The sequence below is a fragment of the Calidris pugnax genome, unplaced genomic scaffold (assembly GCF_001431845.1).
Source record: "Calidris pugnax isolate Ruff unplaced genomic scaffold, ASM143184v1 scaffold246, whole genome shotgun sequence".
Classification (NCBI taxonomy): domain Eukaryota; kingdom Metazoa; phylum Chordata; class Aves; order Charadriiformes; family Scolopacidae; genus Calidris; species Calidris pugnax.
In genome coordinates, this window is record NW_015090989.1 from 2,887,194 (window position 1) to 2,958,540 (window position 71,347).

General features: G+C 45.8%; 1 protein-coding gene across 1 annotated transcript; it reads left to right on the forward strand.

Annotated features, from left to right (window-relative positions):
• Positions 1 to 18,940: 18,940 nt before the first annotated feature.
• On the forward strand, positions 18,941 to 39,286 carry TSPAN7 (tetraspanin 7). The gene is made up of 8 exons (XM_014954046.1): positions 18,941 to 19,015; positions 19,586 to 19,786; positions 21,993 to 22,067; positions 23,538 to 23,633; positions 25,470 to 25,625; positions 29,663 to 29,746; positions 38,026 to 38,098; positions 38,790 to 39,286. Exons 1-7 carry the CDS (start codon positions 18,941 to 18,943, stop codon positions 38,092 to 38,094), a joined length of 756 nt encoding a protein of 251 aa, XP_014809532.1. The 3' UTR covers positions 38,095 to 38,098; positions 38,790 to 39,286.
• Positions 39,287 to 71,347: the final 32,061 nt, after the last annotated feature.

Genomic DNA, 71,347 nt, shown 5'->3' on the forward strand with positions numbered 1-71,347 from the left:
TGGTGTGTCATCCTGGATTAACAGCCAGCATCAGCTACAGCCAGATAGGATGGCAAATTCGTGAGCTACATCCCTGCCTAGGGCCAGTCACACTATGGTCTCAGTGACAGCTGCTGGCAGCGTGCAGTAAGAGCTGGTGAAGTAAAATAGGAAAGCTCGGTGAATGCATGTAGGAGAGTAATCAACTGGGAATTTGTATGGCTCATGCCCAGCCTTTTAATGCCTTCTATTTTCTCTCGTTAGTAGGTGGCTCCCCAGATTGGAGCCTATAAGATCATAGATGAGGCTTGAACAAGACTGACTGGCAACAGCGCAAACATGAATTTTACAACGACCAGTCAAATGAAATAAAACAGAATGATGTGTATAATGATGGTAACATTAGCTTGCCTTGCTGCTAATATGAATGCTAGTAAGATAAATATTGAGTATCTGTAAATAAACTATCATTATATTAGCATGAAACCTCCCTTCAAACTGTAATTCTTCTTGAGAAAAAAGCGATGGTTTTCTTTAATCTTTTCAACGGGCACTCTACACTGAATCATTTCCTTTAATTGCTATTCTAAAACATATAACAGGTTTTTTAATGCCTACTTTTTATATTTAGCTTTTTACTTTCCATTAATTGCACTGCTTCCATTCAAGCTTGAAAATGAAATTGCTTTCTCAACATATTTCTTCTCTGCTGTATGTAAACACAGGCTTTTTTTTTTTTTTTTTATTAGCCCTATTTCCAGTGAAGCTGAAAGCGCCCTAGAGCCGGGTGCATGGAGAGACTTTCTCCAGTTCTCTTAGTTACAGGTGCTGTAAAGGAAACTCAGAAGGGCCATCACACAGAACCTCTTTCTCTTACTGGGGGGGAATTGTCTCCTGCTTGGGGGAACTGAAGAGCAGCACAAGAGCCAGCAGAATGGCTGCTGGCCTTTGCCTGTCCAGTGGCAGCCCAGCAAGGCCCTGCAAGCTGGAGTCTGAAAGTGTGTGTGCCAGAGCTAGGGACCATGATAAAGTCCTCCTCTCTCCTTTTTTTTCAACAGTCCACCTACTTCATTTATTTGCTTGGATTGCGGATTTGGTTAGTAAGTGTGTTAATGGTGTATCAGAACCTGATTAGAGCTGATGAGATGAATAGGAATAAAGAAGTCTTCAGGTATTTAAAAATGAATCATCTTTCATTGAATAAGATATGCAAAGCCTGGTACAATTTGGTCCACCTGTCATTTAGGACATCACTGTAGTTCTTTCAAGAAATGAAAACTTGAAGAAAAGAGGAGCAAGTGAGCCACCTCCTGCAAATCTTTCACTGTGTCTCAAATAGCAGGAGTGTTCCTCCTCAGGAGTTTTTATCTACTTCGTTGGTTTTGACAAAGGACTTTTTACAAGCCAGAAGGAGGTACAGCAGTGGGGCTGAGCGGTGCATGGGTGAAAGCAGCAGCCGTTGAGCCTCTTTTGGAGGGACTTCCAGCAGCTCAGTTACAAATAATGACAGCATTGGTCCCTGTGCTCCGAAAGGAGCTGTGGCAAAGCTTCAGGGTGGGATGAGGGCATCCTGCATGTGTCCCACAGCTTTTGGATCCACACCAGAACATAAGCCAAGTTTTAAGTGGTGGGAGACTTATGGTTAACAAGCTTTTCTGGTGGCCTGACTGTCCTGATGGAGAAGAGAGTTGCAGTTTGTGCAGTTGCAGTTGTTAGTTTGTGTCTCAAAAGTACATTAAAGTACAAGCACTACAGTTATATTCCTGTTATCAGCAACCTAGTAGTGTCACCTAATATTACGATATTTGATATTTTCTACTGCCCATTTATATTTTTTTTAATAACACCACACAACTTCACAACTTTAAACATCTGTGTTGAAATTTTTGAAGTTTTGCTCCTGCTCTGGCTGACTTCTTTTGGTTTTGTTTCATCCAGAATTTAGCATTTTGAGTGCAATTTTAGATAAAAAGATGCAAGTTTTTTGACACGAGAATGCACGCAGTCATACACACACGCACTCAAAAGTTTCAGTATTTTCATTAAGCAATTCTACCATGTAGCAAAAACCAACTTCTATGTCAGGGATACGCCTTTATTTTCCGACCCTTTTACCTGTGCAATACCCACAAACACAAGCACTTCTATATCTCAACTATTCAAGCAAGAATATGTGTATATGTATAGAAATACAACAAACAGTTCACTTGTTTCTTTTAATGTAATCCAGGGACTTTTGGTGTATGATTACAGGTCATAAACTATTTTGAAATAATATTTCTATACTAGGGTGTGTCAGCTGTGGGGTGTGATAATTTTGAATTTTGATTCTTGGAAATACTTTTCTATTACTTAGACAGCGTACTGTAGTACAGTTGTACTACCAGAGTAATAGGCCAGTTCATTGCAGTATTCTGCTAAAAGCTAGGAACATTCTAGGGAATCGTAGCTTCTCTTCTGCAGTCCTTCAAAGCTGCTGTGTTGTCACTTGTCCCTTTCTACCAGTCTGGCTTATAGAGCAGTTATCTTTTTTCCACTGAGGATAAGGATAAGGATATTCTGATGGCATAGCTTCATGCACACAGCCAAGCATCAGCTCCTTGAATATCCGACTTGCTTGCGGATAAAGACGTTGTATCCTGGATAAACCTGCAAGGAAGGGAGTTGACAGGCACTCTGGCTGGCAGATGGTCTTGCCCAGAAGGCCCCTGACATCCACGTAATTGTTTCAGGGGGGTGTGTGTGTCTGATTTACACGCTGATTTTAAGGACTCTGCATTCTAAAAAGACACACCTATGCTTTCCACAAAACTTTTAGAAGTTAGGAACTGGCTGCACGTGGTGTCTGTTTACTGTGCGGGCTCTTGAGGAACTGAAGCATTTGAATTTAATTGGCCTTTTTCCCTTTTCCTTTTAGCTGTTAGGAAGATAGGACTTGATAGAGCAACTGTCTCCCAGCAGTGCGGGAGGGCGCACACAGCATCTGCACACCACGGTCCATGGGAGTGCCTTCCTATTGCGATTCAGGGCAGATACTTCCTTCCTCTCGCTCAAAAAGCATTTGAGTATTAAAAGCAACTTCTGGCTTTGACTTGGGCTTCTTTAGTAGGAAAGAGCAGCGCATGAAAAACATGAAAAACAGAGCCACACACATATGAAGAACCCAGCAGTATGAAAACCCATTGCATAGATACAGAGCCAGAGTGCTGGACCTTGACTGAGACAAAACTGGGTTATTTTAGAATGGAACAAGCCATACTTTTGCCCTCCTTAGCCTTATTTTGTTACTTTTTTCACTTCTTTGTCTGGGTTGCTACCCCTGTTTGGGAAGAGGGGCAGTAGCCAAGGTGTGGGTGAGAGCAGATACAGATGGCTGTAGAGAACATCGTTGGTTTTGAAGGACTGGCTTGGGTACGCTGAAACGAGAAGGAGAATTGCTTTCTCATGATGGCCCATGTGAGCTGTACAGCAACACGGTGGGGATCCACCATATGAACGCTGCCTGTTGAAAGCAGACCTGTATCCACCAGAGAAGTTCACTGCAGCTGAAGGAGCTGGAGAGGAAATCATGGCTTATGTGAAAGGAGAAAAGGGAAAAAACAACCTTTCAATTATGAAAGAAATGTGTTCTTCCTAGAAAAAAAAAAAAGCAGTCGGAATGGCAGCTCTCAGCTCGTTCTGAGTATGATTAGGAGAATGTAAATAACCAGTGATTTTCCATAAAATGGAATCAGTATGTGTTAGGGGTTTAGTTGCAATAATAGAATCCTTTTTAAACTTTAAACAAAGCCTTTATCTGATCATTACACGTGCTCCCGAGCTGATTTTCACATGGATTGAACTGTAATGAGCGCTGCAGCTAACGACCTTCTTGGCAGAGGCTGCCTGGCACTGCCTGGGTGGAGGCTCTGAGCCCTCTCAGCCCCCTGCTTTCTCTGCACAGGCTCCAGCCAATTTGGGGTTTTAGCAGAGCCCTCCTGTGCTCTCCACTTGTGGCGTTGCCCAGCGAAGGGATGAAAGTTGCCCAGCCATCATCTTGGGCAGGCAGTGATCGTCTTCACCTCCTTCCCTCCCTCCTCGCTCTTCCAAGAGGAGGAGGCTGCTTCTAACCTGTAACTCTCATTTACACCCTAAAGGCATCGGTGGCCCACGTGTGCCTGCTTTGTTCCCAGCGTAGTTGTCCTTTGGCTTAAATAGCTCTCTCTCGTCCTTGGTGTGTAATCCCCTTACGAGCAGGTAGCTATCCCCTTCCCCCTCTTTATCCCACTTCATGCGAGGCTTTGGAAGCCACGCGTCTCGCCTCCTGCTGCAGAGACTCCCCATTGCCTTGTCACCCTGGAGTCTTTCTTTGTACCTGTTTGCAGTATCACCTCACCTTTCCTGAGTGGGGATAACCGGATTTATGCCCATTGCGGATGGGGCTCACCGGTGCCTTGTGCAGGAGCAGCCCATGTGCTGCCTCTCCTGGAAACGCCTTGCCTTTGGAAATGCACCCTTGGGCTGCACGTGGCTTTTTCTCTGTGTGGGTGCCATGAGGGCCTCTTCCCACATGGCTTTTTCTCTGTGTGGGTGCCATGAGGGGTTCCTCATAAACACCACGGTCAGCTGGCATCCAGAAATCCTTTTCCTCTGCTACTATTTGCAAATTTAGGAGCTTGAAACTTTTGGCATCGGTCCCAGCAGTGTGGCCTTGAATTTGGTACTATTGAATCTCATTGTGTATCTAATATCGTGCATTTCAATGCCATATTCTGCTGTTTCTGAAGGTTATTAGGAGCGTAGTTGCTTGAATACAAAGTGGTTCCAAGACAGTTCCACACCACTGCTGTTGTGTACAGTGACTAATGAGCTCGTAAATCACTTTTTAATTCTTTTCAAGTTTTCTTACTGCTAAATCTTAACTTTGTAAGACCAGCAGATAAACAAACTGATAGCTCTGCTTTTCCTCCAGTTGCAGCAGCCAACAAAGTGAGAAATTGCTCTGGGTCTCATGCTGCTGTGGATGTCATTACTGCCTCCCATTATATTCAGAGGAAAGCTGTGTAAGATCAGCAAAGTCATAATTACAGAGATATTATAGCCATATGGGCAGTGGCAGACCAGTTAAGGATGGAATTGGACTGATACTGCTCTGCATCTGGGAGAGATGTTGTGCACCCAACAGGCCTGGTTCCTACATTTGCCCTCTGGGCACATTGCTGGGGATGGTGCAGTGGAGAATTTCCACATGCTGACTATGCCCCTGTGTTAGATGAATCCAGTAATTCCCAGGAGTTTCCTCTCTTAAACTGCATTGCAGCAACTCCCCTTCAGAGTTGTTTTTCAGCATCTTTGCTGACTGTATCTATTCTGACAACTTTTACAGTATCTGCTGTCATCCAACACATGGTGCTTGTGCAAACGGGTACATTTTTTTTCTGTACATTTAACTCAGGATGCACACATTATATTTTCTTGCTCTCTAGAGCTTCAAGAACTGTGCCACATGGTCGCTGTATGCTCTCTGTATCTTCTGTTGTTTATTTTCTTCCTGTTGAGAGATGAAAAAGTTTTTTATTATTTGCTTTGGCTTTAACACAGTGTAGTAAGATGCTGTATTTTGTTGCTGCATGTCTGAAGACACACATGCAGGGAGGAATTCCTGTGCTGACTGATCCGCTGGAACTACTAAGACAGTGTAGTAAGATGCCGTACTTCGTTGCTGCAAGTCTAAAGACTGTTACACATGCAGGGAGGAATTCCTGTGCTGACTGATCCGCTGGAACTACTAAAACTCTTTCATCAGAGACTCCCTCAAGGTTTTCCCTACCCTGGTCAGTCCTGAGGTACAGGAGGGTCTTTCCACTGAAGTCTTGATCATTCTTGTGACACCATGGGCTTTGAACGTAGCGCTAGTCTGACAGCCACAAATAGCACTAATTTTTCAGGGTGTTTAATTTTCTCCCTTTACTGTCTTCACATAGGGATTATAGGGGTTTAGATTTTGCATGGATTTACTAGGAAGCAAGCAATCAAAAAAAGCATTTAAGAAACAATAAAGGATTTAAATAGGGGATATTTCTGTTTCAAAACATCTAGTCTTGATTATCTTACATTTTTTATCTTTTGAAGTCTTACATCTCAATAAAATTGGAGAACTGCTTTAAAGTTTGAGGTCAAACAATGTTATGCTGTGTAAACCACATTTCTGTCATCTTTGTGTATTGCTACTGCAGGGATTTGAAAGTGTGCATATGAGGGACAGCTGCTGCAGTTAAGTTTCCAAAAACTTTCAGGTCCCACAGGTAAATATTCTCTGGCTTTATCAGTTTGCTGATGATCAGTTAGTTCCTTCTATTCTGTTATATATAGTACTAGACCTAAAACAACCACTGTTTCTTTGGGCAGGAGTGTGCCTTCTCATTGATATTGAACTGAGTATACACGTATTTAAAGTTATACTTGTTGAAGACTTGGCAATTTTCAACACCATATTAATCACTCAAAAGTATATTGGTTTTAATGAGGTTTAATCTGAGTGCCAGAAGGTTTGCTTTTCCTTTTCTCATGTACAGGAACACCATCTCTGCTGTCCTGTGTGGTAGCCTTTTGCTGTGCTGAAGTTCTGTTGGAGTGTGGTGAATACTCCTTGAACGCTGTGAGTTTGGATGACATTCATGGATAAGCCATATCCAGAATTTGGTAGCAAGAGCAGATCTCTAGCCAAATACCAGACAGACTAGGCCCTTCTCAGGGCAAATACACAACAGAGGGATGGATAATCAGAAGGGAAATCAAGGAAAGAGCAGCTTAGCTGCAGACAAGGTTTCATCAGTGCAGGTGCAGCATTTGCAGAGCATCCTGGAGGTGTGTGGACCAGATGCACGGTGCAAAGATGCTGCCTCACTGCTGCATCAGGTCTCTGTGGTTGGCCTCCACCGTCATCATGTACCTCTCAGATATGTCAAATGTCAAACTCGAGCAGCATTCGTGGTCCTGGCTTTGTGCCTTTGCCTTTGCCCAGCTGCTGGCCCTTGAAGACTGAGCTCTGAGCCCAGTTCTTGACAAGGGATGCTATGTCTACCTGCCATCACTGACCACAGCTCAACAGAGGAGGTGCTGGTGAGGGGAGGTAGCAAACAGGTGGACAAAGAGGTGACCTGCATTTAGCCACCCACCTGAGGTGTGTAGTCCTGCCTGATGCAGGCTGCAGCCCTGCAGATGCTCTGGCTGCCAAGCAGGTTGAAGCTGAAGCCATCCAGCTGCTCTCTGGAAACAGTCTGTGCCCCTACAAGCTCGGTCCAAAGCAGGTTCGCCCCTGACCAGCCTGTTTTTTGTTCTGGTGGCCATGGACCACCATGCAACTTCTTCACAAGTGACCACAATTGACATGTGTGGGAGCCGTGGCCCACGTGATGAATCAGTATTTGGGAAGCAGGAATGGCCTCAGGGCTCTAAGCCCTGCTCCACAAGCAAATGATGGGTGCTGAAGGCACCTCCTTTCTCTAATTACGCGCTTTAGCTTGCAGAGTGGGATGCTGCTTTTGATGTCTCCAAACTGTAAGTTCTTTTTGCTTAGACCTTCAGTCATGCATATTTAAAGCTATGTTTCAAGAAATTAGGTCTGAAAATTCCCAGCAGAAATGTATTTTTGCATTTTATTTTCATCCAGTGATGACCACGTTTTTGTCTTCAGCGGACTTAAAAGATACATCAATTAATAGAGCCACTCATGACTAAACTGTAAAACAGAATATTTTCTCTCATTTAATGAAGCGTCTTACATAAAAATAAGCATAAGCCTCATGATGAAGAACTTAATTTTACTAAGCTATCCAAGTATTTTTCAGTAACTGCAAGGTGTAATAAAGCTGAGTTTTCACCATGAGAATATGACTGTTTATTATAAGCATTCATTAAGGTCTTAGTATGGAGATCAGGTCCCAGATCTCATTATTCTTCCTGAATCTTCCTACAAGTGGCATGTAATTATTTCCTTATAGGAAAATTCTATAAGAATAGGTATTTACTACTGTATAAGCAAGAAATTATTAGTTTTGAGCCACGCCACAAGGGTGTTTTCAAGCTCTTGTGTTGTGTCCCCACGCACACACTGCAGTCTTTATAAGTGCTTTCAGGACTTCTTGGGCCATATCCAGTTCTTCATCCTGCAGCAAACAAAATGACCCTGATGTTTTCCTCCCCGGTGTTCATTAAACAATCATTGGCATCTTCTCCTGGTTGCAAGAAGAAAGCTGCAATCACCTCTCTGTGATTTTTAACCTGTTTTCCCTACAGAACAAGTGACAGATCTCTGGATGTCATTTCTGCCCTAGTCTGCATGGAAAGTGTTAATAAAGCTTGGTGTATGGTTAGTCTAGGGATGGGTGGGGGTGCTGGGAAACAGCTGGGTTGTATATGCAATTTGCATTTCTTATCAGCAGTCATTTAACTCTACTTTGTAGTTGATAGAAGCACTGTTAAAGTTAGGGATAAGTATGTGTTCTGTTGTCTTCAGAGTCAGTGGTGAGTAGCTATATCAGCTCCATGATAACTTAGTATTCACTTTGACGTTTATCTGACAGTCAGGTGGTTTTTTTGGGGTTTTTTTGTTTGTTTTTTTTTTTTAATACCGGCACTGCAGTTTGACCTCTGAGGACATTAATCTGGTGGCAGCTCGCTCAGGTCAACTTTCATGTACTTGTAATAGCGTCCCAGCAAGGAAGAGCACTGAACCTTAATAACAAGAACCTTAAGTGCAAGAGCAGGTTGTTAAGCTTGATATCAGTGTGTCTAATCAAAATCTTCTCCGATGTATTTCAGGGCCAGTCTGGTGGATGTCCCGTGGCCTGGGTGCACTAGATACCCAGCTCTGACTTGGTGGTGCCATGAGAGCAGGGGCAGCATTCCCGTTGCCATAGTTTGCACATGCTGGCATCCCTGATGATGGTTTCTGCTGGGAGAGCACGGGCCAGTGGTTTTAATACATAGGAATCACGGTTTTGGATGGAAACAGTAAGAGCTGTGGTGGATAATCAATTTTATGACAGCAGCTAGTGCTAGATGGATGCTGAGCAGCGGGGATCATAACTCAAATATATTGCTGGGGCGACCCATTGTGCTGGACATCCTGCACGTGCGACAGGAAGAGACAACCCTGAGCCCAAAGAGTTGCAGCCTACCCGGGTGAGACAGGCAATGGATCACAGAGAGGACCGTAACCTCACAAATTAATCTTATGGCATTTTTTGTTTAAATCCTTTAGGCTGTGTTTTCTTAGGAAGGGATTTTTAGATAGGAAACTGCAGGAAGGGAGAGGAAGAGGCGGGATGGCCCTGAGTTAGAAGAGCAGGGAGAGAAAAAAATGTCATGTCAGGTACTGGGGGATATATTAAGAAATGGTGGAGGCAGGGACTTGAAGGCACTAGAGTGGTTATGTAGCAGAATGGCCATTGCAGGTGTTTTCTCCCAACACCGTGAATTTACAGACTGTCTCTCAGTTTGCAAATGGTCTGGAAATGGTTATTAATTGGCTTGCAACTTTTTCTTGAGTAGAGTCTTCACTGAGTAAAGTATAATTATAGCAGATTTTAGAAACAGACAAGTGTTACCAGAAATATGTGTTTCTGTCTGCCGTCACAATTTCCTTTTTGTGTTTTTCTGTTGTTTTGTGTTTTTTTTTTAAGCGTCTTAATTTTTAGTGGAAATACTAGGCAGCACCACTGGTGACTACACCTTTGGTGGTGGTTTGATGCTCGACTTTTTTCTGTCAATGCGCATAATTTTTTATTTTTTCGAAAGAGGAGGTAAGGACATGAAAGTGTTGCCTTCTTCCGAAGGTGCATCTCGTGCCATCTTCGTTTCTCATTAGCTCCAGCAGAGGTCGATCTTGAGCAAAAGGTAAGCAAACCCGAGTGGGTTTTGTAGGTACAGTCAAGATCACCGGGTAGATGTGAGAATAGAGAATTCAGCTGTGTTGCTGGCTTACGTGCATCTCCATGTTGCATCATATCTTTTCTTATTGCTTTGCTCCTGCCAGTGAAGAGACGACGTTGAAGCTCAAAGGAAGATTTATGTTTGTTTTAGTCGCCTGCCTGATGGGAGCCCCGAGGCTGAGGCAGGAGAAGGTTCAAAGCCAGACAGTCCTATGGTTTTGCAGGCTGTAAAGCAAGAACATTTTGAATGTGATCCCTTGCCTATTTTGGGAACGTTATAAAATTTTCAGAGGTAGGCCAGTTATTTTTAACCTTCTCTGGGCATGCTTTTAATGCAGGATTTGTTCTGGATGCTGTCAAGGTCGACCGTTTTCTTCGTGAAAAAGTTTCCCTCCTGTGGGGAAATGTCTGGTAGATCTAATTAGCTGTGTGTCTTGGTCCTCTCTCATTTCCTCACAGCCTGCTAAACCTATCACTAGACCTTTCAGCTTCAGCCAAGATGGATTGCATTAGTTCTTGTCTGTTTTCCCCTGGGTTCATCCATTTTACGTACAGACTTTCTCTAGCCTATATGAGTAGAAGATTTCAGTAGAGCTGTGCAGAGACAGCGTACCTCTACCAGAGTGCAGGGAGGCTGGTGTTTGGAAAAGGAAGTATTGCCATCGAGGAGCTGAAAATATCAGCAATACTGGTATTTTCCTTGCATCTGACTCTTTTTTTGCTGCCACTTTGGATCTCTTTTTAAGTTGCACACATTTTACATTCATTTAGCAAGGTAGCAAATATGATATGAAATAGAAAAATTATCACTACAATGAGATCCTGATTAATGAAGCTCCCTCCTGCATCTCAGATCTGTGGATAAAGAACCAGACCAGGGAAATGCTGAGCTCTTCCCACTGCTTTTGGAAGCGGTAGGGATCGCTGTGTGCTCTGTATCAATCAGGATTGGGTTCCAACTTTTATTTTGCCAGAGCTTAGGAATCAAAATAGCTGACATCTGTAATGAACAGGAGGACATGAATTATGTAGACAAACTAGCAATTACTGCTGCACATTTATCTTCACCTCTGTAAATGATAAACTTTAAATGTTCCATATGGAAGCCCTGCGTGTAAATTAGTTCCTCTGCATTTGGGCCTCTTGAATCTCTGTGGCTGCGAGATGTAGTCGCTTTCAGATCTCTTATCTCAGTTTAAGGCAGCAGCTCCCTTTGTACCATGCTACCAATGCTTTCTGAGATTTGGGGTAAGAAGACAACAGACTCAATTAGGATGTAGCATGCATGCAGTTTAAAGGTGTACATTTCCTGCCTAATTTGGACAGAATTAAAGATAGTGCATTTTCAAAAGTTATTCTTTGAATTCTCTTCTCTTATTTATGTACTTCATCACTGTTACACAGAAAGAGGGGGTTGATAGTGAGGTTTGCATGATGCACGTGGCCAGAGCAAGGGGTAGAACTGGTTGGGGTTTTTTTTCCCAGATTTTTTTTTTAAGCCAGAACATGCCAATTCATCTAGATTAAAACACTCTGTGGGAACATCTTGATTTCAGTGGGATTTTTCTCAGAAAATGACTCAGTGGCCTGCCGGCTTCATCTCCTGCCATCTCATGGGTCGAAAGTTTCTGGGGTGTGTTTCCCAAGCCTGAGTTCAGATGTAATGAAATGTGAGTCCTGCTAGTTCTAAACAATGCAATTTTTAGTTGTGTGCAGTCTTTACAATCCGTGCCCTACGTAGGTATCTCCTGTATTGGGTGTTTTTAACCTTTAAAATGTTTGACGTAAATGAAGGGCAGGCCTAATAATGTTTTATTGAATGCTCCAGCTCAGGTTTCCTGGCCTAGGAAACATGAGTTATGGGGCTTCCACCGCAGTGAATTTTTGTAAGGAAGACATGATCTATCTCTGATGAAATCCAGGATGAAATAGCTTTCTAATAATGTTGAAGGCTGGAGAAAAAGCACAGAATCACGGAATGGTAGGGGTTGGAAGTCACCTTCTGAGATCACCTAGTCCAACCCCCCTGCCAGAGCAAGTTCACCCAGAGCAGGCTGGACAGGAATGCATCCAAGCGGGTTTTGAGTATTTCCAGAGAATGAAACTCCACAGCCTCTCTGGGCAGCCTCCTCCAGTGCTCTGTCACCCTCAAAGTAGAGTTTTGCCTCGCGTTGAGGTGGAACCAGAAGTTCCTGGGGCCCCAATGTCAAAAAGGGATGCTTTTGCGCTGGAGCAGTGTTACAGCAAGGCTGGTAGTGGGGCAGTCACCAAAGCAAAACAAGAATCACTTTGGTGGCAGCTGCTGGCAGGGAGGTGCTGTGGGTGGTGTTGGGGATGGGGAGTGCTTCAGGCAGGGCAGGAGGCTTTCATGGCTGGGATGTTTCCTTGGTGGGTGGACTGCAAAGCCCAGGGTTCTGACACTGACAACAGCGAGGCAGGAAGGAGAGCGCTGTGCATCTGGAGGGAAAATGAAGTGCTTTGGCCTGGAAACACGTGCAGAAAGGGAGCGTCCATCAAGATTGTGTGAGAGGCAGGACAAGCATTCCAAAGAGCTGACAAAACCCAGCACAAACAGTGGCTGGAGAGCTGCCAGGTGGAAAAGGGCCTGGAGGTGTTGGTTGACAGCCGGCTTAATATGAGCCAGCAGTGTGCCCAGGTGGCCAAGAAGGCCAACAGCATCCTGGCCTGTATCAGAAATAGTGTGGCCAGCAAGACTAGGAATGTGATTTTCCTGTACTTGGCACTCATGAGGACCCACCTCGAATACGGTGTTCAGTTTTGGGCCCCTCACTGTAAGACAGACATTGAAGTGCTGGAGTATGTCCAGAGAAGAGCAACAAAGGTGGTGAAGGGTCTAGAGAACAAGTCTTATGAGGAGCAGATGAGGGAACTGGGATTGTTCAGCCTGGAGAAAAGGAGGGAGAGACCTTATAACTCTCTACAGCTACCTGAAAGGAGGTTGTAGCGAGGTGGGTGTTGGTCTCTTTTCCCAAGTCACAGGAGATAGGACAAGAGGAAATGGCCTCAAGTTGCACCAGGGGAGGTTTAGATTGGATATTAGGAAGAATTTTTTCCCTGAAAAGATTGTCAAACATTGGAACAGGCTGCCCAGGGCAGTGGTTGAGTCACCATCCCTGGAGGTATTCAAAAGCCATGTAGATGTAGTGCTGAGGGACATGGTTTAGTGGTGGACTTGGCAGTGCTAGGATAACGGTTGGACTCGATTTTAAAGGTCCCTTCCAACCTACACAAGTGTATGATTCTGTGGTTCTGTGAAACCACTTGCAAGCCCATTAATGGACACGAAATCTGTCCGAGTTTGTGGTCCTTGTTATGGCAGTAGGAACTGACAACGGGGGGGCAGTCAGAGATCTGCTCTAGGAGGACGTGGTCCCAGCAATGGTGGCAAGTGAGCAAAGCTCCCAAACACAGCTGGGGAGCCCAGGTGCTGCTAGCTCAGCCCTGGAATTTGCTCCGTGAGCTTCATTAATCCTGCCCTGAGGGCAGCAGGGTGCCTGCAGGACACCCCTCAGCCCCCTGCCTGCAATAGGGCTCCTGCCTTGCACTGTGCCATGGAGGCAGACCCGTCATTAGCTGCTGGGCAAGGGGATGGTGTGGTACATGATGAGGGGTAAATATTGAAAATGGTTGATCTATGTAGGCAGCGCTTCCCTGTGCATCCTTCCTCCGATCAGCTGCCTCTGCATATTCAGACTCTGCGCTTGAACCCATAAAAAACCCCCAAACAATCGGTGAAGTCAGAGATGCTTAAGGGAGGTGGCAAAAGCCAGGGTTGCCTTCATCACATTGTGCTTTTCACAGCTGGTGGTGTGTAAAATGAGGCCAAGGCTCAGAGAGGCTACTCTGACGCTTCTGCTCCCCATAGACTGTGGGGGCAACGGGATCCCAGACCTCCAAAGAGCAACTACTGACAGTTCTCCCACAGCTCCTTACACTGGGGCAGGATCTGTCCTGTAGTCACTTTTTAGAAAAAAATTTTTTTTTTTCCTTTGTTAATGCTTGTTTTTCTGTACTACTCCAGGTGTCTCATTTGGGGCATCGTAGGCTCCACAGCTGCCAGTTGGTTTCTCCTGTGTCTGCTGAGGAGCCAGGGCAGGGTTGTGCACAGGCTGTGGTTGTCATGCCATTGCCAGGGCAATGAGAGAAAATTACAAATGCAACACTGTACTTCAGAGCCCTTGTGTTTGGGAAAACATCTCTGGGCGGTCAGGGAACAATGGGTCTGTGCTTCACAGGAGGTGTTTGGGGTGGTATTTGTTTTGCTTGTGTTTGTTTTAATGAAGAATTAAAACCTTTGCAGCTCGCCATTTACTTTCCACCCCTAAACAGTACATGTCCAGACAATGCCACATCCCCTGCTGTGTTCCCCATACCTCTCATGGATTGACAGAGGCTATGGGTGTGTGGCTACCACAAAGTGAGGTCACCGTTGGTCCCACTCTGCTGTCACCAGGGCCTCTGCTAGCCCTTATTGCTAGGTGTAAGTAAAGTGTGTTCTTCAGCTTCAGGGAACTTTCAAAACTGCAGGCCTCAACATCTAAAAAATATGACTGAGTGGCCTCTATAAAGCCTTTTCCTTGTGGATCCAAGTCTAATTTGTTATACGGCCAAGGAAGATTAAAAGATGGCTAACTCATCTGTTCTATTATAGCACACAGTTTCAGGGTACTAAGAAAATGAACCCAGAAAGAACTCTTGGAGGGGCCGTGTGAAGGCCAGGTTTTGCTGTAGAAGTCCTTCAGTGGAGTGGGACTGCCGCTCTCTTGCTCCATGTGGGCTGACTGTTGCAGGTGTTTATAAATAAAGCTGCTCTGGATGGTGAATCTTGGCTCGGGTCTGTTAAAGTCAGAAGGCTTGTGGTCACTCTCCTCTGCCTTTCAGGATATCTGAAATATTTTGTATATCTCCAAAAGATGTATTGATTGTATCCGTATATCTGTCTGCCACTGTTTATCTTGATTTCCTAATCATTTTCCATTCTGCCACTGAACTACATGATCATCAGAGGACTGAAGCGCCTCTCCTATGGAGACAGGCTGAGAGAGTTGGGGTTCTTCAGCCCAGAGAAGAGAAGGTTTTGGGGAGACACTACAGCAGCCTTCCAGCACCTAAAGGGGTTCTACAGAAAAGGTGGAGAGGGACTTTTTACAAGGCCATGCAGTGATAGGACAAGAGGTACTGGCTTTAAACTGAAAGAGGATAGATTTAGATTAGATACTAGGAAGAAATTCTTTCCTGTGAGGGTGGTGAGACCCTGGAAGAGGTTGCCCAGAGTTGTGGATGCCCCATCCCTGGAAGTGCTCAAGACCAGGTTAGATGGGGCTTTGAGCAACTTGCTGTAGTGAGAGGTGTCCCTGCCCATGGCAGAGGGGTTGGAACTTGATGATCTGTAAGGTCCCTTCCAACCCGAACCATTCTGTGATTCTGTCATGGTCTGAAAGGAAACATTACAGTGGGAGAGGAGTGGGAAAGACTGAGGAGAGACCTCAGGAGATGGTCAGTTTCCTGTTAGACCTTTCATAGATTCATAGAATTGTCTAGGTTGGAAGGCATCTTAAAGATCATCTAGTCCAACCATCAACCTAACTCTGACAAATAAATAAGAAATAAGCAAAAAAAAAAAAATAATCACTAAACCATATTCTTGAGGACCATGTCAACCTGTCTTTTGAACACCTCCAGTGCCTCAACCACTTCCCTGGGGTGTGCAAATTTTCAGATGCAAATGAAGCCATATCACCTATTGTGCCTGACCCACAGGTCACGCTGGACACAGAATTAGGCTGGCCTAATGGTTTCAGGCCAAATGAAGGAATCGCTTCATTAATCAGGTGCAACCATACAGGGCTCCTTTCCACAGCCTGTTGGGACAAGAGGTAGAGTAGGAGAAGATGTGTGTAGCTTTACTGGAGTGGTGTATGTTCCTGCTGCCTTGTTTTCTGGTCAGCACTGTCCTGGTCTTCCATCTGCCCTTGTCCCTCCTGCTTTTAAAGAAAAGAAACCTAAAAACTGAACTGAACAAGCGGCCAGTACATTGATTGTTCTCTTGATTGTGTGATGGAGCAGAGAGATAGGGATAAAAAGTATATCTTGAAAATCAGGAAACGAGGTTTGCCTTTGGGTGGAGGTAGGCATTAGTCATACCACTGCTCTCGTGCTCTGTTAAATAAAGGTCATGAAAAGGTTTGCAGGGAAGGATTCTGGTTTTTCCTCCTCATGAGCGAAATTCCAGCTGGCGTGGCTGCCACCCAAGGCGCAACTGCAGCGTGTCTTTGTGGAAACGTCCCATCCCCTCTGCACAGTGCCAGGCTTGCTGGGGGTTTAGACCTCACCCCAAACTGCGGGATTTCCTTAAACCCACTTAAATCAGAGCTCTATTAAGAAAGAGAAGGGGAAGGAGTCACCAAGAGGCTTTGCTGCCTTTTTCCGAAGTCTGTGTGCACCATAAATTGGATAGCCCCCCTACCGAGACGGGGGAAACCAAACTCTTAAAACGCATAGTAAAGGGTTAGTAATTGTTTCAAACAGCTGACTAAAAATGCTTTTTAGTACAAGGCTTGAGTTCTCTTTCAAATGTGAAGCTGCTTGTTCCTTTTGGCAGTGAAGGCTGCTTTTATGTCTCCCTGGGGACAGTGGTAAAACTTTCAGCAGCTCAGGCACACAAACCAGCCCTTTGTCAAACTGGAGGCGAGAAACCAAAAGTCGTTCTGTGGATTTCCGAGTCTCCCCACAGCTCGCTTTCAGGGGGTTACGGACTGATTGCTGATTAATCTGCACCCTCTGAAAACTTTCGCGGGGGGGTGCTGATTGCTGATTAATCTGCACCCTCTGAAAAAGCTTTTGTTTGGGAGAAGAGGGAGAAAGGTGAAGATAGTGCTGTATGTGGATGGGACCAAACTCAGCGGAGGCGTTTGATGTCTATGGGTAGGTAAGCTACTTGGTGATTTTTTGGGGGGCATTCAGCTGTTAGTTGGTGGGGTACAAGAGCAAGGAATCAGTGCTTTCCACACAGTTCCACTGAAAGATGGACAGGACCTGGATTTATTCCTGTCACCACCGTGGGCAGGAGAGCAGAAATCCCTGCTAATTCTTCCCAAAGGTGTGACAGAAATGCCGGCACCTGCTGCGGCTGATCAGGGGGACCAGGGGAGGCTTAGGGAGACAGAGGGATGTGGTGGGTTTCCCTGACAGTGATGTCCTCTGGTGTGCTCTGAGTGGCAGCCAAAAGCTTTTGTTAGGGAGAAGAGGGAGAAAGGTGAAGATAGTGCTGTGTGTGGATGGGACCAAACTCAGCGGAGGCGTTTGATGCCTATGGGTAGGTAAGCTACTTGGTGATTTTTTGGGGGGCATTCAGCTGTTAGTTGGTGGGGTACAAGAGCAAGGAATCAGTGCTTTCCACACAGTTCCACTGAAAGATGGACAGGACCTGGATTTATTCCTGTCGCCACCGTGGCCAGGAGAGCAGAAATCCCTGCTAATCCTGTCCCGAAGGTGTGACAGAAATGCCGGCGCCTGCTGTGGCTGATCAGGGGGACCAGGGGAGGCTTAGGGAGACAGAGGGATGTGGTGGGTTTCCCTGACAGTGATGTCCTCTGGTGTGCTCTGAGTGGCAGCCAGGTGGGGACAGGTCTTCCCTGCAGCTCTGCGAGGTGCGAGGGAAGGAAGGGGCTGAGCTGGGAAGTGTCAAAATTGCCAAATATTTTCTGTCTGGTACAGAAAGGATCTCCTGTCTCTGAGGACGTGTTAATTTGCTTTTGTCTGTCTGGTCTCCTCTCTTTGTTCTCTTTTTGTGGTTTCTCTCCTTCCTCTGCGTCCCTCCCCCTGTACCTTTCTTCAGAGCATCTCTTTTGTATCCTCCCTCAGCCTGGTGTTTTCCTTAGGTGACTCTGATTATTCAGCAGCTCTGCTGAAGGCAGTTCCCTCTCCGGAGAGGGAGAAATGCTGCATCAGAGCAGTACTTGCTGCTACTGCTGCAGACACAGGTCAAGGAGAGGACGGGCTCCTTTGCTTACTGATGCCAAGCAGCAGGATGGTGGAGAGGGCACAGTGGGAAGGCAGTGACGAGGTTGAACCCTGCATAGTTCTTTTTGAGCCAGCCTAGGTTAAAAAAAAAAAAGCCAAAAAGCTGTTTTCCTTTTGCCCTTTGAAAAGTCTTTCCCTGAATTAATTCACATCAACCTGTAGGAAAAGTAGCTGAAAGATCTTACAGTGTAGCTCAGCTGGGATTTTTTTTTAGGGGCAACATAACCGTGAACATGGATCCCCTCCACAAAAAACTGCAGGGCAACCCTGGTGTAATAGTGTTGAATTTCAAGATTTCACAGCAGTGTAAAGATGTTCACAAGAAAAAACTTGGAAAGCGAACCGAAGAGTACCGTCTGGGCAATTTCTTCTGTTCCTGCTTCTCAGCAGTGGCCTGGAGGAGCTAGTAAGAAGTTCTGGGTGAATTCAGCAAGCGTTTGCAGAACGGAAAAGTAGCTGAAAGATCTTACAGTGTAGCTCAGCTGGGATTTTTTTTTAGGGGCAACATAACCGTGAACATGGATCCCCTCCACAAAAAACTGCAGGGCAACTGAAAAGTAGCTGAAAGATCTTACAGTGCAGCTCAGCTGGGATTTTTTTTAGGGGCAACAAAACTGTGAACAAGGATCCCCTCCACAAAAAACTGCAGGGCAACCCTGGTGTAATAGTGTTGAATTTCAAGATTTCACAGCAGTGTAAAGATGTTCACAAGAAAAAACTTGGAAAGCGAACCGAAGAGTACCGTCTGGGCAATTTCTTCTGTTCCTGCTTCTCAGCAGTGGCCTGGAGGAGCTAGTAAGAAGTTCTGGGTGAATTCAGCAAGCGTTTGCAGAACTGGCACTCAGGATGGGCCCTTCATGTCCTACTTTTGGCCACTCCATGGGAATGAGTTACAGGTGTAGAGTCTTGAAGCAGATGTGTCAGCATCAGGTTACGATCAGTGGAAGGTGCAGGCGTCATCCCTGTTGTGGCCACTGCTTGATGGCACACCATGGGCTTCCCCCATGTCCCTGCTGGTGCTGGGAGCCTACGTGGTCCAGCTGCCCTGTGGCATGGTGGCCTCTGCTTGCACATCTCAGGCAAGAGGCTGGGCACTCTCAGGGCCCACTGGTGTCCTCCCACCCTGTGTCAGGGGGGAAAGCTTTTGTGCAGCCAGGGGCTTGCTTGCTGTGTAGCCTGTGGAGTGGGACTTGTTAGAGTAACGCACTGCAAGGGATGCTCGTGTTCCTGAAACTCTGGCATTAAATAGGATGGGACGTCAAGCAGCAGGTCTTTGTGGTTCACGCAGTTTTTGTGGCAAAACTCAGATATGAGGTGGCAGCGATCATTGTTGTCTTTTGGTAAGAGTGATGGGGTTGGCCACCTCTCACAGTGTGCTGCAGGAGCAGAGAGCCTGTTCCTGCAGGTGGAACACTGCATTCTCCCTTGGCAATCATCAGCTCTGCGGTTATTAATCCTACATGTTTGTCCTCCAGTGATAGTCTTAACGTAACAGATGCTGGAAATTAATTTTCTCTGTCCATCCCTCTGGAGTTAGTAAAAGTCTTGAGGCTTCCTTCTGCCAACACAACAGCACCAATGAATCTCTTCAGGATCACTGTGTATTGAATTTGGATGCCTTCCCTGATAGCTCCTGACGGCTTTCTCCTCTTGCTTTGCAGATCACAGGCGTTATCCTTCTTGCAGTCGGCGTCTGGGGCAAGCTCACCCTTGGCACGTACATCTCTCTCATTGCTGAGAACTCCACCAATGCCCCCTACGTGCTCATCGGGACGGGTACCACAATCATTGTCTTTGGTCTTTTTGGCTGCTTTGCCACTTGTCGTGGTAGCCCATGGATGCTGAAACTGGTAAGCGTGCCAAAGTGCCTGAAGCAAGAGGGGAAGAGGTTTTGTTGATGTACTGGGATTCTTCCCACCCTCTGCCAAGCTTCACCAGATGTTAATGTGTGTTTTTATGCACATAAGCTAGATTTTATTGATCTTAATGTTCAACACGTGTGTCTTTTGGACAAAGAATGGGAAAAAAGTCTTTGCCAAAACCAGTTGTTGATTGAGTATGAATGAATTTTGCTACCACACAGCGTACAGGCCCATGTGTGGTTGGGAGCAGGGTGAAATGCTGATGATTAATTACTGTGTGAGTAATTCTACAATTGTTCTGGTTTTCTGCAAGACAGATAGATAGGTATATTTACAATCTCTAAAAATGTCCAATGCATCATAAATGTGAAATTCATCTGAAGTATATTTTAAAGGGGTCATTTTAACACTCCGATGTGAAATCTGTGGCAAAAATAGTTGGTACCTTCTAAAAGCACACTAGTCTTTCTTTTTCTCCTAATATTCACTAGAATAAAACAAGTCAACCCCAGAAAACAAAGCTCTGTATGGTATGTTTGTCCTCATCCCAAAAGCAGCATGGACTTCACGTACATTAAGCAGAGGTACAGCACCTGCCTCTCAATCCAGTTTAATCTCTCTCCCTATAAGTTTCTCTCTATGAGTTTTCCAGCCCACCTTAAAATGCAAAGTAACTATAAGTTAAGCAAACCTATATGATAAACCGTGTTTCTAGGAATATTCAGCAGCAAAATCCCACATGAGTAATGATTTGAAGGGTGGAAATAGAACTTGTGAAGCGCTAAGGTAGTGGAAAAGGGCTTAACAGTACAACGCATCTCCCCCTACAGCAATTCGGGGCTGATTTTCTGAGGACAATTTTTCTCCAGTTTGAACTTTATTTTTAAAAAAGGACATCTTAAATAAAGTTAATTTCCTCGATTGATGGCACAGTAGGGGAGAGGCAGCAGCTGCAGATCTGTCAGAAGGTATATGCTGGTGGCCAATTGGCATATGCCTAACACTGTCATAGGCGAACTGCTGCTGTCTCTTGCTGGTGATGTGCTGTCAGGGCACGTGTAGAGTCTTGTTGGAGTTACTGCAGTCCAGATGGGAAAGGGATAAAGGTGAAAGAAGATCTAAATCCATCGTAATTCAGGCTCTGCTAGGTACGCCGAAAGTCATGTAACTTTTTTAAATGTATGCCACGTACCCTGGCATGTGCTTTTCCAAGCACATGGCTTTATTTTCATTGTACATGTAAGTAATATTTTAAAACTAACTTTCTCTCCTGAACAGAATACAGGTAGTGATTTGACAGCTGCATTAATTGTAGAGAATGATTTTTCCACTTCTTCTGTAGCTGTTGTCCTCCCTTCCCTAGCAATCTTCTATTAAAAATAAATTTCCCTCTTTCCACTAAATCCTACTAGGACTGAATTTAATTTAGAATGTTTCCTTTTTTAATTAACTGTTATTTAACAGATGGAGAAGAAAGGTTATTTTCCCTCCGGAAGATTAAGACCCAACTTCAAATTTTACCATCCCACTTTGCATTTTTTTCCTTTACCTTATTTTCACAAGTAATTTTAATAGTTGCTGAGTGTCTACACTGAAAGCTCTGTTTTCAAGGTATATTTAGCTCTGGATCCAAATGCTGCTCCTAAAGCCAAACATGGGCCTTGGCTCAGCAAAGTGAGGCATCTGTCTAGTATTACTGTGAGAATATTGCCACATCAGTGAAGTCAGTGGTTCAGTTCATTCATTGGAGAAACTTCAGGAACCGGGCAGCAAAGCCCAGACTAGCAGTGAGACAGAGAGACACGAACCAAAACACCTGGAGAAGCCTATTTGCTTTAACAGAGTGCCATATAAACATAGAGGGGCTGTTTGTACTCCTTATTGCAAGATCAAAGCCTGAGTGACTTGGATCCATCTCTGGCATGTGAGTGTGTTTTAATTTATATGAGAACACTAAGAAATGGTGGAACAGAAGCATCAGAAAAGCCAGTAATTAGACAAAACATATCATTTGTGAGTTGTATAAACATAATATATTCAGACCTGTGTGTTGCCTCCAAAAGACCTTTGGTTTATTAACATCTTTAAAGGGTGTCCAGAGCAGAAAGTTAAATTTTATGTGATAACTGAGCAGTATCTGTGCTGAGACAAAAGCCTGTCACGTTCTGATTTCTCTTGCCTCCTTCCTTTTCAGTATGCCATGTTCTTGTCCCTGGTGTTCCTGGCTGAGCTAGTGGCTGGCATTTCAGGGTTTGTGTTTCGCCACGAGGTAGGTGGAAATGTGCTGAGTTTGCATAGGGCAGTGCCCCCCTGGGCAGGAGCTGCTGAGAAGTTCTCTGGAGTGTGGAGAATGTGTAGGTCGCTGAGCTCGGTGGCTCCATACACATCTCCAGGGATGTGACTGATGTGCAACAATAACATACACAGCTCTTAAAAATTGATGCGATTCCAAACGAAGGGATTTAGCCAAAGCTCTTGGCCTTAGCTGCCTGACAATTTACTCCGGAGCTATCGGGTTTTGTGTGTCCATGGTGTAAGATCTTTGCTCTTTTTCCTGTGCTGAGGGCTGCAAAATAGATTATATACTTTTCTTAAAAACAGCTTCTTCAGCCAGGCAAGTACATGTTTATGAAAGGCAGAGACCATTTCTGCATCAAACCAGACTCAATATTTTGTAGATCTTTTTCTTTTTTTGGAGAGGGAGGGAGTGGGATGGGATTTTGATTCTATCCTGAGAATAAGGAGAGATTAGAAAGAGAGTGAGGTAGGAAACTGGGACAGGAAGAAGCTTTAAAAAAGGATGACGGTCTAAATTTGTAGTAGCACTTCAGCTTTATCCACTGTAATCAGGTCTATCTCTGGCTTTAAGTCCATGGACCTACATGCCATTAGTGCTGAACCGGGACAACCCCAGAGACCCTTCTTGTCTCTTCTCTTTGTATTAACTGGTTTTCTAGTCTGGTCTTTTGACATGAGATTTCCCTTGCTATAAGTTTTTCTGGTGTCTACCCTTGCAAGTGGTGGATAGCTTTTAATTTGATCCCAAAACACCTGCCCATCTGCTGAGGATTGCCCTTTCATCTGGCCTAATCTGCGGCAGCCTCGGCATCAGGCTGCTGCTCCCTTTAGGGGGAGGCAGTCTTTTAGGAAGGCCACAGCCCAAGTCATCTGCTGCCCAACCCCTTTGCCACCCAAAGTACCTTTCCCAGTGATGGCCCTGGGCTTCTCTAGCTGAGAGACCTCTTGTCTCTTACCCGAATGTCTTCATTGCTGGGGACAAGTTACTGCCACCTGGTCAGGGGATTCATGTCTTCTTTTGATGCCACTGGCTTCTGTTACCAAGGAGTTTGCACAAGCTCCAGCTCCCACCAGGCATCCGTGAGCAGAGAGAAGCACGCAGCCTCCTTCAGACTTAGTACTGGAACAAAGTGTTTGGGGAAAAGGCATTAAAGGGTATCTTTCATGTAGGTTAAGTCATTTTCTGTTTTTTAAAGTTTAGCAGTTTGATGGGGCAGTTTTCTTTCTACGTCTGATAGACCCCACTTGAAAAATGGCACGAGTGACTCCTGACAGTTAAGAGGAAGCTCTGCCAGGTCTGAAAACAGTCTGGAAACAAGTGGGAAGGACTAGTTTGGGTGCCCTGTTAGGTTTGGAAATGCATTTGCTTCCCGTGAAAACTGTTCTGGATGTTCAATGCTTTTCATTGCTCATGTGGGCTGTTTTTATCTCCTCCTCATAGATCAAGGATACTTTCCTTAGGACATACACTGAAGCAATCCAGAATTACAACAAGAACGATGAGCGGAGCCATGCAGTGGATAACGTACAGGAAAGCGTAAGTCTGAAATTGGATATTAAAAAAAATGAATAAAGAGAGACAAAGCACGCATTCAGATTCAATCACAGAACATGGAGTGTGAATGGCTCAATCTGCAAGCTGGATATTGCAAGCAGAATTAAAGGCTGGTAAAACTGATCTAAAGAGAAAGTACTTCAACTGATATGCTTGTCCAAGATGCCTAAGTATTAATGAACAAGTTATCTAATAAAGACAGGGCCTGTCCCACTTGCTTATTCTTGGACCCAGATCTTGAGTTAGCCTTAGGAACCAGTTTTATCCCTTAAGAACAAGGTGTTCTTAAGGGAATCTGTCGGTAGGATTATGAAATGTTGTAAATTTGAGCTGGATGAGACAGGATTTTATAATCTAGTATCCTGTCTCACTGATAAACTGCAGCAGTTCTCTCCACAAGTACCATGAAAAGCTTGCAAAGGAGACCTACTGAATTGAGGGGAGAAACAGAGTGTACATTTTCTCCACAGGAAAAGAAGGTGGACAAATGTGGTGCTGTGGCAGGCAATGAAAGCTGTTCTCTGGCCATGCTGGAGGGATGGATTAGGTGCTCAGTGGAAGAGCCTTTCTGACCCACAAGGTGCAATGGCAGGGCAATGGAAGGTTGCCTTGCCTTCCAGCAGGGCACAGGGTGTGAGCAAATGCCACAGCATGGCCAAAACAACCACAGATGCCAACCACACGGGACCAAGTCCACCAACCACAACAAAGCTATAACATTCATATTTAAATTCCCCCAGGAAGCTATGCCATAGCAAGAAGCTATCCTCACAGCCCACAATGCATTCTGTGAGCCAGTTTGATCTTCATATGATTCTAACTTGCCGAACAGCTGAAATTTTAATGTAATTGTATTGATGACTTCTAGATCTTCTTTAGAAATTACAACTGTTATGTAGGGCCCCTCAGCATGTTTGAAACCATGCCTGTAACTAACCTGGCTTCTCTGGGTTAGCAGATCACTGCACTGACCTAAACTGAGTACATTCTGCTGTCACAGTGTCTGTTTGCCTGATGTTAACCCTTAGTTTGAATTTCTGATTCCTTGGAGTTGCTGAACTAAATACTTTTGAGTAACTGTCCGGTGTTTCTGTTGTAGCAAAATGTTCATTTAACCTGTAGCTCTGTTTTCACAGGAACTGCATTTATAAGCCCTTTTCATGCAGAGAATGCAGCACATACTCATATCTTTGAGTGACTGTCTTCTAGCTTAGCACCTAAGGTGGAATATCCTTCCAAACTTAGGGTTTTCTGCTGATTTTGTAGGTGCACTCTATGAACTTATGGTCTCCTTCTATTCATGGCGTAGTGAATTTTCCTAGAAATTATTTTGGTGAGTTAGAGAGGCTTGCTTAACCTTAGCAATTTGTACTAGCTTGTAACACCCTGTATCTGTTACATGGGGGATGTTTTGGGGGTTTTAAGCAATTTTTCTTGACCACATTGTGAGGCTCTATCTTGAATTTCCAGGATCATCTTTACATGAATAAATAAATAAGCAGAGGAAGAAAACAGATGAAAAAAAAAACCAACAGGCCTTCAACTAAGAAAGATGGCTTTATGGCTTGACCTTTGTCAAATTTACAAGCAGTAACTCTGCTCATAACATACCCTTTTCTTAGTAGGTCATCTGCTCCCATCTTCTGTAAATGACTTTTGTGATAAATGAGGCAAGGGGTGTAACTACTTTTCAAAGCTGGAGATAATCTGCTTTTATTTTGATCATTAGTTTTTTTTTAAAGTGGGTAGTGATGATCCTGTACGAGTTTTAATTCCGGTTCATTTGTTTGTTTTAAATCTGCCTCTTATTCCTTGTAGCTGAGCTGCTGCGGCATTCAGAGCTACACCAACTGGAGCACCAGCCCTTACTTCTTCAAACACGGCATCCCTACAAGCTGTTGCATGAACTCCAGTGACTGCAATACTCAGGATCTGCGCAACATGACCGTGGCTGCCACTAAAGTAAACCAGAAGGTACCAGTAACATTGTGCCGGAGGCAGTTGTTAGGAAACCACCCAGTACATCAGTGGAGCATAAGGCTGCTTACAGTTGCGTTTTGTTTCAAATGTTTGATCGATAATGTGTTGGGTTGGAGTGATGGTAAGGGTGGGCTTTGGCCCCTCCTTGCTTCCAGGTTCTTTAAGCTGGCCTTTCTCAAGGGACCAGGTGTAGCGACGCTTGTGATGAGGAAGGGGATTTGTTCCCCTTGCTCACGGCAGAGGTTGAGGTACACACTGGCACAAGTGGCACACGTGCTCCACTCCCCTTGAGGGCTAGGTCAGTCAGCACTTCTCTGCTTCTCTGCTCACTCCTGCTGAACGTGGTGGGTTTTTGTTGAGGACAAAGATGAAGCTAGGTGGAGGAAAGCGTACTCTTGCTTATGTTCATACAGTAATTTCAGTGCCAGAGCGTAACTGTCATCCCAACCAGAGAAAACACAGATGGTGGACAACAAGCATTGTGCTTTACTGGTACATTTACAGTGACTCTTAAGAAGATCTTTGAACATAGTGCAGCCAAAATGACCCCTGCCCTGGGGTCACCTGAAGGAGCAGGCTGGGAAAAGGTTGAGAAAGCAAGTTGGGAAAACAGAAAGAAAAGGAATAATTGGAGATTAAAAATACAGAATACAAAAAGAAAGGGAAGAATAAAAAGAAGATAATGCAGCATATATAGCAGACACTGCACTGCAGAAGTACAGCTCAAGTTACTGCTTTAAGTACTAGTTCATCATCAATTCTTTTTCTCAGTTGAGATTTGCAAGAGAGGCAACAGGCAGTTTGTTGGAATAATATTGTGGCCAAACCACTGAGCTAAGTTGCACCATAGCTTAGTCACTTCAGGATTATTTTCTTTTCTGTTTTTGTTTTCAGAGTTGAATTTAAAAAAAGAAATTAAAGTTCTAAGTAGATAACTGGGGAAATATGGAAATGCCGCTCTGTCTTGTTTCTGTCTTTTTTGCCTCAGTCACCTGTGAATCAGGAGGTTGGGGAGCTGCCTGAGCCCAGCCTGAAACATCTTTCTTAGTAAACCAGTCAAGTGGGCAACATTTTCTCACATGTATTTAAAAAAAAAAAAAAAGACACTAGAGGATTATTTTCCACTAAGCCCTTTCTTTTTCTGTAATAGTTTAATGACGGCCACTCGTTGCAGTCATCTGTGGAACATTAGTGACGTCCATCTGTTACGAAACTCAGTTGCCACCAGCAAAGTAATCTTGTGGCAGGGTTGCATGAGTATGAAGGATGAGCTGCCTTGTGAACTTGTAGTAACTTCCTGGTTTTGTAGAAGGGGAGAGAAGGAGAGAGGCAGGATGGGGTGGATCTGGGGGATGTGCAGTACAGCTTTCAACCCCTGAAGACAGAGTGCCTCCTGGGAAGCCCATCCAGAGCCCCTGCTTCTGCCCACCTTCCCAGCAGGCAAGCTTTCTGGTGTGACTGGTACTCTACTAGCAGGTCTCACCTTTTCAGTTCAGGGATGGTCACACACTCTGAACCTTTCCTGGCTGCATAACTGAGCAGGTGCTGTTTGCATTCCCAGCACCAGTCTGGTGTTTCCCCAAAGTACAGATCTTGCACACACAAATCCCTGCCCACTTGTGAGTTCCTCTTGGCAAAGGATGCCTGCAAAACTGTAGGAAACAGCTGAGGGATAAATGAGCTTGTGCTAGTCGGGGGCTAGTAACTCACTTCCAGCTGTGCTTGCTCCTGAGCATCTCTTCTGCAAATGCACAACTTGCCTGACATAGGAGAAATGCTGATTTCTCAGGAAGCAGTTGACTTAATTGATTTGGTTACCTAGGGGAGGTTTGAACGTCCTGTGACATCTGAAAAATTGCGTCCCGTTTTCTGAGATAGCCGTTTGTAATCAAAGGTTGTAAAGATTTCTGTTTAGCAGTTGGGAGGTCTCGGAGTTATCCCAAACATTTGAACAAGGTGGATTGTTTCTGAAAGGGGCATGGGAATAAAAAGCAAGCAGGAGGAAATGTTGTGTGGCCCTGTGCTTTCACTTCAGATAAGAAGCAAACGTCATTGCCTCCGACCCATGCCCCTTGCTCATCTTGGAAATAAGGCACTTTGAGTATGTTGGAGAAAAAGGAAAATCCGTATTGTCTGTGTTGTGGAAGACCCATGTTACTGTTCCTGTATATTTGGAATACTTCTTTTTGGTGAAACGTGCAAAACTATCAGTAAGACAAGTTCTCGATGAGCTTATCAAATTACTAGCAGTTTCTGAGGACTAATGATGAATTATCCAAAGAGGATTAAACTAATGGTCTAATTGCAGGACTAAAAGACAACATTCCTGGATTTTCTTTGCCAACTCTGCCACTAACTTGCTTAGTAACCTTGGGTAAAATCGTTTAGTCTCTCTCTGTTTCTTCATCTCGGATGGAGCTAATACCTAACTTTAAAAGCTGTCATTAGGATTAGCTAATTAGTGTTCATATAGTGCTTTTAATCTTCAGAGCTCATTACCAACGAACCCCAAGAACTACTTCTCTCTAAAATCTTAATAAAGGAACAGATGTGTGGAGTCAAGAATGATTGGATACTTGCTAAATTGTCATTTCTGTCTTCTGAATCACCACCCAGATGTGTGCACACAGTGGTTTACATACTTCTGTACTCTGTATGCAACTCTTGGGTGCTACTTGCACTCTGACTCCATGCACAGTGAGGACTGAGCAATTAAGCCATATTTATGCAACGTACTTCAGGAAACTGATTATTGTGATTGGGAAAACACAGCCTTTAAATGAGGAGAGCGATCAAAACTCTCTCACTTGCATGGTTTTTTAACGAGATCTTCTGTCTCCCTCAAATTACCATTGCTGTTAGATGTTGCATCTCTTGAAGGCTGTTGAACAGAACAGATTTCAGAAGAGCTGGGAGAACATTAAGCCATGTCAGACAGAATGAAAGCGCTGCTTGAGAAATCTAATCTCATTTCATAACATGTAAGACACACACAACGATAGTTGCTTGATGTGTTAAATAAGCAAGCTTGCATCTGACATACTGTACACTGTTGTAAGACGTAATCAAGGATTAATATGTACACTTAAACATTTCAGAACTGAATCACAGCTGTGCTAGTCCTCAGCTACTATTAGGTTTACCACTGTCTTCTGATATTATAAAAGAGGTTAAAGAAATGATACAATTTAGTTTATGAATGGCCTGTCTCTAACAAAGGTCATGATCCTTTCTTTCTAGCTGTTATTGTTTACAAGCATCTAATGCTCTGAAGTCATGTAGAGAGTTCCTAAAGCCTTTGCAGAAGTGAGGGGGAGTGTGGATAGAAGGGGGAATGCAGAGACAATTCTCTCTTATGGGACTGGAGTCCAAACTGGGGAAGAGAACTTCTGTTTCTTCCAAATTCTGATAAGTTATAACATTAAATAAAATGCCTTGGGACTGGCTTTATGCTAAGAGTGGTGTTGGTCTTTGGAGGACATATGGCAAAAGGGGCAAAGAGGTGGCTTTGGATTGTGTGGGCAGATAGGCTAGTAATGAAATAAAAAAATAGACATTATCCTTTTTTTTCTTCAAGTTTTGCATCACTTGCTTAGATTCATTTAGACACCACAAACTAGGAAGGATAATTTCAAATGCTTTTTTGAGATGTAGAGCAGGTGAGGGGAAAAACTTGGCGAAAATTGTCATACTGCGGGGGACGTCTCAAAAAGGCCTACCCAGGACAAGGGCAGAAATACGTGTGAATCTTCTGGCCCCAGTGTGGGCTGTGAATTGAGGCAGGAGGAAGCAAGTCAGCTGATGGAGTCAGGGTCTGAGCTAGAGAGAGAAAATTTGGTTTGGGGAGCAACCTAGTTTTGCCAGCACTTTCCCCATCATTGCCTTACAACTGCTATTAAATAAAAAGGTGACAGTGTTGGAAATCACAGCAAAAATATTATCTATACAAGTTCATTTTAAATGAGAAATTTGTATGTATGCATTTCTGGCAGGGAAGGTTGATCCAAGGAATGATTGTGTTTGTTTTCCAGGGCTGTTATGACTTGGTGACCAGTTTTATGGAGACAAATATGGGAATCATAGCTGGAGTGGCTTTTGGGATTGCGTTCTCACAGGTAAGTGCATAAGTGCTTCCCTTCCCCCAACTTTTTCCCCTTTCTGTTTTTCTTTACCCAGACTTCAAGGAAGGAAGGATTATGGAAAGGGACTGAACTCAGCATGCTCATTAGTCCTGAGGTCATCTGTTCATTGATTTTCTTTTTTTCAACTTAAATGAAGTTTCTCCTTGGGAATATCAGTTACGGCTGAGCTAATGACTAGCTCAAGGAAAACAACTTGTCCCTCCACTGGGTCAAATAGAGGTTAACCCAATAAAACATTGGCTTAAATGGAGCATAAACAGCTAAGAAGACAAATAGCTTATCCATTGTTTGGATAGGCTTCTATCTCCTAAGCGCTCTTAGAGTTTCTTAAAGGAGTCTAGAATACAAATAAGAATGTACCTTCAGGCCTCCCCATCCTGGACCTGGAGCCTGAAGGGGGCACCTGGGTTTGGTGACCACTTTTATTTATTTTTTTTTCCTTTTAACACTGAAGACTGAGCAGAGATCTGCCAAAATCAGATTATTAAACCAACTCCATGCCTGCACCAAAAGGAGTCTGGCATGGGAGAGACAAGAGGAGACCTAAGAAAGTGTTTGGTGCTCCCTGATATTTAAACCACCTTTATCTAGATAGGAGTTGAGGAGACTAAGGGTCTAGTCAGAATCTTGAGATTAAAAAGGGGCAGGAAAACACCTGCATCTTTGAACAAGCTGCTCCTTTATACTAGTCACTTTGTGTGTGATGGCGAGGACTTTCCTGAAAATGTGCAAAAATGAAAGGGAGGGAAACATGGGTAATACCGAAGTGCTTGTGGAATGGTTCAGCACAAACATGGAGCGATTTGTATGATGCCTGAACCACTTCTAGCTGAGAGGCAATCTGCCTTCCTTCTGTGGAGAGTGCATAGTACAACTGTCGTATTCTAAAATGATCATGCAACTTTCAGTTGCTTCATTCACACAGTATTAAAAATCTGGGTCCTGAGGCAACACTGAAAATATGAATATATGTGTTGAATGACTTATGTTTACCCAGTGGTTGGAAGAAATGAAGAAAAAATTATTTGACTTCTTCTTGAAATTCATTAATTCAATTAGCAAGCTGTAGGTTTACACTGTGTTGCACTCAAAACCAATGATTTGCCAGTGCTGTTGCCAGAGATGGGCAAGGGAATTAATGGTAGGGCTGTGGCTGCCCTCTTGCCCCTGCTGCTCCATGTGGTCAGCCCATGCTTGGCTGACCCTCTCTGGGGTTTAATTTGTTCAGCAGTTACAGTGGCCTCCAAGTTCTTCGGAGTAAAGGGTCCCAAGCTCTGTGGAAAATTGCCATCACGTCCCCTCAGTCAAGGTCTGAACAACTCACAGGAGCCCTAAAACTGGGCTCAGACCAGCTGACTGCCCTTTCTTGGGCACATGTGGAAGCCTGATGCCTTGTATATATCCTAGGTGTTACATGTGAGAAGCCTGTGATTTGGCCTGTTTTACGTCTCTTTCATGTAGGCGTAAGTACTGGCTCACCTGCCAGCCACCCAGAGCACGTGTGTGGGTCTCAGGTCTTCAGGATTCAGAAGTGATGAAACCACGTGATTTGGCCTGTCAGCCTCTTTCATGTAGGCGTAAATATTGGCTCACCTGCCAGCCACCCAGAGCACGTGTGTGGGTCTCAGATCTTCAGGATCCAGAAGTGGTGAAACCACCAGTCTGGAGCTGCTGGTGTATGGAGCAGGGGGAGTTTTGTTTTGTGGTGTGTTTTTTTTAATAGGCTATTCTAGTTTTTCTTGAGTGGTCATGATTGTCTTCATACTCTTCTCCAACTCTCTTGCTTATGACTTGATTACTGCTATAGGACTCTGAGCTCTTATTTCAGTTCTGTTTCCAGACAGCCAGAAGGCTGTAAAGCATCTTCTAAAATGCCTGATGTAAAAGTGTCCAAAAGAAAAAGGGGATGAGTAGAATTTTACAATTCATATGCTGCTGAGGCAAACCCCTCAGTCAGGACCAATGCTACCTGGAAGACTTTAATCGGTGTGTTGTACGTAGGATGGAAAAAGCAGCAGGTGGGAAGGGGGCTGTAGGAAGGGTGCAAGCTGGAATTGTTATTAGTTAGGCATAACTGTCAGCCCAGAAAGCCAACTGCATCCTGGGCTGCATCAGGAGAAGTGTGGCCAGCAGGTCATGGGAGGTGATTCTGCCCCTCTGCTCTGCGCTCCTGAGGCCCCACTTGGAGTACTGTGTCCAGCTCTGGAGTCCTCAACACAGAAAGGACATGGACCTGTTGGAACGGGTCCAGCGGAGGGCCACAAAGATGATCAGAGGGCTGGAGCACCTCTCCTATGAGGACAGGCTGAGAGAGCTGGGGTTGTTCAGCCTGGAGAAGAGAAGGCTGCAGGGAGAGCTTGTAGCGGCCTTCCAATGTCTGAAGGGAGCCTACAGGAGAGCTGGAGAGGGGCTCTTTGTCAGGAAGTGTAGTGACAGGACAAGGGGTAATGGTTTTAAATTGGAAGAGGGGAGATTTAGATTAGATACCAGAAAGAAAATCTTTCCTGTGAGGGTGGTGTGACACTGGAACAGTTTGCCCAGGGAGGTTGTGGATGCCCCATCCCTGGAGGTGCTCAAGGCCAGGCTGGATGGGGCTTTGAGCAACCTGGTCTGGTGGGAGGTGTCCCTGCCCATGGCAGGGGGGTTGGAACTCAATGACCTTTAAGGTCCCTTCCATCTCTAACCATTCTATGATATGCCCGGGTTTTCACTTTAGGTTGTCAGTTGTTTGAGAGCTCGGCGCAGGGGGAAGGCGGTGGGGCAGAGCGTGGTCCCTGCAACGGGAGCCCTTTGGCAGAAGGGGGGAGATGGTGGTGACAGGCAGCACGGGGAGAGGAGGGGGGAAGGCACTTTGCTGCCGCAGCTCCGAGTGAACACCAGAGTGTGTTTTGCTGTGGCGTTGGCGGCTCTCGCTGCCTGGTGGCAGTGTGTGCCCTGCTGCCAGCTGGGGATGTCCCTCCCCGGCCTAAGCACAAGGAGGCTCTGGCACTCCAAGCAGGAACCCTGCTGCTGCTGGGGGTGCCTGCGAGTGTGGGGACAGGGGAAAGAGAGAGGGGCTGCAGGGGGGAAGGATGCAGCTCTCCCAGGATGCAAAGAATAGAAGGCGGCCAGTTGTAATTTACTGCCTAATCTGTTTTGCTGGGCCCAATTAGGGACGCCGTTTACAAATTGATTTCAGGTTAACCGTGGCTGGCAGTCATGCCAGGCAGGGCTCCAGCTGTAGGCGAGGTTTCGCTCTTCCTACTGAGCGTAGCTTTAATCTAAATAAAAGACAAATTAGATCATGTTGCTCTTCTACAGTAAAGCATGCTCAAGGGCCCTTCCTTCACATGATTTGTTAGGTGTTGACTAGCACGGGGAATGTGCCGATTCCCAGAAATAGGGAAAGTTGATGTAATGGCATTGCACGTCTCACGGGCCTGGCACAGACCTCCCAATCAGAGTCAGAGTTTTAAAAGAACTGCTGTGTTGCTGACATTGTCTGCACTGCTCCTCGGGTTTGAAATAAGAGTAATAAAATACAATTTGATTGTTTTTGGAATCAGATGCCAATGCTGACTTCCAGCTGGAATAATTCCAGTTTAGCAGGTGCTCTTCAGAGCGGCAAAGCGATCACTGCGTTGTGCCCGACAGAGAATAAAATTCTGCAAACAACATAGATGATGAAGAGTTTTGCCTAGATAAAACTGCAGCACAGGCATTGGTTTAAGGGGCACAAGAGGCAGAATTGGCGGGGTGGGAGGGAGTTATAGATTGTGGTTGCGTTAGAGTTCTTGACTAGGGGAGTCTCAGTGCAGTGTTAAGGCCAAATTACACCTTTTGTACTGAAGGACTGGAAGCCAAATGTTCCTGAGCACACACAGTTCCCATCATTTGAAGATGTGTTTTCATGTTTCTAAAGTCTCTCCCTATGGTGCAGCGTCCACCTGCCCTCTTTACTGTTAAGGTTAACCTGAGTAGCTCTGCCTGACTGTGGACACACTTCTGGTGCAGATATCATCCACGTTGTCTGCTGCAGCTCCTGTCCAAGTATAGGGAGGCTGAGACTTGACTTTATCATGGGATTACACCTCAGTCACCCCTTGCGTCAGGGTTAGGGAGTGGGATCCGTATCGGGATCCAATATGTGACTTGCAATCTAATATAAGACTAAATTCTATTGCTTCTAAATACTAGTCACTGTGGATTTAGCATGGAGATAGGACCTGTGCCAGAGGCATACCACGGCACAGGAGGCTGACTCTGGTAAGTGATTTGTGTCATGGAGAATTTGCTGTCTTCTGAAATAGAGGCAGAGAACCTGGATGCTTGGAGATATGCATATTGTGAATATGGCAAGGTAAATCATTGAACTAAACAATTATTCCTGATGGATAAACCTGATCCACTGATGACTTCCCAGTTAGTTCGCATATTGCAAATATGGCAAGGTAAATCATTGAAGTGAACAATTATTCCTGATGGATAAAAAAATCCGGTTTTACCTTACCTGATCCACTGATGACTTCCCAGTTAGTTCAAAACATTTCTATTTATAGACATTCTGTCAAAAAATGAGAATAGGTGAAGATACCAAGACCCAAAATAAAACGGAAATTTCAAATTGCATTTCAGTCTCTCTACAGTATAACAAGATGTAATAAATATGTCACAGCTTCCAGTCAAGGTTCAGTCCTGCAAAATAACTGTATTAAAAAGCCAGTTATCATGTTTGTGGTGGGAGATGAGATGGCTAGGAAGTTGCTGTGGATGGATTTTAGTGGTCAGATCTGAGATACGCATGGAAACCATGGAGAGATGAGCAACTGTGTGCTGCACTCTAGAATGAGCTTTGGCCAACAGGGTGGTAGTAAAGAAGACACACCTGAGGGATATGGGTTTCCCAGTGCTCTAAAGCCAAATAATTTGTCAGCAGTTTTAAGTTTCCTGCAGCAAGACCAGAGGTTCCAAGACAAACTCTCAGTTCTCTATGTACTAGTTCAGAGGAGCAAGATAATCTTAGAAAAAGGGGAAGAGGAAAAGTGAGAGAGAATACTTATGCAGAACCAAGTCTGGCATCTTAGCACTCGAAAAACTGGGACCATTAAAAAAATACATTAATAAGTGGATGAAAGTTGAGATGGGGCACTTGAGAGACAATGGGAGCAAAGGGAAATGAATGCAACTCCTAGCAGCTGGTTTCTTTGCGGGGATCCTTTTATGCCAATTCCTCTGGTCTTTCAAAGGAGCTGTGGGGACCTGCTGTGCAATAGGATAAGGGGCTTCCTCCTGTCTGAAGAGCAGAGGTTGCCGGTGATCAAGCAAATGCAGAGAGCGAGGAGGGGGTGGAGAGTGCTCATTTGTGGTTCGCAGACTGGGAGCCTCTAACCTGATTTAAATGCAGAGGACTGTAGTTGTGACTGTAATGAAAGATCACCGTGAGGAAAATTCAGCAACTTAATACAGCGTTGCCTCTTCTTGGCCACAGGAGGGACGGTGCTCTTGTGGTTAAATATGGAGGTCTAGGCACCTCGGAAAATACATGTTTTTATAGGTGTTCAGAGTACTTCTAAGATATTTATTATAGCTCTGTTGTGTCCTGGTAATAGCTAGAAATGCTGTATAAAATGTGTTTGCAGTGGCTTGATACACATGCTATTATTTTTGAAATATAGAAGTTTAATATTATGGTACTATAACCACTTGAATGCATAAACCAGCATATGGTCAGAGCAAGAATTAATAAGCGGGCCAAAGATCAGAAGGATATGTTCATGTGTAACCTTCCATTCGTCTTTACCAGTGACTTGAGTAAATAAAAAAAATTGTCACATGCCTGGAAATGCTACAAAGCTTAGACACACTGTTATTAGAACTACAGCCTGTGTAAAACAGAAGAATCCCTAATTAAAGGTAGCTGGGTAGGTCTGCTACAGCTGAAGGGGGAGAGGAAAGCCCATGGCTTCCCGTTTGTACAGGCTGCAGCATCTTTCCCCTTGTGAACCTGATATCAACCTGATAAACCCACCAGAATGTGGCTGGAAACAATGATGGCCAGAATCACAGAATGGTATGGAGTTGGAAGGGATCTCTGGAGATCATCTAGTCCAACCCCCCTGCCAAAGCAGGTCCTCCTAGAGCAGGTTGCACAGGAACTTGTCCAGGCGGGTTTTGAATGTCTCCAGAAAAGGAGACTCCACCACCTCCCTGGGCAGCCTGTTCCAGTGCTCTGCCACCCTCAAAGTAAAGAAGTTCCTCCTCATGTTTAGGTGGAACTTCTTACATTCAAGTTTGTGCCCATTTCCTCTTGTCCTATCCCTGGGCACCACTGATAAAAGACTGACCCCGTCCTCTTGACACTCACCCTTTAAGTATTTATAAGTATTGATCAGATCCCCCCTCAGCCTTCTCTTCTCCAGACTAAAAAGACCCAAGTCCCTCAGCCTCTCCTTGTAAGGGAGATGCTCCAGGCTCCTAATCACCTTTGTAGCCCTCTGCTGTACCCTCTCCAGCAGTTGCCTGTCCTTCTTGAACTGAGGAGCCCACAACTGGACACAGTACTCCAGATGGGGCGAGCAGAGGGGCAGGATAACCTCCCTTGACCTGCTGGTCACACTCTTCCTGATGCACCCCAGGATGCCGTTGGCCTTCTTGGCCACAAGGGCACATTGCTGGCTCATGATTATCCTATGAACTAGCCTGCACCTGATCTGGGTGCTCATAATGGGAAATAATAGGCATCTCGTGGCACAGGCATTAAAGAAAGAAAAAAAAAAACTTGAATGTACAGATGTTCCGGCAAATGAAGTGTGTCCTGACCAGAAACTTGACATCTTAGGGGCAGAAAACAGTTTATCTGGAATTGAGGTGCCCTGGTTTGGTCTTGCTCTGGGCTGATGCCACCCCAAATCAAGCAATTGGCTGGTAGAGAAGATGTGTATTTTGAGGATGATTGCATTAACAGGGAGGACTGACAGTCTAGGGGAAAGGACACACAACCCCAAGCGTGAATAAGAAGGAGCCAGTTTGGACAAGCGGCCATCCAGGCATTACCTACGCATGCCCTGTGGGGTCCGAGGGAGTTCTCCAGCTGCCAAAAGGTTTTGTGATTCCCCTCCTTAAGCACCACTCCCCTCTGATGTGCAGGAGGAGACAGGCAGAGATGGGGGACCCACTCCAGCTCCCACTGAAGCCGGAGCATCCGTGACAGCCCGTGCTTGGAGCCAGGTCCAGGGAAGGCTGGTCCGTCTGCAGAGACGGCCCTCTCGCCTCAGCCCCGTAGCTGGGGATGAGCTGTAACGGTCTGGATATGCTCATGGGTTAATTAATTGACCAATCCAAATGAGAAAAGCGAGGTTGAATTATTTATAGTATATTAACGCCGCTGTTGGCATGTGCAGGAAACGCTAACAAACTGCAATAGGCAAAACGTTGAAATGACTGAGTGCTTATTGACGAGTGGAAGCCAGGGATCTGTTTTCAATAATCTGAGTGACAGCCAAGGGAATAGCGAAAGACTTCTTTTTTATTTATTTCCAGATTTATAACACTCATTTCTCTGGTGCTGCATCGTTTGTAAAGAAAGCATAACCACTCTGGGGCATCGGGAACCTTTTCCCCAGTGTGCTGTTAACAAAGTTAAGGGGGCCACCAGCTCCCGGTGGTGGTGGTGGTGGGTGGTGGAGAGGGACCCAGGTGGAGCTTGTGAGTGATCTGCAGCTGTGCTTGTACCCCCGCCAGTTTACCCCTCCACCTCTGACTTGGCCAGGCAATGACAGTGGGTTTGAAAAGTAGTAAAGAGCTGTGCTGTCGATCAGATAAATAAGCTCTGGTAACGATCAAGAGGAAGATCCGATGAAGAAAGGTGAGACAACGGGCTCAAGCTGGAACATAGACAGTTCCATTCAAATATGAGAAAAATCTTCTTTACGGTGAGGGTGACGGAGCACTGGAACAGGCTGCCCAGGGAGGTCGTGGAGTCCCCTTCTCTGGAGATCTTCAAGACCTGCCTGGATGCAGTCCTGAGTGATGTGCTCTGGGCAATCCTGCTTCAGCAGGGGAGTTGGACCAGATGATCTCTAGAGGTCCCTTCCAACTCTGACAATTCCATGATTCCGTGACATCTCAATGCTGCTTTTCTGATTAGTCTTTAGAACAGAGAATAAACATATTGTGCATAGTAAGTCCAGAACATGGAATCTTTGCTCTCTGTGGCCTCTCCTTTGCTCCGAGTTCATTTAATTTAACTTTACTCCTGTTTTTGTCTGGAACAGTTGATTGGGATGCTGCTGGCATGCTGTCTGTCCCGGTTTATTACTGCTAACCAGTACGAGATGGTGTAACAAGGTGAGCTTTCCCTGCTTCCTATGGGGTACACTATATACGCTGCCCTACATTGTCGTGCTTCTGCTGGAGATGACGGGCAAGCTTTAGATGCTCGGCGTGTTCATGGAGAATACTAAGGAGCTGGGGCTGTTTAGTATGAGGAAGAGGAGGCTGAGGGGAGACCTCATCACTCTCTACAACTACTTGAAAGGACACTGTAGAGAGGTTGGGGCTGGTCTCTTCTCACAGGTAATTAACAATAGAACGAGAGGGAACGGCTTCAAGCTCCAACAGGGTAGGTTTAGACTAAACATTAGGAAGGAATTTTTCACTGTAAGAGTGGTCGGGCATTGGAACAGGCTGCCCAGGGAGGTGGTTGAGTCACCGTCCCTGGATGTGTTTAAGGGACGTTTGGATGCGGTACTGAGGGATATGGTGTAGGGGAGGACTTTGTAGAGTAGGGTAGATGGTTGGACTCGATGATCCCAAGGGTCTCTTCCAACCTGAATGATTCTATGATTCTATGAATTGAATCCAGAATCACAGCTTCAGAAAATGTAAGCATATCAAAAAGTATCTTAGAAAACAAGTGTGTTGTATTGTTGAATATTTTGTCATTTTGACCTTCTTCTTGAAAAGGCAAAATATCCATCACGCGTGCTGTTAGCAATCAAACCAACCCACTTCTCTTCTTTTATCCTCCCCGACCCAGTCTTTCAGGAGCGCGAAGTCCAGAGCCTGTCTGGAGACCAGGAGCTGCCGGATTGGGGAAAGACTGAAACGAATGTTATAGCACACACACTGTCTCTCGCACGCACGCACGCACGCACACCCACGCCCCCCCCACGAGCAAGCACGTGCGCGCACACTCGCACCCCACCTCCCCGACTCTGTCCCATGCGTAGTGTTTTGCCATCCTGTGAAGTACCGCGGTGCCACCGCAGAGCCAGACGGGTCCCCCTCGGCCTCCGGACCCAGACACCCCCCCGTCCCCCGCGGCTCGGCGTAGGACGGCACCGTCTCTATGTTCTTGGTCACACAGTAGTTGCATCGTAAGTTAACAAAGGTAATTCATTAACAGCATCGATCGGGCTGTGCATGTAGTGACTGGAGGGCGCAATTAGCCTTTCACCATGGTTAATAAGTGTTGCACACGTTCATATAAACCGGTATATGAAATATATATATTCTTTTGGGTTTATCTTAATTGAAAATGATGTTAAAATGTTGTGCTTGAAGGGAACCGTTATTCCTGATGTTCTTCTACATCTTTGATTCTTACTCAGTGTTGTATGCCTAGTGCGTATCCCGGTAGGCTTTGTCTAGTGCATTTTTGCCTCTGAACCTGATCCTGTGTAATACTGTTATTAAGCTGTGTTGTTGCTTACTGTGAAGGCAGGATTTTTGCTTCCTTTATTTTTATTAGGTAGTTATGAACTAATTGAACTGTGCTGTACTGCGGCCTTCATACTTTTTTCCTGTTCTTTCTTTTTTTCTTTCTTTTTGCATTGAGGTTGCAGCCACCAGATACATTGTTGAATCAAATCGAAATAAAAACACACACACACACACACACAAAAAAAATCACAAAAAAACAGGCATATGAAATATTTTTGGGGGAAAGCAAAAGTTTAAAACCTTTTTAAAAAAATAGGACTTTTTTAATAATGCCTCTGTCTAGCATGCCAACGAGAATGCATTGATATTGTGAGTATTTGTGATATACGTATTAATAAATGGAACCATTACAGATTTCTAGCCGCTTCCTTTTCGTTTTTTTAGACGTAACAAAACTCTTTCAAGGGGGGGAAGTGAACGTGAAACACAAGTGCACAGCTTGGAGTGGTATCTTTATGCATATTTTAGCAACTAACTTGCTTGCGACAGAAAAATGTTACTACCCTGGGGAAAAAAAGAGAAAGAGCTGGAATTGTTTCAAAACTCCTAGAAAAACCTTCCACAGCTGGTTCCACCACGTGACAAATACATACCCTCTGCTTTGCCATTTTTCTGCTCGTGACCAGTAACGATCTGCAGTGTTTAATTATCCCGTGCTTAGCGCTGTGCGTGATTGTGGCCTTAAGCATTTCTCTCTCATTTTGGTGAGAGTGGGGAGAAGAGGGATTTGGGGTTGAGGGGTGGTGGGTAATAGCTATCTTTGCTGCATTCATGGAAAGGCAGGCACGTGCCTCTTTTCTCATTTGAATGTGTGACATGTTGAAGATCGGATGGAAAGCCCATGAAAGTTTAAACCTGGAAGTTTTGGACCAAGCCCTTACAATGGCAATGTGGACCGAGAAGAAGACTTGAGGAGGGAAGCCCTGTAGCCTTCTGGCTGTGGAAGAGCTGCGCAGGACCTGTGTCTGCACAGCCTGTACAGTTGTCCTCCATCCATCTGTCCATCCATCAGTGCCACCCACCCAGTTACTGCGACCCTCTGCCCCGGGGGGGGACGCCCAGCGTGGTGCCTCCAGCATCAGCTCCCGATGAACCTTTGAGTGGTGCTGGCACGGCTGATGCGCTCTCACTCACAACTACAGAAGGGCTTGCAGCCACACGGGCAAAAACCTGTCAGCATATGCCGAGGCAGCAGGTTTTAAAAACCCTGGTGGCATCTTTGGCTTTATTCAGAGAGCAGGGAGAGGGGTGGGACCCCGGCTGCTTTGCCAGGGGGGATGGGAAATCAGTCGTCCGTGTTGCTCTTGAAACACAGGTAATGGTTTTTATAGATTTGATCCGCTGCCAAAGTGAAAAGCTGCGATTTGCTGCTCAGTCTCTGCTTCTTTATTTGATTACAGCTCAGAGCTTCGCATTTGGCTTCTGTCACAATTTGCATTTTTTCAGCCAGGCTCTAAAACACACAACCCCACCGAGCGCGGTCTTCGGCAGGTTGGGTTCCTGTGGTGCCCTGGCGCTGAAGCTCTGGCTATGCAACACACTCTGGCCGCAGCACACTCCCACAGCCCTGCTTTCTTCCATGAAAATCATGAGCAACTCCTATTTTCTTCATCACTTAACGTTTTCCCTGTTATAAGTTGTTGGTAATGGGGACAAAAAGGTTTAGTGTATTTGTGCGAGAGGGGCATTAAGGTGCTGGGGAGTGTGGAGTGTGTTTTGTGGCAGGATGCTGTTATGGCTGGGGATGCATTGACTTCCAGATGAAGACCTGTTTTCCCAAAGTCTTCTGTGTCTGAGATGTTCTCCTACCACTGGAAATGAATAGCCCGTAGTGAAGTTAGTAGCACTCATCCTATGGAAGCGTGGAAGTCATTTTATAGGGCTTTTTTTTTTTCCTTACCAAGCAAATGACTTTACCTCAGAGCAAGTAAAGCACTCACAAAGGGGAGTCATCTGTCTCCCTCCCCTTCCCCCTTTTTCCCCCCTTAGCCTGTCTTTGGGGTTTAAAACTAATCTGAAATAGAGATTTGTAAATAAGAAAAGAGGAAGCTGGCCCACAAATTTAAATCTGCCCTCAATAAAACATCTGCTGGGAAGGGAGCAGGACATCCTTAAATGTGGGGAGCACCAATACACAAGTGCTGGGCAGTTTGTGTGTACTTTTCTGGAGACAAAGCCGCTGGACGCAGGTCACAACACTCACATTTGCAGTCCCTTCCCAGGGCTTAAAAACAGTCTCAGCCACTCGCTGGGTTGCTGGGGCTACAGGATGCTGGAGCGATGCCCTTCTCCCACCGGCACGGGAAGTTCACAATATTTTTCCACGCCAGAAAGAACTGTCCCACCAGCTGCCCCAGTTTCCCTCCCCTATTCATCCCCGGGCAGGTCTCCCCTGCCCCACAGAGGGGAGGGAAGGGGGTGAGGCTGCCACCGCCTCCCTCAAGAGCCACCAGAGACCTTCCGGAGTGGAAAAGCACCAGCCTCTCCTTGGTTTTCTTTCCTTTTTTTTTCTTTTTTCTTTTTCTTCTTTTTTTTTTTTTTTTTTTCCTGAAAGAAGGAGTTATTTGTGCCAAGAGCTGCTTCTTTTGAAGATGCTGATGTTGGGTGACAGGTCAGCAGGCCCCCAAAGTGCTCCAGCTTGCCCGTCCTCATTCAGTGAAGCTCGTGCTCGGCTTTAAGGGCGTAAGCATTGAATTAAGTCCATTCAGCAAAGCCCTCCAGTGCCTGCTCCATTGTTTCCCTCAGCCCAGCAACACTCCTGCTGGTGTTAATTGGGCCCTCGACAACTTCCGTGGAGAGAACCAGGCTGGTGAAGGACCTGCCGAGGGCTTCCCCGGAGACATCTCCCTGGCTCAGGGCTGGGGCCACCCAGCAGCTCTGGTTGCACTGAGCTGGCACCGTGGCATCCCCTGCCCCGGGCGCAGCATCCCACTTTCCTGCCTCCCTCCTGGAGGGAAAAGGAGGTGGTAGAGAGGAAACAAAGCCGGAGTGTGGGTTAATGTCAGCCAGGCACGGATGTGTGGGATTTTCCCTCCAGAGGTCAAGCAGCCAGAGGGTACTGGGAGCAAGGGGGAGGCTTTGCCTCCGGGGCTGAGGTCCAGCCTCTGGCATGAACTGATTCAGGGGTGGAGGAGGAGGAGGGCTCCGGCTGCCTCATCCCTCCCCGAGCAAATTGCTCATTCACTGCCATCACCGACCCAAGCCGGGCAAAAGAAGGGTGGGCAGGCTTGGGAGCCAGCGTGGGTGATGAGGTGACCGGGTGAGTCCCAGGAGGAACGGGGCATGGCTGGGGGACGAGGGTGGGAGATGGAGCAGGACTGTGGGAGGAGGAAGAAGGATTATTGAGGCCACCTCCTTTTTGGCCCTGATGAGCTGCTAGCTTGGTTTGGCCGCACGGTGGACCATCTGGCACGTGCATCCTGTCCTGAGCTGCTTCCCAGGGTTTGCTTCTGCTGAGGAGGGCAGCCCTGAGCACTGCCAAGGGGACAATATGTTGCAGTGAAGGTGATTTTTCTCACTGATACCAAACTGCAGCTCTGGGAGCAGGAGGCCATGCTGGCTGCCAGCATCCTTGGGCGAGCATTGCTGCAGAGGAGACCGGCTTTGCTGCACTGCTTATGGGATTTCAGCATGTTGCTCCTCAGAGGACCCCATGTAGGGGCTAAAATGTTTTATCATCTGTGACTCTTCCCCTTAACTTGAATGGCTCATTGCCATTTAAGGTAATTTTAAGATTATGAAATTAACTTGCTGCCAGTCAAGTCCCATGCACTATTTAGTTAAGGCTGTATAAAATACCTGACATCCCACTGGAGGGGCAGGATGGATTGGGATGTCAGACTTCTACCAGGGCTGAGCTAGGGCTGCTTCAGTATGAATCTGTATAATAAAAATAGAAGTCTTCACGATTCGACATGTAAATGCCACTCCTGCTTTTCTGTAAGTAAAAGTGTTTTGCCCCCCAAACATGTGAAATCTGGTCGAACTTCTGCAGGCTGCTTTTACCATCTTGGCCTAATTCTGAAGAAAAAAAAAAAAAAAAGCTGTTGCTTTTGCCTTTTGCTTGCCAATGCACCTGTTCCTGTTGCCACCAGAGAGCGTTTCATTCCAAGGGGGTTTCATTTTTGCCCTCCATGACTGGAGATATTTGGTACACACAAGCTCATTAAAAGCCAGCCGTGCTGAGGCAGCAACTCTTCCAGCTCTGTTGTCTGTTCTGCTCCACGGTAACTGCAGTGTGGCTATTTTTGGTCTCTGCTGAAACTATCTATAGGTGACACTGAGTACTTATTTTAGATTGCAGTTCCTTCTGTGTAATCAGTAACTGGGGTGTGCACACAATACACACACACACGTATAGAGCATCCCTGGTGCGCTATACAACAGTGTGACTCATAAGGTGAGGTACCTTCCCAATGCAACCACTGAATCACCAGAATGCTATTTTTTATTCACCATACTTAAGCATCTTGGCCAGGAGTTTCAGAAGCATGAGATTTCAGGCAACCCCCTGGAGGTATTTCCAAAATGCTCTGGCTTTCAGAAAGTGCCAAGAGACCCACCTTTTGGGAACCCAGCCCTTTCAAAACCTCTCAGTGCACTCAGAAGTGAAAAGTCATTTTTGAAAGCCCTATCTGTTCTTAAAATGGAGATTATTCATCCAAGTAAAAAACATTGGTATTTTTAAAAATTGCAATTATTTCCAGAGGGGAAGCAAGGACAGCTTTCTGTGCATGGAAGCCGTGGTTTGTGTGCTTTATCTTCTTGAGTAGAGTCAGAAATCATGAAGTGAGAGAAGGAGAACTGGATAGGTGGAGAAAAAAGAGCAAAAAATAAATAACCTAAAATGGAGATTATTCATCCAAGTAAAAAACATTGGTATTTTTAAAAATTGCAATTATTTCCAGAGGGGAAGCCAGGACAGCTTTCTGGTGTGCATGGAAGCCATGGTTTGTGTGGTTTATCTTCTTGAGTAGAGTCAGAAATCATGAAGTGAGAGAAGGAGAACTGGATAGGTGGAGAAAAAAGAGCAAAAAATAAATAACCCTCTATTTTTTTCAGTCAAAAGTGTTTGAAATGGGAAGTATTTTTCCCTGATTGTGTGTCTGACAGGGGTGCAGCAATCTCCAGCTCTGAGCTGGGCAGGCTCAGCAGCTCAGTCCAGCAGCAGGAGGGTGAAGTGAGAGAAGGAGAACTGGATAGGTGGAGAAAAAAGAGCAAAAAATAAATAACCTTCTATTTTTTTCAGTCAAAAGTGTTTGAAACAGGAAATATTTTTCCCTGATTGTGTGTCTGACATAGGGGTGCAGCAATCTCCAGCTCTGAGCTGGGCAGGCTCAGCAGCTCAGTCCAGCAGCAGGAGGGTCTGCGGCAGGAAATATTTTTCCCTGATTGTGTGTCTGACATAGGGGTGCAGCAATCTCCAGCTCTGAGCTGGGCAGGCTCAGCAGCTCAGTCCAGCAGCAGGAGGGTCTGCGGTCCAGTCTGGAATGAATTTCAGTCCAGGAGACTACCTGAGGTTTTGCAGGAACAGTGTGATGTTGGTGGTTTCCTACTTTGGTTCCCGGGGGCTTGCTGTGCTTCTGTGGAGTCCAGTGTGGAGGGGACTGTTGCCTGCCAGGACACCCCTTATGTCCTCCTGATGGTAAGAACAGCCTTTTGTGGGAGCCTGCAAGCGCCAGACTGCTAGAAAATACCACGGCTCACATGCAATGAAGTTCATGGCATGAATTTCAGTCCAGGAGACTACCTGAGGTTTTTCAGAAACAGTGTGATGTTGGTAGTTTCCTACTCTGGTTCCCGGGGGCTTGCTGTGCTTCTGTGGCATTTACCTTTAATGTCGTGTTTGTAAGTTATTGCTTGCTCAAAAGAACTGGTTAGTGCTTATGTCCATTATTTGGTGTCTTTGGGCCTGCAGTTATTTGTAATTAAAAGCAAACAAAAAATTGCCCAGAATTTTCTTCACCCCAGACTTCACCATGACCCAAATGTCAGATGAATGAGTCCTTCTCCCAAATGTAGGAACTGGTCCCTTGAGCCTGTGGGGTTTTGCCGTCATGTTTGTAAGTTATTGCTTGCTCAAAACAACTGGGTTAGTGCTTATGTCCATTATTTGGTGTCTTCAGGCCTGTAGTTATTTGTACTTAAAAGCAAACAAAAAATTGCCCAGAATTTGGTCCAGTCTGGAATGAATTTCAGTCCAGGAGACTACCTGAGGTTTTGCAGGAACAGTGTGATGTTGGTGGTTTCCTACTTTGGTTCCCGGGGGCTTGCTGTGCTTCTGTGGCATTTACCTTTAATGTCGTGTTTGTAAGTTATTGCTTGCTCAAAAGAACTGGTTAGTGCTTATGTCCATTATTTGGTGTCTTTGGGCCTGCAGTTATTTGTAATTAAAAGCAAACAAAAAATTGCCCAGAATTTTCTTCACCCCAGACTTCACCATGACCCAAATGTCAGATGAATGAGTCCTTCTCCCAAATGTAGGAACTGGTCCCTTGAGCCTGTGGGGTTTTGCTGGGTGCTACTCCATTTACCTTTATGCAATCCTGGCACTTGCAGGGCTGGGGGCTGCCTCCTCCCGTCAGGCGAGGTGGAGTTCAGCCCCGTGGGGAACCAGCCCGAGCCCTCTGCGATCCCTCTGCCACGCCAGCACCAACAGCCTGCCAAAATCAGTGTCGTGCCTTGGGGAAGGATGGAAAACAGATTGGAAAACAGGTCTCCACTTGCTGTGTGGAATATGGAAAACAGGTCTCCACTTGCTGTGTGGAAGCATGAGGTGGCATGAAGGTATGAGACTCAGAAAACCCTGGCCGGTGCCACAGCAAGCTCGAGCGTGGAACTGAGTGTAGACTGGCGTAGTCCACTGGTCTTTGTGATGGTGAGGTTTCTCCCCGATACTTATCTGGATAACCTAGATCATAAAATCATAGAATTATCAAATGGTTAGAGTTGGAAGGGACCTTAAAGATCATCTAGTTCCAACCCCCTTGCCATGAGCAAGGGTACCTTCCACTAGACCCGGTTGCTCGAAGCCCCATCCAATTTGGCCTCACAGGAGAGCAACCGAGATGCTCTCTACTTGTTTAGGTTATGCATTTGAAGTGCTACAATGTGAAAAGGAAATCAAAAAGCCGATCAAAATCATCTCTATGAGACCCATTCAATAAAAATGTTATTGGCAATTAGCATGGTTCTTTATTAAAAAGTAATTAGCCCTCCTGCCCTGAGAATTAATGAATGCTTTTCATTACACCCCAAGGGGTAGTCAACCCAATAATAATCCACTTCAGATGAATGTTGTTCTAAAACAACATTGTTTGACAATGCAGGCAGCAGGACGGTCACAAACAGGAGGCAATCCTGCTCTGGTGAATGCTGGAGCTGGTTGCTTCGAAATGAAAAGCCATTAATAATTTGTTTGCATTAGCGCAATAGACTTGACTGCTTACTCATTAAGGCGATGAAGCAAAGCATACAAAAAGAGCAGGGCCTCCTGCCTCCCTGGGTGCGAAGCTTAGGAAGCCAGTGGAGATGTACTACTACCTTTTGATGAATGTGTCCGTAGAGCTTGGCAGGGTGGGACCTGACTTGGCTGTGTGGTCGTCTGGAAGTGGAAATTTTAACTGTCTGAGAGGTGTCCGGCAGCTGGTCCACAGAGGGCTGTGTGTCCCTGCTCCCTACCCTTCACCACTTCACCCATTGGCACCAGAGGGAATGAGCATGAGGCAGTGGCATCCCTTCCCCCTCACCTTTATTTTCTTGTTGGCATTTTCAGCAAGACATGCGTTGGTGCGGATGCACAAAACCCACACAGACTTCTCAATTTGGTGTCTGCCCTGGTCTGACAGCTCATTATCCGCTGTTATCACGGCTGCCTGGTTCTCCTCAGGGTGGTAAGGCACGGTGCTAAGGCATTTTCCTGTCAGAGGAAAGCCCTCACAGGGTGAACAGATAAACGAGGGTTTCCCTTCCCCTGCCCTGGGAGAATCCTTACCCCTCGCTGGAGCAGCACTCCCCTCTGACCCACGCCTGGCCTTTGCTCAGCCCAGGTCTGGTGGGCACCCAGGCTGCTGCTGCTGACCAAGGGGTCAGCTGGCACAGCTTTCTGCCGCCGGGCTTTAAAAGCTTCCCCGTTACACTTACAAACCTGAGGATTCGAGCGAGGAGCCGAATCCTTCCCTCCAAGCGGGGCTGCCAAATGAGGAAGAAGTGGTCCAGGATGATGCTGGGGAGCTTGGCCACCAGGGCTTTCCCCGTGGAAAGACTTAATGGTAATGAGAGGTCTAATTAAGAAAGCCAGCAGCAAATTTGCATGCTGCAGTTAATATCTTCCTTGCCCACTCCCCCCCCTTGCTAGGGAGCCCATTCTCTCCCTGAGGCAAATAGGCACCTCCAGCCCTCTCTGCGCTCTCCCGGAGAGCAGGGACCTTCCACTCCATGCAGGGGACACGGACAGCCCCAAGGGGACAATGTGTGACCGCTGGAGGCCAAGCATGGCAACCGGCTCAGGAGCCAACACAACCTTTAATAGTCAGGGCTACCGAATGCCTCCGTGGTGGCCACATCTCCGCTAGGGCTACGTACCACGATCAGGAAGATGAAACACCCAGACGAGCAGTAAATGCAATGATTGCTTAATTTGCGGTGCTGCCTGGGGGCGACAGCGCGGTGTCAGAGCACCGTCTCACCGGGTACGTCAAGGAAATACAGTCACGCCACGGAGCTAGGGCTGTAAGTGTGAGGATAGGGACCACCGGGCAGAAAATCAGAAGAGAAGCAGGCAGCATGGGGGGCAATTGGGATCAGTGCAACGAGCAGAGGGCTGCATTACAGTCGCTTTAGGCCATCTCACTTTTGGCATTTCGTAGGTTGTGGATGCCTAATTTTGCACCTGTAAGCTTCTTTCAGCACACATTTGTTTTGATTAAGTAATTACTTAACTTGGAAAACAAAAAGTACACGGGGGAATTATTTTTTTTTTTGCATGTGGAACCAAAACCATCCTCTGAGGGCCCCTTAGTGGGGCTGCAATCCCTAGATCAGCCCCCTTTCCACTTGTCACACCGGCTCTTTATGGGATGGTGGAGCAGGGCTGCTCAGCTGCTGCCTGGGCTTCGGAGAGTGGGGATTAAGGGGATGCTCATGCAGAGCACCCAGCCCCCTGGGGGGGCTGATGCCCATGCTGTGTCATGATTTCAGCATAAAGGGAAAGAAAAGGTTCTTTGGTCCAACATTGGCTAGAGTTTTACCTCCCACCCCCATCCTTCTTGCTGGTACTGTTGGCAGAAATCTGGGGAAAGTTTTACAAGGTGGGGGAAGTTGTTTTTTTTTTCCTATGTAGAAGTTTTCAGGAGCTCAGTGAGCTGTACTTAGCTTTGAAACATGAATTAGTAACCACTTAACTGCCACATTTGAAGTATCTGGGCTCAAGGATTACATTTTTTGGTAATATAATGGTATTTAAACTTAATGCATTTGTATTTGCAGTTTTCACTTTTTAGAGAGTTGCCCTTTTTGGGGGGGTTGATCTTTGCTTTTTTCCATAAACAAAATGGATGAAGACTTGGTGTGATCTTCCTACAGAACTGAGGAAGATCATGGCTAGGTCTCCTGGGGATTGATACAGTGGGCTGGAGCCTGTATTTTCCATCATTTATTTTTTTTTGCAATACGAGGAAAGGTAATTTTTGTAGGAATGGGTGAAGCTTGGAAAAGAAAGTATCCTTTAATGCCATCACAGCCACAGTGCCAAGAAACACTAGCTGCTAGTATCTGCAGCTAGGACGGGTCAGACTCTAAGACATAAAGGCAGCTACAAGCTCAAGAAGAGGTGGAGTTATGGAGTGAGTGTGTTTTGGTTCAGTAGGAGCTGTGACCCAGTACACAGGTGCACTTACTGAAATGGGAGATGCTCATAAACCCTCTCTATAAATTACCTGCCTTGCAAAATGCCCACTAATATAGCACTCAAGGAACCTATCCCAGGTAGACCCAGCAAACATAAAGCCTGGACAGCTATTACCTACAAGGTGCCCCACACCAGCCCCTGGCAGCCTGTGGGGTAGTCACCGACCTTTCCAGGATGCTTCCACTGCCACAGGGCAACACGTCCAGCATCTCCTCTTCCCCCAGCACTCTGTCCAGATGGCTTTGCCGGGCTTCCTGAGGAGCAAAGGCTATCAGAGGAAGAAGATGGACAGCTTTGCTCTTTTTCTTTTCATTTTATCCTGCGTCTTTGAATAGCTTCAAGTCCTGAGGTGAAAGCGACGTGCCTAAGTTTCCCTACTAGAAAGGGATGTCGTGATGGTAGGGTGGGAGATCCACAGAAATGCAGGCTGCCCCTGGGCCACTGGAGTAAGGAGCTCAGCTCCTTTCAGCTACACAGTTGCAGTCTCCCTTAAAAAAATCAAAACAACAACAACAAAACCCCCAAATTATAGTAATTTCTGAACCTGAACTGTTCCGCTGCTGTTTTTCTTTTTTATTATTTCCTAGTGGATCAAGCAATGCTTGTTTAAATAATGGCAAATGCAGCTCACTTTGGATGACTGAGATGATTAATAATAGCACTTTTCTGGAATCAGGCTGTGTTTCCGCAAAGGCACTGAAATTGCAGCCCAAACAAGCACCAACAGACCAGTTCAGACGATGGTAGGGGCTGCAGCAGTGGTGCTACTGGCCGAGACGTGGGCTCCAGTCCCCGGTCCCTGGTGGCCAAACTCTTGCCTTCCCCACGAGCAGCCTACAGCTGGCCTCTCAAAGAACAGCTGTGTCAAGAACACATGCTGAAAATGGTGTAAACTATTTCTCTTGGCTTGAAGTGGCACAGCAATGTGACAGTCCACTACAAAGTTGATGCTCAACCTGTCCAACCAGTGGCCAAATCACGGCTGAGGTTCTTGCTGCCTGCAATAAACTTGCCTGTGGCATTGAAGGTGGTTGCACACAGCTGCCTGTCCCAGGAGGGTTTCAATGCTGGACTCCCTGCACAGTTACAATAGTCAGGAGGCAATTTTTAGCACCAATGAGCTGTTGTGGTTGCCCTCGGCTCACCCCCAGATGGGGCAAGCTACATCTGATACTTTTCCTCAGCTTCCCTCATTCCCTCTTGCCAACCAGTGTCCTGTGTTTGAGAATGATCTGGAGCCCTTTTTCTTTCTAAGGGCTTTCTAAGGGGCTTTCTAAGGGCTTTCTTTCTAGGATATGTTTTCCAAGTCCACCCAAGTTCTCTGCTTGTGGTGGAAGAAGGCATGCTGTCTGTGTGCACAGGTGTCCAACAACTCACCACAAACTCGGTCATTTCTCTTCTCTGGGGAAAAAAATAAGCTGCTTTTAAGACACGTATTGCAAGAAGGCACTGCATGTAGTGCCTTTCTGCTGCCTGAAGAAGGCAAGGATAGATTTAGCTGGTGAATAAGGAGGACTTTCCAACTGTAGGGTCTCATTCATCTTCTGATGAGGCTGCAGCAGCGGGCTGTGCCACAGGGCAGTTGTGCATGGCACAGGGTACAATACCCCAAGGCTCACCCAGGCACTGGCACTCCAGGGAGATGCCAATAAATGGCCAGGAGGGGTTCGTGTGCCCCCCTGGGAGTCTTCAGCCCTTCCCAGGCCAACACATAGGCTGCTGGAGAGCAGAGCTTTGCCTGGCAATGTTACGGGGTCCTGGCACCCGAAAGACATTTGGAAATTCAGCCCTTCTGCAGCGAGTCTGCCAAAATGGCATGGGGGCAAATAGCAAAGGGCCCAGCTTTCCCACCCTGCTGGAGTTAGTCTGGTCCCGCTCCAGCTGACTAAACCTGAGCCATGCTGTGGAGGACACGACCCACAGGGCCTACTCCAGGGGTCTAGAAGAGCCATGTTTCTCATTCCTGGCAGTCCCCTCCAGCCCCATGTTGGTACCAACAGTGCAATTTTCAACATTGCATTCAAAGACGAAGCTTTTTGCTTTGGTTTGTTTTGGTTTTTTTCCCGAGTTAACATTATCAGTGTTTTGATTCCTTGAGAAAGATACAGTCTGTGCCACCTGAGGAAGGTACCAGTGAGGCTGTACATCTCTGCATCTAAGGCACAATCCCAAGACAGTCCAACAACCAAGGGCTGATTGACTAAACTGAGCAGCAGCCTGATGAACTGGCCTGTAAAATCTTTAAAGTGGAAGATGGGCATGATACACCAGTCCCTCATGTGAACCAAATCTTCTCTGCTTTGTATGGGTTAATGAGCAGAAGAATCCCTAGCCATGAAAAATCCTACGTGCACTTTCCAATTTATCAATGTTTTTTATTTTTACCACTTATCCTTCAGGGAAGAGATATGCCTAGCTCACATTTCACATACTGACTACTTTCTGTAAAGGAAGTAGTGAGCGTGGGGTGGTACTCACATACGTGTATGTGTGTAAAAGACAGCTATTATGCCACATGTGATCATCATCATTGTAAAATATACCTGTATATCTTATACTCGGACTGAAATGGAATACATTTTTTGCCTTACGGGAAGGAAAGGTTGGACTCGATGATCTCGGAGGTCCCCTCCAACCACTAAGATTCTGTGATTCTGTGATTCTAAGATTCTGTGAAAAGCATGTGGCAAGGGAAGGACAAAGGAAAAGTGAGTGAGTGCTTTTAAAGCTGATACCTGTTTCTGAGAGGTAGCTTTCCAGGGCAGTAGAGATGTATTTGGCAGGTGAGCAGAGCGTTCCCAAGCATGGATGCACCAGCTGCTTTCCTTGAGTTATTCCCAGTCGCAGCAGTCCTCTGCTTGTTCAGGACCCCGAGCAAAGGGGATGCTGAGTTTCACAAGCTCTGTGCCTGAGCACAGGATTGTTGCATCCTTGGATGCCAGAGTGGAGCCATCAGGCAGAGCCTCAGTGCAATACACCAACATTGCATCCCACACACACCTACACAGGAGATCGGGAGATCTCATTTCAGGTCTGCAAGCTCTGACAGTGTCCCTTTCAGCATTATTGCAATTATACCTGTTACACCACCGCTCTTTCTTCCCACTTAATGTATTGTGGCACCCGCGGTGGTGTTGCAACGACAGCTGACAGATCCCCTGCCTTCACAAATCCGCTCCTGTCGGGTTGCAGGTGCTTCTGCTAATCGGATAATGCTGTTGTTTTGGTTGCACTCACGTTTGTCTCTGCTAAATGACAAGCCGTAGCTTGTACTCTGCTTTCCGGCGCTTCCCTTTCAAGCCTCACGGTTGTACTCGCCGTTTCCCCTCCTGAGCTGTATCAAAGTTGTTCTTGCCACTTTGTGATAGCGGTGGCAGTTCAATCAGGGTGGAAGGATGCTCGGTGGCAGACCCTGGCAGCGCCTGGTACCCAGCAGCCCTCATTAACCTGTCACCGAGGCAGCCCCGAGATGGATGGGAAACAGAGGGCAGTCGCCTGAAACTTGTCCCAGTTTGGTTTCTGCTGGTTTGATCAGCCAACTCCGCCGGGGGGGAAAACAAGTTATGCGGGATGCCAAATATTTGTGGGTCTACTCCCTTCATCCCAGGAGCACTTTTAGTCAGGAGGCAGGGAGGGAAATGCAGGAAGAGAGGAGCCCCCTCTCTCTGGCAGTGGTTGTCTTCTGTAAATCTCACTCTTACTAATGAGCCCGGGTGTAAATGAGGCACTGCTGAGACACACAGTCAGACACTCCAATCGTCATGGGGGACTCAACCCTGAGATTTCAGCACCAAACCCACAAGCTTAAAAAAAAGGATTTTTCATTATATAGTCATGACCACGGGCACAAGACCGGGATTTTACATATTCCTCCTATTAAACAAGCTTGTTCACCAGTGTCTGAAGCCCCGAGGAGCTCCAGCCTCCCCCGGGAAGAGCTCTGCCCGTCGCACCGCACAGCCAGGGCTCCTCCAGGGCTCTCGCTGCAGGACCTGAACTTCCATGCAGCTCAGGTGCTTGGGAGAAGGCTGCCAAATGAAGGAAGGGTACAATTAATAGATTGCCCTCCTGCTGGGGATCAGAGCAACCGATCTTGCTAATAATACAGTTCCCCACACCGCCGCAGAGAAAGGACCTCTCATTTAGCACAAGGTGGGAGAGCCTGCGTGGTGCGAGGCCTGGTCTCCACACACAGAGGTAACCTACAAGGAAGCACTGAGCCCAGCAGCAAATCTGAACTGACTGTATTTGTTGGTGGGTTGTTGTGAGGCACCAAGTCTCCAGCTGACTTTCATAGCACCTCAGAATACAGCCCGACTAAAGCACAGGGGCGTGAGAGGGCTGTACGAATTCACTTTGCTTATTTTAGAAATCCTACTCACCACAGATCAGCTACCAGGATTAAAAGATTAAATATAAGGAACGTGGAAGGGTTCTGTGGAAAACAAAGTTGAGATGAAGGCCTGCCTCTTGGTAGGAAAATGGGAAAGAGCACAGCCAGTGGCACTTCTTGTCGGTTTTAGTGGTGGTTGGAGCTGCAAGGCAGAGAGTGAGGGCAAGAAGGGAAGAATGTGACTTCAGATCATTTCCGTAAAAGATCTACCAAAGACTGATGTTCTGCGTAAGAACTCAGAAAGAAAAAAAAATCCTACATATTTAAAACAGACTTAAAAGAAAAAATTAGCCTTGTTAGTCTGATTTATTAAAGAAACTCCATAACTCCAAACTAATCAGCTATTGACACGTCTTCATTTGGTACCCTATGGGTGGGCAGAATGTCTCCTTGCTGGGCCACAGAAAAATAAAGATATATGACAGCCTCTGCATGGGTGCAAAGATCATGTTGGGCAAAGCATCGTGTGCACAACAGAAATGAACAAACACAACTGTACCCTGACATCCAGAAAGCAACAAAAAGCATGTGGCTAGAAACTCCAGAGTAAAGCAGACAGAGGAAAAGTGCACCCAAAATCCAAGGCTAAGGGGGAAAGCTTTTCCACAAGGAGTGATAACTAGACAGATTGGATGCATGCTTTGAAGAGCTTCCAACTAGAAACAATATCACAAACAATTCAGAGAGTGGGAAAAGCTGGGAGGTGAATGTAGAATGTGAAGTGTCTTTACAGAAAAGATAGGAGCAAGCTCAAGTGCAGTGGAAAGACAATCTGCCAGTTTCTAAGGCTCACTGGTGAAAACATACGTACTTTTCAGCCAGACAAGTCATAGACAGTCATAGCTAACAATGGCCACACAAGCTAGCATGGGACCAGGAAATTTAATACGAAGATTAAAACTTGCAATGTCAAACTTTCCAGTGAGGGACATTTCTAGATGGGGCACCTGTCACCAAGGCCACTAAAGTCAATGAACTTGACAAAGAAAAGCAGTAGGTCATGAGACTGTGTGTACCTGAGCTGTCAGGCCCGAGACCAAGAGGGTGCACGGCACCAAAAGCTACAACAATAACTAGCAAAAAGCCTTCCCAGGAGCAAGGGGACTAACTGTGTCCTGACGAAAGGTGCAGGGCTGTCACCCAGGGACATAAAGGTATGCCATGGAAAAGAAGAGCCCTATTCTTATTACCACCTGCAATGTTTCACAAACCTGATATTAAGGGATTAAAAGAAGCATTGCAGAAGAAGAGGGCAGATAGCATAGCTTGTAGCATATGAAACCAGAGAAGGCTTTCTAACAGCAGAGGAGAGGAAGGGGGCCAGGAGAGCTACCAGGCCTTGCTTTGACTCTTAGGCAAGATGACAGACAGCAGGAAGAGACACGATTCTTCCACAAATCAGCTGTTGTGGCAGGATTTTATCAGCCTCTGAAGGACCAAGGGATGCTCCAAACCAGAGCTCCGGCTGGGTGTGAAGGTGAAGACATCAGCCCTGGAGAGCTCGCAGACCTCCTGCAAAGGAACAGGGAGCCTTATAAACTGCTGTAGCTTGATGCAGTCCTGCTGGAGGCTCCAGCATGCACAACAGGCACCACAGCTGAGGCTGAGTCTTGAAATAACCTTCCGGAGTGCTTTGAGAGCCAAAAACACTTCACAGAGTTATTGCAGGCGCAAGAGAGTCTTGCAGGAATGAAAGCACCCATTGATTGTGTGCCATGCGGGGGCAGGCAGTGATCAGAATCCCAAATCAAGGAGGACATTGAGGCAGCCAAGAAGATACAACCCAAACCTCAGCAGAGCCAGATGTCAATCCCAGACAATTTAATTATGTCTGGAGAAACCAACCACAAAGGCAGTAAAGCCTGCTGATTATAAGCAACAGTGAACAAGCTGAGAATGAAAGAGGTAAACAGAGAAATTTAGAAATTGCAAAGGAGGTTGAAATAGGTCAGTGTGTTCACACCCAGCGATGCAACTCAAACCACTTACTAAAGAAACGACACCGCTCAGATACAGAATAAGTACGGCAACTAGAGCAGTGGACACAGAGAAAGGGTGAGAGCAAGGATCTGAAGCACCTAACCACCATCGCCTTCCAGTATTTTCTCCTCCTTCCCCTTCAAACACTGCAATCGGGCTTATGCTACAGCCAAAATGCAGCTGCAAATAAATAATAGGACTTTGCCAAGCTGCAGCAATGACTCTAAAATGTTTCATGGTCTCTGGTTCCCACCTCCACAAGTGTCTATTTCATTAGGATGGCCATATTTTTTCCTCTTAAACTATAATCCATCAAACAGTGTGACATTTGTTGATCTGCAACACAGACTTAACATGCTTGGTGATGCTGAGATGATGATCAAGTGTCTCTGCTTTCAGAAAGCCGCTAAACTTAAAGAAAAAAAAAAAAAAGTCATTGAAAGACAGCAAGATGTCTACAGGAATAGCTAAAGAAAGGAAAAGTGGTGTTTCACCCCAGAAATACAGGCTGTAGCCTGTAGTGAGCTTTGCAGGTGGCACAACAAGGACAGTTTGGAAAGACATGCTGGATCATGTAGGTCATTGTGCAGTTTTTTGACGGTAATTCCCCCACTCTGTAACACTCTGATAGAAATTTTCCTAAACTACTATATTGCCACAGAAAAGGAAACGGTAGGGAGTTAGCACCCTGGCAGGTAACCATAGTGCCTTTGGAAGTAAGTTGAAAGTTTGAAAGAAGAACGATGTTAATTCAAAACAGCAGCCAGAGTGCCACCCAGGATGTGTCAGTGTGTTCAGCTTGATGAGATACAGTCAAATGATTTGGAGAAAGCAGAAGCCTCCCATGTGAAGACTATAAAGCCTAATGTGCTGTATCTCCAGCAAAAAGAGGAGAGTGGGGAAAGAAACGCAGCCAAAGAGGAAATACTGTAACCAGCAACGAACCCTCAAAGTAAAGGATGGAGTAACCAATCCCCCTACATATTCCCAACATGAACATTCAGTCATTTAGGGAGTATCCACAGAAAGTGTGGACACAGTATTTCCCACGATGCCGAAAAGGAAAGCATGCAAGGGGGAGTGTGGGAAAGTACTTTGCAGCAACTCCACACACTGACGCTGAAATGGAGAGAAAACAGCCTGAAGTCCAGGGATGGACAGCGAGAAGGACCTCTGTGTCAACCCTGAAAGGCTTTCAAGTGGGGGCTCTTCACCCCGCGGCAACTGATTGAGGGGCTCAGATCAGCCGTGTTAAATCCCTGCTGCTCCCCGTGGCATCCCAATGCCATGAGCAATGTTCATGCCCAAGTACCCCAGTAATGCTCACAAGTAAATAACTAGTATCTCAAGCACAGGGGAGCTGTGGAATTAACTAAACTAGTTACAGACTTTCAATGTAAGGCTGTGACTCTTGCATACCCACAGCTTTTTGAGGTCCAATCTGCTCCAGGTGATTGGTAGCTGGGATTTTATCACAGCCTGATTATCACTGTTCTTTCTAACTGCCCAAATCTGACTTCTAAAAGGGCCTCAATCTTTCTCCTATCTTACTTTAATTTACTAACTTGTGCCCTATCCCCATCTGGCAATTGGCTGGAGTTTTGTTTTGTTTTGTTTTGTTTTGTTTTCTCCCCTTGAGTTACTCAAGGAGACACAGAGCTGGCTGAGTACATTAGATCATTATATGTCTCTTAAAGTAGCTGCTGTATTTATTTGAATAGGGATTAGCAAGATTAAGAATGTTTTCTTTAAATGAATATAGTAGCCTACAATTTTCAAATGGTAATTTTTGTCCATTATATTGATTTGTAGTTAAAGGACTTCAGTGTTTTTACTATAGTACAAAGAAAGCAATATTAAGTATTGCTGCTGTGAAAACTGACAGTTTCCGAATTTTATTCAAGACTGAAAAAGCAGATGCACAAATCCTACTGAAATCCAATGAAAATTGACCACTCACCTCTGTTAAGTTGCTTTGAAAGGCTCATGTATAGAACTTCCAGAAGTAGCTTTACACACAATTAGTACTTCCTCTAAAACATTCTTCATACAACTTCACATATTGTTATTTTGGGAAAAAAAAATTTGGAAGGGCATTCCTGATGCAGCATTACTGACATGGAAGAGTGTTTCAGCTCTTCCCTTATCTCTCTTTCTCTCTCTGAAGTCCTACACCCCAGTTTAGCTATCTATCTGTGCTGCTTGCATCAATACAGTACAGAAGGAAACCTCAGTCTAGTTTACCCTTCTTTCATCTCAGTTCCACCTCCAGCTGCATCCATTATTTTATCCTATGCCTTTGCAAAAAATAATTGAGCTTCTGCAGCTCTTTAAAGAAGCCATTTAAGTCTCCTTTATCAGAGGGAAATATTTGGATGGAGAGCTGGCTAGTCAGGATCCCGAGCACATTTTGCTCCATCAGCTTCATTCTCAGCACGTCACAGCTGGCACAACACCAGCAGCTGGTGTAGGCTGACTGTACCTGAGGTTGCTCCAGCATCTCCTAGCTGTCTTTGTGCACAATAACTCAAGGAAATGGACGTGGGTTACGTCATTAACTTGCTTTCATATGAACCCAAGAAAATCTACCCCTTTCTTCCTTTAATACCCGTAGAGTTCAGCCAGGCGTTGACCCCTGTATGAGCCCTGTGCTACGCTTTGCTGTTTATGCCCATCCATCAGGCTTTAGCAGTGCTTGGCATCACCCCTGTGATACAGGGCAGGTGGGTGAGCAAGCACTGGCTGCGTGCAGCCCCTTCCAGCCCTTGCTGGCACGCCGGTAAGCTAAGGCAGCCACTAACACCTCATTTCTGCAGAGGCATTATCTGCCTGTTTGCAGACAAGGCCTAAGCCGGGCTGAAGGAAAGGAATGCTTAATTATTTGTTGCCTGCCTCCTGCACCAGGTTCTGCATGAAAACCACGGGTTTTTATTCTTCTTGCTGGAGGGAAGAGGACGGGGGAAAATGAAGTGCTTAGAAACCCTTTTATTTCCCAATCATGCTGTGTCTGTCCAAATTATATAGTCATTCTCTGTGCACACTCACTGGGAGAATAATAGTAACAATAACAACAACAATAATAATAGTATCTTTATGAAATACTGTAAAGGGAAACTAATTAGTAAGTGTTACTGTACCCTTTCTGTGTGTTTGCTATGCTGCAGAAGAAGCGCTCATGTCTGTACGCTGAGGACAGGTGAGTAATGAGAGACCAGCCTCCTCTCAACATATAACTACCACCAACTTCAGAATCTGTAAGGAGCAAAATATAAAGCATTCACTATTTGTTTTTCTCTTTGTCTTTTTGTATGTATATTCTTACACATGCAGAGACTCCATAGCTAATATTTCTGTAAGGATACAAACAAATATAACCCATCCTGCCCCAAAAGTTAAGCTGAATTGCTTAACCTCAGCAACACTACTTTCGAAGGCTTTTTGATGGCCGCTTCTCGGCCTTTGAACACATCTTTGGCACTCAAGTCCTTGGAAGAGGAGCGTTTATAAGTTTGGGTGTGAGGCGTTACCTGGTGCATGCTCTGTATCTTTCAGGCTCTGCGCGATCGCAGCTCGCTGCACATCATCTCATAAAATCAGCTCGGCTGGGCTTATGCATTCACAGCACACCTCTGATCCAAACTCGGCTCCTCGTATTGACGGGTTGGCTTTGGGGTGTCTTATCTTCAATAACGCTCACAGTCTGCCTAGTCTAGCCGAGAAAAGATTGAATAAGACATCTACCATTTAAATCCTGGCTTCCTTGCTTTAATATGAAAGAAACCCTGACATTTTATGTCAGAGCAGGCGTCTATCTAATGTCTTTGTTTAAAATTTCCTCTCCCTCCACTGACATACAGTGTGCTCCAAACCCTGTGATTGCCTTTATCCTATCCAAGGAGGGACTAGACTTGAGCAGCGCTGCAAAAATGTAATGCATTTTGAGAAAATTACTCTAAAAGCAGAAAAAAGAAGCTTGAAAAGCACTTTGAGATGTAAGCTATTACGTAAAAGGTCGGCTGTTATTGTTATTACTTTATTAGTCATTATTGTTGGTAATGATGAAAATGCTCACCTGGCTTCAAAAAGGTCATCCTATCTGCCGTGATTCAATCCCATTTTGAAGAGTTAAGTCTTCATCCCTCAACTCTGCGTTGATTAATTTTGAGTTTGCTAGGGACTAATTCAGTCCAGTGGTTGATTTTCAGTCCTGATAACCTCAAGAGTTTTTAAACTCACTGGCCAATTTAACCAGATGCGACAAAGGGCTAAAGATGTGCAAGCTAGAAATTTCCTGTGGGTTGCATGAAAGCAGGAAGGTGGATGGAAAAGACCCTGTTAATGTTCCCAGCTGATGGGAAGCGTGAGCATAACTGCTATTGCGCAGTACAAAATCTTTTTAGGTGCTCAGCCTTAAACCACGAATCTATAGAAAACCAGGTCTCACTGGATCTTGTCTTCAAACACTTCTTTGTTATTCTCTCTTGATAGCAAACCCAATAACCTCCTAAGTAAAGATTTGAATTGGAGATGACAATACAGCCTGTGCTAGCATGTAAAATTAAACCTTGGTATTATTCATAGCTCACCAAGCCTACAGGGTGTGGTACGGCTTTACTTGAAAGCTGCCAACTTTTCCTCATGGTGGTAGAGGCTGTTGGCCTGTTTTCCTGTGCAGCAGCAGAGGTGTTCTGAATACAGCTCGTTAGTTTATTACTGTTGTCTTCACTCCTCCTGACTACCTCTCTGTCCCCAGCTCAACTCAGTCTCTTTTTGCTTTGCCCCACCATCGATCTACTTTTTAACGTGCTTGACACCCAATTTATGTTCTTGTTGACTTTCCCCTATGACAAGTTCTTGTGCCTGTGAAGACACATGTGTGGATCCAACCGCAGAAGGAAGTTTTACGTAACAAAACCAGAAATAATTTCTAAAGCTCCTGTGGAAATCGGTTACCAACAAAGAGACATTTTTTTCTCTAAGAGAATAGTATTCAAAGTCCACACCTGTCCCTTTTCCCCCTCCTTCAGTTCATGAAGCATGAGACATTTTAGTTCTACGAGCTGGGAACTGATTGTGGGGCAGCCAAACTCACTTATCTCTGCCCTCTCCAGTTCGGAGGTGACTAAAATTTGCTGAAACTGAATCTAAAACTAAAAAGTTCAGCAAATATTAATTTGTATTTTATAGGAAATTAGGTTGGACTGCATCGCAGGCATTTTTTCCTATCTAGTTATAGTCTTAAAAATGCCACAGCCCCAAAGTTTGTAGACACAGCACACCATAAATGAACAGGGGAGAATGATTTTAGAAAGTAAATCATAAATTCACACACATGAGTAACCCCTGTGTGTCTTGACTGAAAGGCTTAGTACAGTGTTTCTGCTCTTCCAGTCAGCCAGCTAAAATCCCTTTGACTCCAGGGCTCCCCCAATAAACTGCTCGCACATCCTTTAAGGATGCCCTGCATTCGCTGAAATTATTCACCAAATAATTCAGAAGAGCGAATAAACGTGAGAAAATCATGACCTACTCATGGACGATTTACCAGAGGAGGGGGAGGGCCCGCAAAATTGATCAGACTCATTACTCACTGTCACTGAAAGCAATTCACCTGGCTCTGCTCCCAAGCCTCCCCGTGTAAATCACGTCCCTCGCAACCCAAAGGAGCCTCATTTGCCAAACACGCTGAGCGGCAGCGCTCGCCTAATGGCTTCGGCTCCGTCACAGTGCCAGCCCTAAATCAGGAGGTACGAATGACACTAAATATCTACTTTTTAGGCGGCAGCTAATCGGCCAAGGGGAGGGTTTCACAGATAGCTCGCGCGGCCAGCGGCGATTTATCCCCTTCCCATCGCTATCGACAACGCAAACACCGCCTCTTTGAGCCAGGGTTACCCAGCCATTACTGCACATAAAATATTGATGCAAATTAATGTTAAAAAAAAAAAAAAAAAAGCTGAAGTTCCTGTAATTCTAGCTGGGCCATAAAACTGGTTGGTCGTCGGGGGTTTTTTTTTGAGAGGAAGCGAGCGGGGAGGGTGGCGATGGGCTCTTGCAATCTGGACCCGCGGCACTAGATGGCAAAACAGCGTCAGTTTTGGCAAAACAGCCCAGGCTGCTGCTGCCGCCGGCCCCCACCAGCACCCCCCCATTCCCCCCCATCCCCCCAAGAAGCAAGTCACTAGGGGTACATCCCATCCCTGGGCATCCCTTTCGCCCGACCTCCCTCCCGCCTTCTACCCGCAACCCCAGAGATCGGCGCCTTAAAGATCAGATGTGGCTCTTGAATGCCGTAAGTGAGGAGACCGTACAGGCTGGTAAGGATGTATAGGTGGCTATTTTTCTTATTGCCCTTCCTGGCATGAGTTGTTTGCTCTGCAGTTGCCCTCAGGAGCTCTAGATCCCCTGCCAGACAAGCAGCCCTCGCTCCCAAAGAGATTACTCAGCAACTGGGTGGAAAACCTTGTCTCGTCTCCTTATTGAACAAAAAGAGATTTACATTTAATAGTCCCATGGGGAAACACCTCTCCTTTCAATTTTATGTCAGTCTATGCATTGGCTGTTTTACTATGTGAGGGAAGCTACCACCTATGCAGTGAAGCTGCAAGGCATTTTTATCAGGAGTCTGTTCTCCTCTTCCTCCTCCATCAATGTTAAAAAGAGTCACAGAGGAAAGGGTGTAATCTCCAGGATCCAGTTTTGGATTAAATAACCAAAATTTTCCTGGTCTAAGGCAAAGAAAACACTAATCTCTGAGCAGGCCAGTAAGTTACCTTTCTATTTTTTACAATGGACTTTAGATTATGGTCATGTTAATAAACTCCTCCTCACAACTGCAATAGTATCATTTATCCCATTTTAGGGGTAACCTGTGTTCCCACACCATATCTAACTGTTGGACTCAAAGAATCAATTTAAGTTGGAGATCACAACTTTTACACTTTCTTCTGAAGGCAATACCCAAACTGCTCTGTCCTTTTAATGGTTGGGAACTCAGAGAGCTGATGGCAAGAACGCTGCTCCTCTGCCCTACGACAAGACAGTGTGCGTATAAGCCTCTGGATGCTAATGGTCGTGATGTGACCCCCCTGGGAGATGTTTTATGTGTGGTCCCCTTCCCTGAGAGCAGGTGAGCCCATATTGCTGAAGTGTGACTTCCAAAACAGAGCTTTCACTCACGATGTTTTGCAGAAGCTTTCAGCTGTGTCCCTCCCTTTATTTTTTTTTCTCTCTATCCTTGCAATATTCAGTCCTTCCCCCTCTCTCCTGCCTTCGATGAGGTGCTGGTCAGACAGTCCCAAAATTACCTTTCCCTTGGAAGCTCAGCATAGCTGTTCATCAAATGATGGGGCTGTAATGATTCCCATAAAACTCTGCACCTGGGGATAAAAATACAGCAATGGGCAGTGCACACACGATAACTGAGGGGTGTTTTCTCTTCAGAGTTGAAAGGAGTCATGACAGTTGCCAAGTCCAGATAATTTCCATCTACAGGACAGGGCTAACATGAAAAAATCCTGCTTTCTCCTGGTGTGGGCTTTTAGCAAGTAAGATGTATTACGCTCATCCTTGGCTATTTAAGTAACGCTGTCTCGCTCTGTATAAAACAACTTATAATATGAATGAAAAAAAAAATAGCTATGGATCGTGAAGCAAGTGGGAATGGATAATCAATTTTTATCACTAATATTGCGGGTAAGACCAATAACTCTGAATGAGTTATGAAAGTCTCTACTCTGAGCAGATGTGTCTCCTTTCCAAGCAGTCTCATTTTAGCCCAGCCTTAGTAACAGAAACAATGTTGAGTTAAACACATTAATACAAAACAAAACATTTGTTTTCATTGTCCATCATATTTCTTTTTTACACCACAGGAATGTGAAATTCTCACAGGTGGGCTGGCCGCGGGAGGCACAATAACAATGGAGGAGAAAAGCCTTTCAGCTTTACAAACATGGGTTCCAATCAAGCTTAAGTAAGTGACAGGTGAAATGGGGCTATTGATTTCAATCTAGTCCTGTTTGGCTACAGCAAAAACTCACCACAACAGTGTCTTAGTGCTTAAAGGGATGCCGTCAGCTAAAAGATAACGCTTCTGCCGGAGAACATTTGCACTGCTATTCAGAGCAATTGAGATTACTGGACCAGTTGAGATGACTGGGGCTGAAAGACATCAGAGAGGAAATTTACCTCCCCCCATTTTTGGGAAGATATGTTTACTTTGTGCTTTTTGACAGTGCTTCCTGCCGGACCCGTGCCCCAAATCTCCTTTCCAGTTACGTGGTAGGGCAGACGTGATGCATCTGAGCAGGTCAGGCTGAGAAACACGTTTTCCTTGAAACTGGTCTGTCAAAGAAAAAGATTCACATGGAGTCAAAAATCCCCTGATGACCAGGTCAGGTCATCATCATCCTCTTTACCTGGCCAAGCGGTAAGGTCTACCTGATTTTCCTTTCTGCCCGTGCACCCCTCTGGCCAGCAGCCCACCTGGAAATCCACTGAGGAGCTTTGCCTACCCAGGCCTGTGGCAACCTGCTGCGAGCCGTGGTGGTGGAGGAGGACAGCGTTGCCCTCCAGTCACGTTACATGGGGCAGGTTCATCTCTGGGGGATTTACAAACGAGTGCTGATGAATCCACACCCGAGTCAGGAAGCCTGTGTGGGAGGAGATGATCTTTTTCTGCCTGGCTGTGCACGTGAGTAATTTTGTGTCATTCAAGACTACACCTTCGGTTAAGGTCTGGTACACACAGAAAGGGAAAAATCTGGTCTATGGTTTGTGATGGTCAAGGATATATTGCACGAGGCACTGAGAAAGAGAGAAGACAGAGCATTATGCAAAAGGAAATACAGCTGTTGGGCTATAAAATCTACCAGGAGCCCTCGCAGTCAGGTGTGCCACCTGAAACTCTTCGTAACTTCATTTTGAAAAACCCCTTGGTACTGACTGGAGAGAGGGCACATGGACAGCATGGGATGGGGAGTGGTGTGGAGGTCCCTGAGCTAGTTGGGTCCGAGGGGCTTGGGAATGAGCACAGGGAGCTCTGTCTGTTTAAAGCCTGGCCTTCACCATCACTGCTTAACGTCTGAATCTCTGGCCCGAGATGACCAGCTCAGGACCGTAGCAGAAGTCAGAGGCAGGGTTAAAATGCAGTAGTTTCTTGCTCTTTATCTTTCCAATCCTGGCTGGTTGTGCACCTCTCCTGCTGCTGTTTGAAGACACAGCAGGGCTCAGTGGAATTCGGTGTGGCTGCCCGCTTGGTTTCCTTACACTGGGGACTTTTGTGTCAGAAGTTTGGCATCGCCAAATGTCATTTTGAATTATTCTGTAGCTCTCAGTTAATAAACTGCTCATCATCATAGAGGAATTGAACAATGCATTGCTCCAGTTGCTTCAGTGGACCTTTTTTTTAGCCGTGTGTGTGAAATGTGCAGTTCAGAATGATTCTCAATAGCTCTACATTTCCAGATTCACGTTTTTAATTAAATAACATTTTCTTTCTTTTGTTTCTAAATAGGCATGCAGCATCATTTAAATCTCACGGACCTCCATGACTGGAAGATCTCAAGACCACATAGATGCAAAGCTCTACTCCTGCTGCAGATAAGAAAATATCAGAGAATAGTAAAAGAGCATAACTTCTGCCAAGCAAGCTCTCTGTGCAATTATGGTTTTTATTAAATCACATGGAAAAACATCAATTCAAAGTCTCTTCATAGTGACCCAGCTTCAACGTTATCTGAAGATTATGTTCATCCCTTATTTAGTGAGGCTGAGCGTTAGATTAGGCAGGGAATGGAGCGAAAGTCCCCCCAACCCTAGGAGAACTAGGATGAGCATAAAAAATTTGCTGGTGGTACTGTCTCCAATGCAGTATGGAGTAGTAGTACGTAGCATGAACCTTCTTACAGATGTAAGAAGGTTGGATTCCTAATGCTGTTCTGAAAATGAGCTTAAAACACATGCAATAATATGTTTTATAGATATATATACCCCAGTGGTTTCCTTGGTGCTGTGGGAAGTCGAATACCTAGTGATGGAGAAGATCCCCTTTGGTGCCTTAGACTGCTGAACACTCCTCCGAAACCACTGTTTACTCCGGTTTGAGGTGAGGAACATCATTTAGGATTTTTTACTGACTTTCCTAGGTGCGACCCAGGCAAGACGAGTACAAGGAGAGCGCTGATCTGCCTTCCAGTAGCATCCTTCCTTTTGCTTGGAAGCTGAGGAGGAGCTGGCTTTTGTTCTGAACCCCGCTCAGCCCTTCACCCCGCGGTTGTGGCGGGGAGTCTGGCAGCTCGTCTGCCCGCTCCCATTTCTTCCTGCAGGCACCACGTTATATATCCCTCACGAGCCTGACCACAGCTTTCAGAAACATCCAATAAATCAACAGTTAAAAGGGAAGAGTAGACATGGGGAGCAGGTGCTTATTATCTGTGCATCTCTGGAGAAGAATAACCCACAGTGTATTTCCATGCCCATTTGAAATGGAATATGACCATGACCCTGCAAGTGGCTCTGCTTGAATTGTTCCTGGCATCGTGTTTTACTCCTAATATTTTCACTGTCTGCCTCCATCAGTTTTACCTCCCACTGTAGCATTAATTTTGTATGTGAATATGGAGGCTGTGCTTTAAATAATACAGCATATGCTTTTTATTTGTCATGCAGAATAATATTTTTTTGGCTGATTTATCTTCCACCTGGACAAAATTATTTTTTATGATGGGTTTATTTCATTTGCTCCCACATCCCCAAATAGGGAGGGGGAAAAGAGAAATCTTGTAAACCACCAATAATGACAGACGCAGAAATCTGCTTTGAAATACAAATTTACTGCAAAAACAGATTCTCTCCAACCATGCAAATGAAAAAATGCTGTCGTAATAACTTTAAGCTCGCGAACGCGTGGTACTACTGGAGAGAGCAATCTTCAGGGTCTTGTATCATCCCTTGCACAATGCCGGGAGTATGGAGAAATTCACAGGCAGCTATAAGCTATTCCAGTAGAACAAAATTACACATATGGCTAGAGCATGGATTTAATTTAGCTCTTTTCAGAGCTTCATCAAGAAACAAAGCCAGGACAAAACCCTGTGGTCTTTCGGTCTGCAGATTTGCCACAGAGCTTCACAGGCTAAGCCGCCAAATCTACCTCATTTCCAGTTTTCACAAGGGCTGTGGAAAAAGATGTTCCTTGCTATTGAAAAAAGTTAGTTTCAAACAGATGATCTGGGCTTCAGTAACAAAAGAAAAATAAATGTATGATGTACCTTAGTTTGTATTCTACAACCCTGGAAAAGACTGGCTTTTATTTTTTTTATGTTAATCTATCACCTATCATTATGAATAGATTTTTTTTTTTTTTTTAAAAAGCCATATGTAATCCTTAGCACAACTTAGTTCTGATTTTGACTGCCAGCTTTCAGTGCTTTTTGTAGAGCAACTAATAATCAAACAAATCCATAATAGTCATAGCAGTCGGAAAGCTCTGGTTCTATTTTTGGTTGTAATAGTTGTCTTTAACCATGCAACATCCTCCAGCCAAAACCACATTCTAATAGGAGTGCATATAATAAGGACACAAAACGCCTCCATGTCAGCTCTGAACTGCCGAGCTGGGAAAAGTAGGATATTCTTTCAGAGCAGCTTCCCTTTTAACACTGAATGTAACAAGAAGAGATAGGACTTTCACAGGAAAATCCTGCTGCTCCTAGTCCCTCCCCTCACTCCACATCAGATGGTAGAAACCCAAGCTGATGTCTCCCCCTTGGCATCTTCTGGCAGTAATTGGACAATTTGTTCCCACGCAGGCCCTCTTCTCCCCACACAAAGCTCTTCTCCAGCCCCTCGTCCTGCCACATCCCTAACCTCTTTCTCCCCCGGCCAGCTCGGAAAGCTTCAGTGAAGATGGGCCACCTTTGTTCTGCTCCATCTTCTTCTCTTCCTGAGCACTGAGAAGAGCGTAAAATTTACCAACAGCCAGTTAGGGACTGCAAATCAGGTCACTGGTTTAAAACAAGGAAACACAAGCTATAGGATGGGGGCATATTGCATTTGTTTCACCATCATCCCAGCCTCGGGCCTTTCAAACGAAACCAGAGCTCCCGTTCTTCCACAAACTCCCCGGGATGAAGGCAGCTCCTGCAGGAATCGTAAGGCTGCAGACGGGAAAGGAAAACAGTATAAAAAAGCTACAGTAGATGGTGCTAGACAGGTGCAGAAGACACCAGCTAGTCATTTGAGGATACCTGCAAGATTTACCCCTAAGCTAAGCGGTTTAGAAAATGTGCAATTTAGATTTATCAGTTCAGAAGGGAGATTCAGATAAAAACAGTTGAGCTGGTGAGATTATTAAATGCAGAACCCCATGCTGAGACGATGCTCACCTTACCACACGTGCGGATGAAGGGGAAGGAGGGGTGGTGGTACCCACCCCATCGCTCCCCACCCCAGCTGCACCCAGGTCAACATCGAAGGCAAGATGCTGCAGGGTGACGGGAGGAGAGGGACCAAGCCAGACCTTCCTCCACCCAGAAACTTCTCCTGGGAGCTTGAGGTGGCACCCTTCCTGCCTGTCGGGACAGGGACAGCAGAAGCAGCAGGAGCGCTGCAGGTTACGGTCAGAGTGGGAAGCGCAGATCGGTATTTCCTGATGTCAGCCCCTGTGTATCAAACCGTTAATGTCACAGAAAGGTGGGCTTGTGTATTTAATTTTATCAGGCGGAAGAACTCTGATATATGCTGCGCTCGGTTCACCGCTCCCGTGCAGATTTACTCAGCATTTTAGCATGCGCGCTGCCTCGCTGACAGAGATTAAAGGCTCTCCTCAGAGCCCCAGGTATTACACTCAAATGTATAAATCAGGGCTTAATATATAATATTTGTCCATAAAAATATATCACGGTGGCATTCGTTTGGCTATCTGCATATTAAATACCGTTACCGAAAGTCACGAGCTTATTGAGGATTATTTTGCTACGGCAATAAAAATCCCCTGCCATCCTAAACAGGTATCTTTTCTGCCAGAGCAGGAAAAGGTTGTAAAAAGGAAGGGAGAGCTTCTGCTAACGCCGTTGATGACCCCGTAGGTGTCCCAGCCTGGCCATGCAGCACCAGGAACCCACTCCCAGGCCAGCCCTGGGCGCTGGCTTACCAGCACTGGCCAGGCAGGGCCAAGGATCACGGTGGAGATGACACGGCGAGCCTCTAAAGGAGAAAATTGCATGATGTATCGCCACTCAGGAGCACCCGCCAGAGAGCTGTTTAGAGTGAGATTACTGTCTCAGAGGAGACTCTCATGCCTCTCGGTCACAGGGTTACTACGATGATGCAGTTGCAGCTTGGATGCGGGAGGCAGGAGGGATTTAAAGGATGGCCGGAAAGAAAAGCTGGATCAAACCTCCACAAACCGTGTTCAGATTAACCCAGATTCCCGAGTCCCCGGCTTTGAGGGACTTGAAACCGGACAAATTGATTCTTTTCCCTTAAACAGAAGAAGAAAAATGGGAGGGAAAGGATGAAGTTTACACTTCAGCCAAGAGTTTATGAGCAGCATTTTAGACTGAAGGGAAACAAAGCTCCCCAAAATAAGAGTTTGTGCAGTCCAGAGTTCTTGATCCTACTCACACCGGTTCCATATTAGCACAGCCATACAGATTTCTCTGTGTTTGCTGCTGACTTACAGAGACGCCAGGGAGAGAAAATCAGACTCAGCTGCAGTCTTTACCCCTTCATCCTCTTCATATTCAAGGTCTTTTTTTTTTTTTTTTTCTTATAAATTCCTATTATTAACACAGGAGAAGAAAAAAAAAATCCCTGGGATCCCTGGCGCATCCTTGGAGTGGCTGCAGCCTCATCGTGGATGACTAGACAACCGCCACTGTGCCACATAATGAGGAGCACACATGCTGCACGGGGAGATACTAATGAGGGAGCTACAGCCCCCTTAGCCCTCTCCAGTAAATCCGTGTCTGCAAGCCATGTTTTATTTATCAGGCTTATTATGGCAGCGCTAAGGAGCCATTTGAAAAGGGCTGCCGTTGTCCTGGGCACTGCACACCACAGTGCCTGCTCTGAGCAGCTTCCAGGGGGAAAAGGATGAGGCTGGCAAAAGGTAGGGGAGAGGGATGCTCCACAAACACCACGCGAACGCCATGGCAGCATCTACCCCATCGGTTCCTTTATGGGGGGGTTCCAGCTTGCTTTGACCTCCTGGTGCAAGCTGAGCACCACTTGGGAGGGTCCTGAAAATACACAGCAACTGGCGAACAGACTGAAGCTGAAATTGCAAAGATTTCCAGGAATGCCCCTGAGGAAGCAAGGATTTGGCAGGCCTGGAGAGACCCGGCTGCAACCTGCAGAGCCAGGAGACCCAGAGGGGCTTCAGGGGACCACCCTGAGACGGCCACCTCCCTGCCCGGCACTGCTTCCTGCTCCTGCTCCCAGCAGAGCTCCCGACGGACTCCCATCCTTCTTTTCACCAGGCATACAAAAAGCTGCTCCTCTGAGCTGAGACGCGACGCTGCAGAGCCCTCGCTGTGTCGCTTCTGGCCGCGTGCGGTCTCCTTCAGATCTGCACGAGTGCCGGAGGGAAAGGGGATTTACCATCGCTGCTGCCTTCTCCGTACGTCCTCCCCCTGGCCCCTCTGCACGCCTTCCCAGAGCTTTCCGTCCGCTTTGGAGAATCACTCCGCTCGCAGAGGACCAACAGAAACAGGAGGGAAAGGCGGCTAAGTGAAAGATAACAGAGAGACGAGTAAATCTTCCCAAAAGTTATACCACAGGTCTCAGCAGGACTCAGACAAATTGGTCTGCATTCCTTTAACATACTAGATTTCTACTAACCCTGTTCATTAGCACGCTAAGCTACAAGGGCTGATTATATGAAACTCGTGGAGAGGCATCAATTAAGATGACAAATTTACATACATTCCTTCTGGATGAGAAATGACAGGTTTCCTCAGTTCAGAGTTTGGTACAACTGGACTCGGTTTCAGAAAGAGGAAGGAGAAGAGAGAGGTGTTAAATGCGTGCATCTGTACTGCCACCCAAAAATGATGGAAGCAGTTCACAAGTTTGAGCAAAAATGTATGTCGAATAGGAATAGAAGGAAACGACTCGCAGTTTCCGAGGCTGAACTCTAATCTGCCATGTTGCATCGACAACAAATTACACGAGGAAGTGAAATCCCCAAGAGATGTTGCTCTTACAAGGCCGGCCCAAATGGTGTTCCCAGGCTGCAGAACGCAACACTAAATATTTGCACATATTTATCACTTTTCGCCCACACAAGACCTCGTCTTATTTTGCAAACACTGTGCAGCAGAACAACTTCCCAAAGTGTAGCCATGGCTGGTCTGCAATGTGCCAGTGGCACCTATTTCGTGCCAGCATGTGTCCTGGGAAAAAACTGTTAACAAAGACGGTTTGTTATCCTGTTGCCACTGAAGGGAGAATTTAGATAGGCCTTGCAAATGGTACGAAAGCCCACGCAAGTTGACGGAATCATCTGTCTTTTCTTGAAAAAACACTATGCAGCTGCTTCTGTCGCCGGAGGAGAAAGGACACTAGCAGCATTGCTCCCACAGCT

What these genes read in the sequence shown, in the direction of transcription:
- TSPAN7 (XM_014954046.1), top strand. Translation starts at nt 18,941, where the DNA reads ATGTCCCTGCTGGTGCTGGGAGCCTACGTGGTCCAGCTGCCCTGTGGC. An exon ending in GGTTTGTGTTTCGCCACGAG is followed by an intron (nt 22,068 to 23,537) that starts GTAGGTGGAAAT and finishes TCCTCCTCATAG; the next exon opens with ATCAAGGATACTTTCCTTAG. An exon ending in TTGGGATTGCGTTCTCACAG is followed by an intron (nt 29,747 to 38,025) that starts GTAAGTGCATAA and finishes TGTCTGGAACAG; the next exon opens with TTGATTGGGATGCTGCTGGC.